The sequence below is a fragment of the Pristiophorus japonicus genome, unplaced genomic scaffold, assembly GCF_044704955.1.
Source record: "Pristiophorus japonicus isolate sPriJap1 unplaced genomic scaffold, sPriJap1.hap1 HAP1_SCAFFOLD_56, whole genome shotgun sequence".
Lineage (NCBI taxonomy): Eukaryota > Metazoa > Chordata > Chondrichthyes > Pristiophoridae > Pristiophorus > Pristiophorus japonicus.
In genome coordinates, this window is record NW_027254467.1 from 609,791 (window position 1) to 680,073 (window position 70,283).

Below are 70,283 nucleotides of genomic sequence, written 5' to 3' on the forward strand. Positions count from 1 at the left end.
GGAGGGGAACCAATGAGTGTAGAACTGAACCCAGACAGAGTCAGCACCTTCAGGGGAGGGGAACCAGTGAGTGTAGAACTGAACCCAGCCAGAGTCAGCAACTTCAGGGGAGGGGAACCAGTGAGTGTAGAACTGAACCCAGCCAGAGTCAGTAACTTCAGGGGAGGGGAACCAGTGAGTGTAGAACTGAATCCAGCCAGAGTCATTACCTTCGGGGGAGGGGAACCAGTGACTGTCGAACTGAACCCAGCCAGATTCAGCACCTTCAGGGGAAGGGAACCAGTGAGTGTAGAACTGAACCCAGCCAGAGTCAGTACCTTCAGGGGTGGGGAACCAGTGAGTGTAGAACTGAACCCAACCAGAGTCAGCACCTTCAGGGGAGGGGAACCAGTGAGTGTATAACTGAACACAGCCTGAGTCAGTACCTTCAGGGGAGGTGAACCAATGAATGTAGAACTGAACCCAGCCAGAGTCAGTACCTTCAGGGGAGGGGAACCAGTGAGTGTAGAACTGAACCCAGCCAGAGTCATTACCTTCAGGGGAGTGGAACCAGTGAATGTAGAACTGAACCCAGCCAGAGTCAGCACTTTCAGGGGTATAGAACCAGTGAGTGTAGAACTGAACACAGCCAGAGTCAGTTCCTTCAGGGGAGGGGAACCAGTGAGTGTAGAACTGAGTCCAACCAGTGTCAGTACCTTCAGGGGAGGGGAACCAGTGAATGTAGAACTGAACCCAGCCAGAGTCAGCACCTTCAGGGGAGGGGAACCAGTGAGTGTAGAACTGAACCCAGCCAGAGTCAGTAACTTCAGGGGAGTAGAACCAGTGAGTGTAGAACTGAACCCAGCCAGAGTCAGTACCTTCAGGGGAGGTGAACCAGTGAGTGTAGAACTCAACCCAGCCAGAGTCAGTTCCTTCAAGGGAGGGGAACCAGTGAATGTCGAACTGAACCCAGCCAGAATCATTACCTTCAGGGGAGGGGAACCAGTGAGTGTTGAACTGAACCCAGCCAGAGTCAGTACCTTCAGGGGAGGGGAACCATTGAGTGTAGAACTGAACCCAGCCAGAGTCAGTACCTTCAGGGGAGGGGAACCAGTGAGTGTAGAACTGAACACAGCCAGAGTCAGTACCTTCAGGGTAAGGGAAATAGTGAGTGTAGAACTGAACCCAGCCAGATTCAGTACCTTCAGGGGAGGGGAACCAGTGAGTGTAGAACTGAACCCAGCCAGAGTCAGTAACTTCAGGGGAGGGGAACCAGTGAGTGTAGAACTGAAACCAGCCAGAATCAGTACCTTCAGGGGAGGGGAACCAGTGAGTGTAGAACGGAACCCAGTTAGAGTCAGTACCTTCAGGGGAGGGGAACCAGTGAGTGTAGAACTGAACCCATCCAGAGTCAGCACCTTCAGGGGAGGGGAACCAGTGAGTGTAAAACTGAACCCAGCCAGAGTCAGCACCTTCAGGGGAGGGGAACCAGTGAGTGTAGAACTGTACCCAGCCAGAGTCAGTACCTTCAGGGGAGGGGAACCAGTGAGTGTAGAACTGAACCCTGCCAGAGTCAGCACCTTCAGGGGAGGGGAACCAGTGAGTGTAGAACTGAACCCAGACAGAGTCAGTACCTTCAGGGGAGGGGAACAAGTGAGTGTAGAACTGAACACAGCCAGAGTCAGTACCTTCAGTGGAGGGGAACCAGTGAGTGTAGAACTGAGCCCAGCTAGAGTCAGTACCTTCAGGGGAGGGGATCCAGTGAATGTAGAACTGAACCCAGCCAGAGTCAGCACCTTCAGGGGAGGGGAACCAGTGAGTGTAGAACTGAACCCAGCCAGAGTCAGTAACTTCAGGGGAGGAGAACCAGTGAGTGTAGAACTGAACCCAGCCAGAGTCAGCACCTTCAGGGGAGGGGAACCAGTGAGTGTAGAACTGAACCCAGCCAGAGTCAGTAACTTCAGGGGAGGGGAACCAGTGAGGGCAGAACTGAACCCAGCCAGAGTTAGCACCTTCAGGGGAGGGGAACCATTGAGTGTAGAATTGAACCCAGCCAGAGTCAGTACCTTCAGGGGAGGGGAAACAGTGAGTGTGGAACTAAACCCAGCCATAGTCAGCACATTCAGGGGAGGGGAACCAGTGAGTGTAGAACTGAACCCAGACAGAGTCAGTACCTTCAGGGGAGGGGAACCAGTGAGTGTAGAACTGAACCCAGCCAGAGTCAGTACCTTCAGGGGAGGGGAACCAGTGAGTGTAGAACTGAACCCAGCCAGGGTCAGCACCTTCAGGGAAGGGAAACCAGTGAGTGTAGAACTGAACCCAGCCAGAGTCAGCACCTTCAGGGGAGGGGAACCAGTGAGTGTAGAACTGAACCCAGCCAGAATTAGCACCTTCAGGGGAGGGGAACCAGTGAGTGTAGAACTGAACCCAGCCAGAGTCAGTACCTTCAGGGGAGGGGAACCAGTGAGTGTAGACCTAAACCCAGCCAGAGTCAGTACCTTCAGGGGAGGGGAACCAGTTAGTGTAGAACTAAACCCAGCCAGATTCAGCACCTTCAGGGGAGGGGAACCAGTGAGTGTAGAACTGAACCCAGACAGAGTCAGTAGCTCAGGCGAGGGGAACCAGTGAGTGCAGAACTGAACCCAGCCAGAGTCAGTAACTTCAGGGAAGGGGAACCAGTGAGTGTAGAACTAAATCCAGCCAGAGACAGTACCTTCAGGGGAGGGGAACCAGTGAGTGCAGAACTGAACCCAGCCAGAGTCAGTACCTTCAGGGGAGGGGAACCAGTGAGTGTAGAACTGAACCCAGCCAGAGTCAGTCCCTTCAGGGGAGGGGAACCAGTGAGTGCAGAACTGAACCCAGCCAGAGTCAGTACCTTCAGGGGAGGGAAACCAGTGAGTGTAGAACTGAACCCAGCCAGAGTCAGCACCTTCAGGGGAGGGGAACCAGTGAGTGTAGAACTGAACCCAGACAGAGTCAGTACCTTCAGGGGAGAAGAACCAGTGAGTGTAGAACTGAACCCAGCCAGAGTCAGCACCTTCCGGGGAGGGGAACCAATGAGTGTAGAACTGAACCCAGACAGAGTCAGCACCTTGAGGGGAGGGGAACCAGTGAGTGTAGAACTGAACCCAGCCAGAGTCAGCAACTTCAGGGGAGGGGAACCAGTGAGTGTAGAACTGAACCCAGCCAGAGTCAGTAACTTCAGTGGAGGGGAACCAGTGAGTGTAGTGCTGAATCCAGCCAGAGTCATTCCCTTCGGGGGAGGGGAACCAGTGACTGTCGAACTGAACCCAGCCAGAGTCAGCACCTTCAGGGGAAGGGAACCAGTGAGTGTAGAACTGATCCCAGCCAGAGTCAGCACCTTCAGGGGAGGGGAACCAGTGAGTGTAGAACTGAACACAGCCAGAGTCAGTACCTTCAGGGGAGGGGAAGCAGTGAGTGTAGAACTGAGCCCAGCCAGAGTCAGTAGCTTCAGGGGAGGGGAACCAGTGAATGTAGAACTGAACCCAGCCAGAGTCAGCACCTTCAGGGGAGGGGAACCAGTGAGTGTAGAACTGAACCCAGCCAGAGTCAGTAACTTCAGGGGAGTAGAACCAGTGAGTGTAGAACTGAACCCAGCCAGAGTCAATACCTTCAGGAGAGGTGAACCAGTGAGTGTAGAACTCAACCCAGCCAGAGTCAGTTCCTTCAGGGGAGGGGAACCAGTGAGTGTAGAACTGAACCCAGCCAGAGTCAGTACCTTCAGGGGAGGGGAACCAGTGAGTGTAGAACTGAACCCAGCCAGAGTCTGCAACTTCAGTGGAGGGGAACCAGTGATAGTAGAACTGAAACCAGCCAGAGTCAGTACCTTCAGGGGAGGGGAACCAGTGAGTGTAGAACTGAACCCTGCCAGAGTCAGTACCTTCAGGGGAAGGGAACCAGTGAGTGTAGAACTGAACCCATCCAGAGTCAGCACCTTCAGTGGAGGAGAACCAGTGAGTGTAGAACTGAACCCAGACAGAGTCAGTACCTTCAGGGAAGGAGAACCAGTGAGTGTAGAACTGAACCCAGCCAGATCAGCACCTTCAGGGGAGGGGAACCAGTGAGTGTAGAACTGTACCCAGCCAGAGTCAGTACCTTCAGGGGAGGGGAACCAGTGAGTGTAGAACTGAACCCTGCCAGAGTCAGCACCTTCAGGGGAGGGGAACCAGTGAGTGTAGAACTGAACCCAGACAGAGTCAGTACCTTCAGGGGAGGGAAACCTGTGAGTGTAGAACTGAACACAGCCAGAGTCAGTACCTTCAGGGGAGGGGAACCAGGGAGTTTAGAACTGAGCCCAGCCAGAGTCAGTACCTTCAGGGGGGGCGAACCAGTGAATGTAGAACTGAACCCAGCCAGAGTCAGCACCTTCAGGGGAGGGGAACCAGTGAGTGTAGAACTGAACCCAGCCAGAGTCAGTAACTTCAGGGGAGGAGAACCAGTGAGTGTAGAACTGAACCCAGCCAGAGTCAGCACCTTCAGGGGAGGGGAACCAGTGAGTGTAGAACTGAATCCAGCCAGAGTCAGTAACTTCAGGGGAGGGGAACCAGTGAGGGCAGAACTGAACCCAGCCAGAGTTAGCACCTTCAGGGGAGGGGAACCAGTGAGTGTAGAACTGAACCCAGACAGAGTCAGTACCTTCAGGGGAGGGGAAACAGTGAGTGTGGAACTAAACCTAGCCATAGTCAGCACCGTCAGGGGAGGGGAACCAGTGAGTGTAGAACTGAACCCAGACAGAGTCAGTACCTTCAGGGGAGGGGAACCAGTGAGTGTAGAACTGAACCCAGCCAGAGTCAGTACCTTCAGGGGAGGGGAACCAGTGAGTGTAGAACTGAACCCAGCCAGGGTCAGCACCTTCAGGGGAGGGAAACCAGTGAGTGGAGAACTGAACCCAGCCAGAGTCAGCACCTTCAGGGGAGGGGAACCAGTGAGTGTAGAACTGAACCCAGCCAGAGTTAGCACCTTCAGGGGAGGGGAACCAGTGAGTGTAGAACTGAACCCAGCCAGAGTCAGTTCCTTCAGGGGAGGGGAAACAGTGAGTGTGGAACTAAACCCAGCCATAGTCAGCACCTTCAGGGGAGGGGAACCAGTGAGTGTAGAACTGAACCCAGCCAGAGTCAGCACCTTCAGGGGAGGAGAACCAGTGAGTGCAGAACTGAACCCAGACAGAGTCAGTACCTTCAGGGGAGGGGAACCAGTGAGTGTAGACCTAAACCCAGCCAGAGTCAGTACCTTCAGTGGAGGGGAACCAGTGAGTCTGGAACTAAACCTAGCCAGATTCAGCACCTTCAGGGGAGGGGAACCAGTGAGTGTAGCACTGAATCCAGCCAGAGTCAGTAACTTCAGGGGAGGGGAACCAGTGAGTGTAGCACTGAATCCAGCCAGAGTCATTACCTTCGGGGGAGGGAAACCAGTGAGTGTAGAACTGATCCCAGCCAGAGTCAGTACCTTCAGGGGAGAGGAACCAGTGAATGTAGAACTGAACCCAGCCAGAGTCAGCACCTTCAGGGGAGGGGAACCAGTGAGTGTAGAAATGAACCCAGCCAGAGTCAGTAACTTCAGGGGAGGAGAACCAGTGAGTGTAGAACTGAACCCAGCCAGAGTCAGCACCTTCAGGGGAGGGGAACCAGTGAGTGTAGAACTGAATCCAGCCAGAGTCAGTAACTTCAGGGGAGGGGAACCAGTGAGGGCAGAACTGAACCAGCCAGAGTTAGCACCTTCAGGGGAGGGGAACCAGTGAGTGTAGAACTGAACCCAGCCAGAGTCAGTACCTTCAGGGGAGGGGAAACAGTGAGTGTGGAACTAAACCTAGCCATAGTCAGCACCTTCAGGGGAGGGGAACCAGTGAGTGTAGAACTGAACCCAGACAGAGTCAGTACCTTCAGGGGAGGGGAACCAGTGAGTGTAGAACTGAACCCAGCCAGAGTCAGTACCTTCAGGGGAGGGGAACCAGTGAGTGTAGAACTGAACCCAGCCAGGGTCAGCACCTTCAGGGGAGGGAAACCAGTGAGTGTAGAACTGAACCCAGCCAGAGTCAGCACCTTCAGGGGAGGGGAACCAGTGAGTGTAGAACTGAACCCAGCCAGAGTTAGCACCTTCAGGGGAGGGGAACCAGTGAGTGTAGAACTGAACCCAGCCAGATTCAGTTCCTTCAGGGGAGGGGAAACAGTGAGTGTGGAACTAAATCCAGCCATAGTCAGTACCTTCACGGGATGGGAACCAGTGAGTGTAGAACTGAACCCAGCCAGAGTCAGTGCCTTCAGGGGAGTGGAACCAGTGAATGTAGAACTGAACCCAGCCAGAGTCAGTACCTTCAGGGGAGGGGAACCAGTGAGTGTAGACCTAAACCCAGCCAGAGTCAGTACCTTCAGGGGAGGGGAACCAGTGAGTCTGGAACTAAACCTAGCCAGATTCAGCACATTCAGGGGAGGGGAACCAGTGAGTGTAGCACTGAATCCAGCCAGAGTCAGTAACTTGAGGGGAGGGGAACCAGTGAGTGTAGCACTGAATCCAGCCAGAGTCATTACCTTCGGGGGAGGGAAACCAGTGAGTGTAGACCTGATCCCAGCCAGAGTCAGTACCTTCAGGGGAGGGGAACCAGTGACTGTCGAACTGAACCCAGCCAGAGTCAGCACCTTCAGGGGAAGGGAACCAGTGAGTGTAGAACTGAACCCAGCCAGAGTCAGTAGCTTTAGGGGTGAGGAACCAGTGAGTGCAGAACTGAACCCAACCAGAGTCAGCACATTCAGGGGAGGGGAAGCAGTGAGTGTAGAACTGAACCCAGCCTGAGTCAGTACCTTCAGGGGAGGGGAACCAGTGAATGTAGAACTGAACCCAGCCAGAGTCAGTACCTTCAAGGGAGGGGAACCAGTGAGTGTAGAACTGAACCCAGCCAGAGTCATTACCTTCAGGGGAGGGGAACCAATGAATGTAGAACTGAACCCAGCCAGAGTCAGCACCTTCAGGGGAGGGGAACCAGTGAGTGTAGAACTGAACACAGCCAGAGTCAGTACCTTCAGGGGAGGGGAACCAGTGAGTGTAGAACTGAGCCCAGCCAGAGTCAGTACCTTCAGGGGAGGGGAACCAGTGAATGTAGAACTGAACCCAGCCAGAGTCAGCACCTTCAGGGGAGGGGAACCAGTGAGTGTAGAACTGAACCCAGCCAGAGTCAGTAACTTCAGGGGAGGGGAAACAGTGAGTGTAGAACTAAACCCAGCCAGAGACAATTCATTCAGGGGAGGGAAACCAGTGAGTGCAGAACTGAACCCAGCCAGAGTCAGTACCTTCAGGGGAGGGGAACCAGTGAGTGTAGAACTGAACCCTGCCAGATTCAGCACCTTCAGGGGATGGGAACCAGTGAGTGTAGAACTGTACCCAGCCAGAAACAGTACCTTCAGGGGAGGGGAACCAGTGAGTGTAGAACTGAACCCAGCCAGAGTCAGCACCTTCAGGGGAGGGGAACCAGTGAGTGTAGAACTGAACCCAGCCAGAGTCAGTACCTTCAGGGGAGGGGAAACAGTGAATGTAGAACTGAACCCAGCCAGAGTCAGCACCTTCAGGGGAGGGGAACCAGTGAGTGTAGAACTGAACCCAGCCAGAGTCAGTAACTTCAGGGGAGGAGAACCAGTGAGTGTAGAACTGAACCCAGCCAGAGTCAGTAACTTCAGAGGAGGGGAACCAGTGAGGGCAGAACTGAACCCAGCCAGAGTTAGCACCTTCAGGGTAGGGGAACCAGTGAGTGTAGAACTGAACCCAGCCAGAGTCAGTACCTTCAGGGGAGGGGAAACAGTGAGTGTGGAACTAAACCCAGCCATAGTCAGCACCTTCAGGGGAGGGGAACCAGTGAGTGTAGAACTGAACCCAGCCAGAGTCAGTACCTTCAGGGGAGGGGAAACAGTGAGTGTGGAACTAAACCCAGCCATGGTCAGCACCTTCAGGGGAGGGGAACCAGTGAGTGTAGAACTGAACCCAGACAGAGTCAGTACCTTCAGGGGAGGGGAACCAGTGAGTGTAGAACTGAACCCAGCCAGAGTCAGCACCTTCAGGGGAGGGGAACCAGTGAGTGTAGAACTGAACCCAGACAGAGTCAGTACCTTCAGGGGAGGGGAACCAGTGAGTGTAGAACTGTACCCAGCCAGAAACAGTACCTTCAGGGGAGGGGAACCAGTGAGTGTAGAACTGAACCCAGCCAGAGTCAGCACCTTCAGGGGAGGGGAACCAGTGAGTGTAGAACTGAACCCAGCCAGAGTCAGTACCTTCAGGGGAGGGGAAACAGTGAATGTAGAACTGAACCCAGCCAGAGTCAGCACCTTCAGGGGAGGGGAACCAGTGAGTGTAGAACTGAACCCAGCCAGAGTCAGTAACTTCAGGGGAGGAGAACCAGTGAGTGTAGAACTGAACCCAGCCAGAGTCAGTAACTTCAGAGGAGGGGAACCAGTGAGGGCAGAACTGAACCCAGCCAGAGTTAGCACCTTCAGGGTAGGGGAACCAGTGAGTGTAGAACTGAACCCAGCCAGAGTCAGTACCTTCAGGGGAGGGGAAACAGTGAGTGTGGAACTAAACCCAGCCATAGTCAGCACCTTCAGGGGAGGGGAACCAGTGAGTGTAGAACTGAACCCAGCCAGAGTCAGTACCTTCAGGGGAGGGGAAACAGTGAGTGTGGAACTAAACCCAGCCATGGTCAGCACCTTCAGGGGAGGGGAACCAGTGAGTGTAGAACTGAACCCAGACAGAGTCAGTACCTTCAGGGGAGGGGAACCAGTGAGTGTAGAACTGAACCCAGCCAGAGTCAGCACCTTCAGGGGAGGGGAACCAGTGAGTGTAGAACTGAACCCAGACAGAGTCAGTACCTTCAGGGGAGGGGAACCAGTGAGTGTTGAACTGAACCCAGCCAGAGTCAGTACCTTCAGGGGAGGGGAACCAGTGAGTGTAGAACTGAACCCAGCCAGGGTCAGCACCTTCAGGGGAGGGAAACCAGTGAGTGTAGAACTGAACCCAGCCAGAGTCAGCACCTTCAGGGGAGGGGAACCAGTGAGTGTAGACCTAAACTCAGCCAGAGTCAGTACCTTCAGGGGAGGGGAACCAGTTAGTGTAGAACTAAACCCAGCCAGATTCAGCACCTTCAGGGGAGGGGAACCAGTGAGTGTAGAACTGAACCCAGACAGAGTCAGTACCTTCAGGCGAGGGGAACCAGTGAGTGCAGAACTGAACCCAGCCAGAGTCAGTAACTTCAGGGAAGGGGAACCAGTGAGTGTAGAACTAAATCCAGCCAGAGACAGTACCTTCAGGGGAGGGGAACCAGTGAGTGCAGAACTGAACCCAGCCAGAGTCAATACCTTCAGGGGAGGGGAACCAGTGAGTGTAGAACTGAACCCAGCCAGAGTCAGTACCTTCAGGGGAGGGGAACCAGTGAGCGTAGAACTGAACCCAGCCAGAGTCAGCACCTTCAGGGGAGGAGAACCAGTGAGTGCAGAACTGAACCCAGACAGAGTCAGTACCTTCAGGGGAGGGGAACCAGTGAGTGTAGACCTAAACACAGCCAGACTCAGTACCTTCAGGGGAAGGGAACCAGTGAGTCTGGAACTAAACCTAGCCAGATCCAGCACCTTCAGGGGAGGGGAACCAGTGAGTGTAGCACTGAATCCAGCCAGAGTCAGTAACTTCAGGGGAGGGGAACCATTGAGTGTGGCACTGAATCCAGCCAGAGTCATTACCTTCGGGGGAGGGAAACCAGTGAGTGTAGAACTGATCCCAGCCAGAGTCAGTACCTTCAGGGGAGGGGAACCAGTGACTGTCGAACTGAACCCAGCCAGAGTCAGCACCTTCAGGGGAAGGGAACCAGTGAGTGTAGAACTGAACCCAGCCATAGTAAGTAGCTTCTGGGGTGGGGAACCAGTGAGTGCAGAACTGAACCCAACCAGAGTCAGCACCTTCAGGGGAGGGGAACCAGTGAGTGTAGAACTGAACCCAGCCTGAGTCAGTACCTTCAGGGGAGGGGAACCAGTGAATGTAGAACTGAACCCAGCCAGAGTCAGTACCTTCAGGGGAGGGGAACCAGTGAGTGTAGAACTGAACCCAGCCAGAGTCATTACCTTCAGGGGAGGGGAACCAGTGAATGTAGAACTGAACCCAGCCAGAGTCAGCACCTTCAGGGGAGGGGAACCAGTGAGTGTAGAACTGAACACAGCAAGAGTCAGTATCTTCAGGGGAGGGGAACCAGTGAGTGTAGAACTGAGCCCAGCCAGAGTCAGTACCTTCAGGGGAGGGGAACCAGTGAATGTAGAACTGAACCCAGCCAGAGTCAGCACCTTCAGGGGAGGGGAACCAGTGAGTGTAGAACTGAACCCAGCCAGAGTCAGTAACTTCAGGGGAGGAGAACCAGTGAGTGTAGAACTGAACCCAGCCAGAGTCAGCACCTTCAGGGGAGGGGAACCAGTGAGTGTAGAACTGAACCCAGCCAGAGTCAGTAACTTCAGAGGAGGGGAACCAGTGAGGGTAGAACTGAACCCAGCCAGAGTTAGCACCTTCAGGGGAGGGGAACCAGTGAGTGTAGAACTGAACCCAGCCAGAGTCAGTACCTTCAGGGGTGGGGAACCAGTGAGTGCAGAACTGAACCCAACCAGAGTCAGCACCTTCAGGGGAGGGGAACCAGTGAGTGTAGAACTGAACCCAGCCTGAGTCAGTACCTTCAGGGGAGGGGAACCAGTGAATGTAGAACTGAACCCAGCCAGAGTCAGTACCTTCAGGGGAGGGGAACCAGTGAGTGTAGAATTGAACCCAGCCAGAGTCATTACCTTCAGGGGAGGGGAATCAGTGAATGTAGAACTGAACCCAGCCAGAGTCAGCACCTTCAGGGGAGGGGAACCAGTGAGTGTAGAACTGAACACAGCCAGAGTCAGTACCTTCAGGGGAGGGGAACCAGTGAGTGTAGAACTGAGCCCAGCCAGAGTCAGTACCTTCAGGGGAGGGGAACCAGTGAATGTAGAACTGAACCCAGCCAGAGTCAGCACCTTCAGGGGAGGGGAACCAGTGATTGTAGAACTGAACCCAGCCAGAGTCAGTAACTTCAGGGATGGAGAACCAGTGAGTGTAGAACTGAACCCAGCCAGAGTCAGCACCTTCAGGGGAGGGGAACCAGTGAGTGTAGAACTGAACCCAGCCAGAGTCAGTAACTTCAGAGGAGGGGAACCAGTGAGGGCAGAACTGAACCCAGCCAGAGTTAGCACCTTCAGGGGAGGGGAACCAGTGAGTGTAGAACCGAACCCAGCCAGAGTCAGTACCTTCAGGGGAGGGGAAACAGTGAGTGTGGAACTAAACCCAGCCATAGTCAGCACCTTCAGGGGAGGGGAACCAGTGAGTGTAGAACTGAACCCAGCCAGAGTCAGTACCTTCAGGGGAGGGGAAACAGTGAGTGTGGAACTAAACCCAGCCATAGTCAGCACCTTCAGGGGACGGGAACCAGTGAGTGTAGAACTGCACCCAGACAGAGTCAGTACCTTCAGGGGAGGGGAACCAGTGAGTGTAGAACTGAACCCAGCCAGAGTCAGCACCTCCAGGGGAGGGGAACCAGTGAGTGTAGAACTGAACCCAGACAGAGTCAGTACCTTCAGGGGAGGGGAACCAGTGAGTGTAGAACTGAACGCAGCCAGAGTCAGTACCTTCAGGGGAGGGGAACCAGTGAGTGTAGAACTGAACCCAGCCAGGGTCAGCACCTTCAGGGGAGGGAAACCAGTAAGTGTAGAACTGAACCCAACCAGAGTCAGCACCTTCAGGGGAGGGGAACCAGTGAGTGTAGAACTGAACCCAGCCAGAGTTAGCACCTTCAGGGGAGGGGAACCAGTGAGTGTAGAACTGAACCCAGCCAGAGTCAGTACCTTCAGGGGAGGGGAACCAGTGAGTGTTGACCTAAACCCAGCCAGAGTCAGTACCTTCAGGGGAGGGGAACCAGTTAGTGTAGAACTAAACCCAGCCAGATTCAGCACCTTCAGGGGAGGGGAACCAGTGAGTGTAGAACTGAACCCAGACAGAGTCAGTACCTTCAGGCGAGGGGAACCAGTGAGTGCAGAACTGAACCCATCCAGAGTCAGTAACTTCAGGGAAGGGGAACCAGTGAGTGTAGAACTAAATCCAGCCAGAGACAGTACCTTCAGGGGAGGGGTACCAGTGAGTGCAGACCTGAACCCAGCCAGAGTCAGTACCTTCAGGGGAGGGGAACCAGTGAGTGTAGAACTGAACCCAGCCAGAGTCAGTTCCTTCAGGGGAGGGGAACCAGTGAGTGTAGAACTGTACCCAGCCAGAGTCAGTACCTTCAGGGGAGGGGAACCAGTGAGTGTAGAACTGAACCCAGCCAGATTCAGCACCTTCAGGGGAGGGGAACCAGTGAGTGTAGAACTGAACCCATACAGAGTCAGTACCTTCAGGGGAGAAGAACCAGTGAGTGTAGAACTGAACCCAGCCAGAGTCAGCACCTTCCGGGAAGGGGAACCAATGAGTGTAGAACTGAACCCAGACAGAGTCAGCACCTTCAGGGGAGGGGAACCAGTGAGTGTAGAACTGAACCCAGCCAGAGTCAGCAACTTCAGGGGAGGGGAACCAGTGAGTGTAGAACTGAACCCAGCCAGAGTCAGTAACTTCAGTGGAGGGGAACCAGTGAGTGTAGAACTGAATCCAGCCAGAGTCATTACCTTCGGGGGAGGGGAACCAGTGACTGTCGAACTGAACCCAGCCAGAGTCAGCACCTTCAGGGGAAGGGAACCAGTGAGTGCAGAACTGAACCCAGCCAGAGTCAGCACCTTCAGGGGAGGGGAACCAGTGAGTGTAGAACTGAACACAGCCAGAGTCAGTACCTTCAGGGGAGGGGAACCAGTGAGTGTAGAACTGAACCCAGACAGAGTCAGTACCTTCAGGCGAGGGGAACCAGTGAGTGCAGAACTGAACCCATCCAGAGTCAGTAACTTCAGGGAAGGGGAACCAGTGAGTGTAGAACTAAATCCAGCCAGAGACAGTACCTTCAGGGGAGGGGTACCAGTGAGTGCAGACCTGAACCCAGCCAGAGTCAGTACCTTCAGGGGAGGGGAACCAGTGAGTGTAGAACTGAACCCAGCCAGAGTCAGTTCCTTCAGGGGAGGGGAACCAGTGAGTGTAGAACTGTACCCAGCCAGAGTCAGTACCTTCAGGGGAGGGGAACCAGTGAGTGTAGAACTGAACCCAGCCAGATTCAGCACCTTCAGGGGAGGGGAACCAGTGAGTGTAGAACTGAACCCATACAGAGTCAGTACCTTCAGGGGAGAAGAACCAATGAGTGTAGAACTGAACCCAGACAGAGTCAGCACCTTCAGGGGAGGGGAACCAGTGAGTGTAGAACTGAACCCAGACAGAGTCAGCACCTTCAGGGGAGGGGAACCAGTGAGTGTAGAACTGAACCCAGCCAGAGTCAGCAACTTCAGGGGAGGGGAACCAGTGAGTGTAGAACTGAACCCAGCCAGAGTCAGTAACTTCAGTGGAGGGGAACCAGTGAGTGTAGAACTGAATCCAGCCAGAGTCATTACCTTCGGGGGAGGGGAACCAGTGACTGTCGAACTGAACCCAGCCAGAGTCAGCACCTTCAGGGGAAGGGAACCAGTGAGTGCAGAACTGAACCCAGCCAGAGTCAGCACCTTCAGGGGAGGGGAACCAGTGAGTGTAGAACTGAACACAGCCAGAGTCAGTACCTTCAGGGGAGGGGAACCAGTGAGTGTAGAACTGAGCCCAGCCAGAGTCAGTACCTTCAGGGGAGGGGAACCAGTGAATGTAGAACTGAACCCAGCCAGAGTCAGCACCTTCAGGGGAGGGGAACCAGTGAGTGCAGAACTGAACCCAGCCAGAGTCAGTACCTTCAGGGGAGGGGAACCAGTGAGTGTAGAACTGAACCCAGCCAGAGTCAGTTCCTTCAGGGGAGGGGAACCAGTGAGTGTAGAACTGTACCCAGCCAGAGTCAGTACCTTCAGGGGAGGGGAACCAGTGAGTGTAGAACTGAACCCAGCCAGATTCAGCACCTTCAGGGGAGGGGAACCAGTGAGTGTAGAACTGAACCCATACAGAGTCAGTACCTTCAGGGGAGAAGAACCAGTGAGTGTAGAACTGTACCCAGCCAGAGTCAGTACCTTCAGGGGAGGGGAACCAGTGAGTGTAGAACTGAACCCAGCCAGATTCAGCACCTTCAGGGGAGGGGAACCAGTGAGTGTAGAACTGAACCCATACAGAGTCAGTACCTTCAGGGGAGAAGAACCAGTGAGTGTAGAACTGAACCCAGCCAGAGTCAGCACCTTCCGGGAAGGGGAACCAATGAGTGTAGAACTGAACCCAGACAGAGTCAGCACCTTCAGGGGAGGGGAACCAGTGAGTGTAGAACTGAACCCAGCCAGAGTCAGCAACTTCAGGGGAGGGGAACCAGTGAGTGTAGAACTGAACCCAGCCAGAGTCAGTAACTTCAGTGGAGGGGAACCAGTGAGTGTAGAACTGAATCCAGCCAGAGTCATTACCTTCGGGGGAGGGGAACCAGTGACTGTCGAACTGAACCCAGCCAGAGTCAGCACCTTCAGGGGAAGGGAACCAGTGAGTGCAGAACTGAACCCAGCCAGAGTCAGCACCTTCAGGGGAGGGGAACCAGTGAGTGTAGAACTGAACACAGCCAGAGTCAGTTCCTTCAGGGGAGGGGAACCAGTGAGTGTAGAACTGAGCCCAGCCAGAGTCAGTACCTTTTGGGGAGGGGAACCAGTGAATGTTGAACTGAACCCAGCCAGAGTCAGCACCTTCAGGGGAGGGGAACCAGTGAGTGCAGAACTGAACCCAGCCAGAGTCAGTAACTTCAGGGGAGTAGAACCAGTGAGTGTAGAACTGAACCCAGCCAGAGTCAGTACCTTCAGGGGAGGTGAACAAGTGAGTGTAGAACTCAACCCAGCCAGAGTCAGTTCCTTCAGGGGAGGTGAACCAGTGAATGTCGAACTGAACCCAGCCAAAATCATTACCTTCAGGGGAGGGGAACCAGTGAGTGTTGAACTGAACCCAGCCAGAGTCAGTACATTCAGGGGAGGGGAACCATTGAGTGTAGAACTGAACCCAGCCAGAGTCAGTACCTTCAGGGGAGGGGAACCAGTGAGTGTAGAACTGAACCCAGCCAGAGTCAGTACCTTCAGGGTAAGGGAAATAGTGAGTGTAGAACTGAACCCAGCCAGAGTCAGTACCTTCAGGGGAGGGGAACCAGTGAGTGTAGAACTGAACCCAGCCAGAGTCTGCACCTTCAGTGGAGAGGAACCAGTGAGTGTAGAACTGAAACCAGCCAGAATCAGTACCTTCAGGGGAGGGGAACCAGTGAGTGTAGAACTGAACCCTGCCAGAGTCAGTATCTTCAGGGGAGGGGAACCAGTGAGTGTAGAACTGAACCCAGACAGAGTCAGTACCTTCAGGGGAGGGGAACCAGTGAGTGTAGAACTGAACACAGCCAGAGTCAGTACATTCAGGGGAGGGGAACCAGGGATTGTAGAACTGAGCCCAGCCAGAGTCAGTACCTTCAGGGGAGGGGAACCAGTGAATGTAGAACTGAACCCAGCCAGAGTCAGCACCTTCAGGGGAGGGGAACCAGTGAGTGTAGAACTGAACCCAGCCAGAGTCAGTAACTTCAGGGGAGGAGAACCAGTGAGTGTAGAACTGAACCCAGCCAGAGTCAGCACCTTCAGGGGAGGGGAACCAGTGAGTGTTGAACTGAATCCAGCCAGAGTCAGTAACTTCAGGGGAGGGGAACCAGTGAGGGCAGAACTGAACCCAGCCAGAGTTAGCACCTTCAGGGGAGGGGAACCAGTGAGTGTAAAACTGAACACAGCCAGAGTCAGTACCTTCAGGGGAGGGGAAACAGTGAGTGTGGAACTAAACCTAGCCATAGTCAGCACCTTCAGGGGAGGGGAACCAGTGAGTGTAGAACTGAACCCAGACAGAGTCAGTACCTTCAGGGGAGGGGAACCAGTGAGTGTAGAACTGAACCCAGCCAGAGTCAGTACCTTCAGGGGAGGGGAACCAGTGAGTGTAGAACTGAACCCAGCCAGGGTCAGCACCTTCAGGGGAGGGAAACCAGTGAGTGTAGAACTGAACCCAGCCAGAGTCAGCACCTTCAGGGGAGGGGAACCAGTGAGTGTAGAACTGAACCCAGCCAGAGTTAGCACCTTCAGGGGAGGGGTAATAGTGAGTGTAGAACTGAACCCAGCCAGAGTCAGTTCCTTCAGGGGAGGGGAAACAGTGAGTGTGGAACTAAACCCAGCCATAGTCAGCACCTTCAGGGGAGGGGAACCAGTGAGTGTCGAACTGAACCCAGACAGAGTCAGTACTTTCAGGGGATGGGAACCAGTGAGTGTAGAACTGAACCCAGCCAGAGTCAGTGCCTTCAGGGGAGTGGAACCAGTGAATGTAGAACTGAACCCAGCCAGAGTCAGTACCTTCAGGGGAGGGGAACCAGTGAGTGGAGAACTGAACCCAGCCAGAGTCAGTACCTTCAGGGGAGGGGAACCAATGAGCGTAGAACTGAACCCACCCAGAGTCAGCACCTTCAGGGGAGGAGAACCAGTGAGTGCAGAACTGAACCAAGACAGAGTCAGTACCTTCAGGGGAGGGGAACCAGTGAGTGTAGACCTAAACCCAGCCAGAGTCACTACCTTCAGGGGAGGGGAACCAGTGAGTCTGGAACAAAACCTAGCCAGATTCAGCACCTTCAGGGGAGGGGAACCAGTGAGTGTAGCACTGAATCCAGCCAGAGTCAGTAACTTCAGGGGAGGGGAACCAGTGAGTATAGCACTGAATCCAGCCAGAGTCATTACCTTCGGGGGAGGGAAACCAGTGAGTGTAGAACTGATCCCAGCCAGAGTCAGTACCTTCAGGGGAGGGGAACCAGTGACTGTCGAACTGAACCCAGCCAGAGTCAGCACCTTCTGGGGAAGGGAACCAGTGAGTGTAGAACTAAACACAGCCAGAGTCAGTACCTTCAGTGGAGGGGAACCAGTGAGTGTAGAACTGAGCCCAGCCAGAGTCAGTACCTTCAGGGGAGGGGAACCAGTGAATGTAGAACTGAACCCAGCCAGAGTCAGCACCTTCAGGGGAGGGGAACCAGTGAGTGTAGAACTGAACCCAGCCAGAGTCAGTAACTTCAGGGGAGGAGAACCAGTGAGTGTAGAACTGAACCCAGCCAGACTCAGCATCTTCAGGGGAGGGGAACCAGTGAGTGTAGAACTGAATCCAGCCAGAGTCAGTAACTTCAGTGGAGGGGAACCAGTGAGGGCAGAACTGAACCCAGCCAGAGTTAGCACCTTCAGGGGAGGGGAACCAGTGAGTGTAGAACTGAACCCAGCCAGAGTCAGTACCTTCAGGGGAGGGGAAACAGTGAGTGTGGAACTAAACCCAGCCATAGTCAGCACCTTCAGGGGAGGGGAACCAGTGAGTGTAGAACTGAACCCAGCCAGAGTCAGTACCTTCAGGGGAGGGGAAACAGTGAGTGTGGAACTAAACCCAGCCATAGTCAGCACCTTCAGGGGAGGGGAACCAGTGAGTGTAGAACTGAACCCAGACAGAGTCAGTACCTTCAGGGGAGGGGAAACAGTGAGTGTAGAACTGAACCCAGCCAGATTCAGCACCTTCAGGGGAGGGGAACCAGTGAGTGTAGAACTGAACCCAGACAGAGTCAGTAACTTCAGGGCAGGGGAACCAGTGAGGGCAGAACTGAACCCAGCCAGAGTTAGCACCTTCAGGGGAGGGGAACCAGTGAGTGTAGAACTGAACCCAGCCAGAGTCAGTACCTTCAGGGATGGGGAAACAGTGAGTGTGGAACTAAACCCAGCCATAGTCAGCACCTTCAGGGGAGGGGAACCAGTGAGTGTAGAACTGAACCCAGACAGAGTCAGTACCTTCAGGGGAGGGGAACCAGTGAGTGTAGAACTGAACCCAGCCAGAGTCAGTGCCTTCAGGGGAGTGGAACCAGTGAATGTAGAACTGAACCCAGCCAGAGTCAGTACCTTCAGGGGAGGGGAACCAGTGAGTGTAGAACTGAACCCAGCCAGAGTCAGTACCTTCAGGGGAGGGGAACCAGTGAGTGTAGAACTGAACCCAGCCAGAGTCAGCACCTTCAGGGGAGGAGAACCAGTGAGTGTAGAACTGAAGCCAGACAGAGTCAGTACCTTCAGGGGAGGGGAACCAGTGAGTGTAGACCTAAACCCAGCCAGAGTCAGTACCTTCAGGGGAGGGGAACCAGTTAGTGTAGAACTAAACCCAGCCAGATTCAGCACCTTCAGGGGAGGGGAACCAGTGAGTGTAGAACTGAACCCAGACAGAGTCAGTACCTTCAGGCGAGGGGAACCAGTGAGTGCAGAACTGAACCCAGCCAGAGTCAGTAACTTCAGGGAAGGGGAACCAGTGAGTGTAGAACTAAATCCAGCCAGAGACAGTACCTTCAGGGGAGGGGAGCCAGTGAGTGCAGAACTGAACCCAGCCAGAGTCAGTACCTTCAGGGGAGGGGAACCAGTGAGTGTAGAACTGAACCCAGCCAGAGTCAGTCCCTTCAGGGGAGGGGAACCAGTGAGTGTAGAACTGTACCCAGCCAGTGTCAGTACCTTCAGGGGAGGGGAACCAGTGAGTGTAGAACTGAACCCAGCCAGAGTCAGCACCTTCAGGGGAGGGGAACCAGTGAGTGTAGAACTGAACCCAGACAGAGTCAGTACCTTCAGGGGAGAAGAACCAGTGAGTGTAGAGCTGAACCCAGCCAGAGTCAGCACCTTCCGGGGAGGGGAACCAATGAGTGTAGAACTGAACCCAGACAGAGTCAGCACCTTCAGGGGAGGGGAACCAGTGAGTGTAGAACTGAACCCAGCCAGAGTCAGCAAATTCAGGGGAGGGTAACCAGTGAGTGTAGAACTGAACCCAGCCAGAGTCAGTAACTTCAGGGGAGGGGAACCAGTGAGTGTAGAACTGAAACCAGCCAGAGTCATTACCTTCGGGGGAGGGGAACCAGTGACTGTCGAACTGAACCCAGCCAGAGTCAGCACCTTCAGGGGAAGGGAACCAGTGAGTGTAGAACTGAACCCAACCAGAGTCAGCACCTTCAGGGGAGGGGAACCAGTGAGTGTATAACTGAACCCAGCCTGAGTCAGTACCTTCAGGGGAGGGGAACCAATGAATGTAGAACTGAACCCAGCCAGAGTCAGTACCTTCAGGGGAGGGGAACCAGTGAGTGTAGAACTGAACCCAGCCAGAGTCATTACCTTCAGGGGAGGTGAACCAGTGAATGTAGAACTGAACCCAGCCAGAGTCAGCACTTTCAGGGGTATAGAACCAGTGAGTGTAGAACTGAACACAGCCAGAGTCAGTACCTTCGGGGGAGGGGAACCAGTGACTGTCGATCTGAACCCAGCCAGAGTCAGCACCTTCAGGGGAAGGGAACCAGTGAGTGTAGAACTGAACCCAGCCAGAGTCAGTAACTTCAGGGGTGGGGAACCAGTGAGTGTAGAACTGAACCCAACCAGAGTCAGCACCTTCAGGGGAGGGGAACCAGTGAGTGTAGAACTGAACCCAGCCTGAGTCAGTACCTTCAGGGGAGGGGAACCAGTGAATGTAGAACTGAATCCAGCCCGAGTCAGTACCTTCAGGTGAGGGGAACCAGTGAGTGTAGAACTGAACCCAGCCAGATTCAGTACCTTCAGGGGAGGGGAACCAGTGAGTGTAGAACTGAACCCAGCCAGAGTCAGTACCTTCAGGGGAGGAGAACCAGTGAGTTTAGAACTGAACCCAGCCAGAGTAAGTCCCTTCAGGGGAGGGGAACCAGTGAGTGTAGAACTGAACCCAGCCAGAGTCAGTACCTTCAGGGGAGGGGAACCAGTGAGTGTAGAACTGAACCCAGACAGAGTCAGTACCTTCAGGGGAGGGGAACCAGTGAGTGTAGAACTGAACCCAGCCAGAGTCAGTGCCTTCAGGGGAGTGGAACCAGTGAATGTAGAACTGAACCCAGCCAGAGTCAGTACCTTCAGGTGAGGGGAACCAGTGAGTGGAGAACTGAACCCAACCAGAGTCAGTACCTTCAGGGGATGGGAACCAGTGAGTGTAGAACTGAACCCAGCCAGAGTCAGCACCTTCAGGGGAGGAGAACCAGTGAGTGCAGAACTGAACACAGACAGAGTCAGTACCTTCAGGGGAGGGGAACCAGTGAGTGTAGACCTAAACCCAGACAGAGTCAGTACCTTAATGGGAGGGGAACCAGTGAGTGTAGAACTAAACCTAGCCAGATTCAGCACCTTCAGGGGAGGGGAACCAGTGAGTGTAGAACTGAACCCAGCCAGAGTCAGCACCTTCAGGGGAGGGAAACCAGTGAGTGTAGAACTGAACCCAGACAGAGTCAGTACCTTCAGGGGAGGGGAACCAGTGAGTGTAGAACTGAACCCAGCCAGAGTCAGCACCTTCAGGGGAGGGGAACCAATGAGTGTAGAACTGAACCCAGACAGAGTCAGCACCTTCAGGGGAGGGGAACCAGTGAGTGTAGAACTGAACCCAGCCAGAGTCAGCACCTTCAGGGGAGGGGAACCAGTGAGTGTAGAACTGAACCCAGCCAGAGTCAGTAACTTCAGGGGAGGGGAACCAGTGAGTGTAGAACTGAATCCAGCCAGAGTCATTACCTTCGGGGGAGTCAAAGCAGTGAGTGTAGAACTGATCCCAGCCAGAGTCAGTACCTTCAGGGGAGGGGAACCAGTGACTGTCGAACTGAACCCAGCCAGAGTCAGCACCTTCAGGGGAAGGGAACCAGTGAGTGTAGAACTGAACCCAGCCACAGTCAGTACCTTCAGGGGTGGGGAACCAGTGAGTGCAGAACTGAACCCAACCAGAGTCAGCACCTTCAGGGGAGGGGAACCAGTGAGTGTAGAACTGAACCCAGCCTGAGTCAGTACCTTCAGGGGAGGGGAACCAGTGAGTATAGAACTGAACCCAGCCAGAGTCATTACCTTCAGGGGAGGGGAACCAGTGAATGTAGAACTGAACCCAGCCAGAGTCAGCACCTTCAGGGGAGGGGAACCAGTGAGTGTAGAACTGAACACAGCCAGAGTCAGTACCTTCAGGGGAGGGGAACCAGTGAGTGTAGAACTGAGCCCAGCCAGAGTCAGTACCTTCAGGGGAGGGGAACCAGTGAGTGTAGAACTGAACCCAGCCAGAGTCAGCACCTTCAAGTGAGGGGAACCAGTGAGTGTAGAACTGAACCCAGCCAGAGTCAGTAACTTCAGGGGAGGGGAACCAGTGAGGGCAGAACTGAACCCAGCCAGAGTTAGCACCTTCAGGGGAGGGGAACCAGTGAGTGTAGAACTGAACCCAGCCAGAGTCAGTACCTTCAGGGAAGGGGAAACAGTGAGTGTGGAGCTAAACCCAGCCATAGTCAGCACCTTCAGGGGAGGGGAACCAGTGAGTGTAGAACTGAACCAGCCAGAGTCAGCACCTTCAGGGGAGGAGAACCAGTGAGTGTAGAACTGAAGCCAGACAGAGTCAGTACCTTCAGGGGAGGGGAACCAGTGAGTGTAGACCTAAACCCAGCCAGAGTCAGTACCTTCAGGGGAGGGGAACCAGTTAGTGTAGAACTAAACCCAGCCAGATTCAGCACCTTCAGGGGAGGGGAACCAGTGAGTGTAGAACTGAACCCAGACAGAGTCAGTACCTTCAGGCGAGGGGAACCAGTGAGTGCAGAACTGAACCCAGCCAGAGTCAGTAACTTCAGGGAAGGGGAACCAGTGAGTGTAGAACTAAATCCAGCCAGAGACAGTACCTTCAGGGGAGGGGAACCAGTGAGTGCAGAACTGAACCCAGCCAGAGTCAGTACCTTCAGGGGAGGGGAACCAGTGAGTGTAGAACTGAACCCAGCCAGAGTCAGTCCCTTCAGGGGAGGGGAACCAGTGAGTGTAGAACTGTACCCAGCCAGTGTCAGTACCTTCAGGGGAGGGGAACCAGTGAGTGTAGAACTGAACCCAGCCAGAGTCAGCACCTTCAGGGGAGGGGAACCAGTGAGTGTAGAACTGAACCCAGACAGAGTCAGTACCTTCAGGGGAGAAGAACCAGTGAGTGTAGAGCTGAACCCAGCCAGAGTCAGCACCTTCCGGGGAGGGGAACCAATGAGTGTAGAACTGAACCCAGACAGAGTCAGCACCTTCAGGGGAGGGGAACCAGTGAGTGTAGAACTGAACCCAGCCAGAGTCAGCAACTTCAGGGGAGGGGAACCAGTGAGTGTAGAACTGAACCCAGCCAGAGTCAGTAACTTCAGGGGAGGGTAACCAGTGAGTGTAGAACTGAATCCAGCCAGAGTCAGCACTTTCAGGGGTATAGAACCAGTGAGTGTAGAACTGAACACAGCCAGAGTCAGTACCTTCAGGGGATGGGAACCAGTGAGTGTTGAACTGAGTCCAACCAGAGTCAGTACCTTCAGGGGAGGGGAACCAGTGAATGTAGAACTGAACCCAGCCAGAGTCAGCACCTTCAGGGGAGGTGAACCAGTGAGTGTAGAACTGAACCCAGCCAGAGTCAGTAACTTCAGGGGAGTAGAACCAGTGAGTGTAGAACTGAACCCAGCCAGAGTCAGTACCTTCAGGGGAGGTGAACCAGTGAGTGTAGAACTCAACCCAGCCAGAGTCAGTTCCTTCAGGGGAGGGGAACCAGTGAATGTCGAACTGAACCCAGCCAGAATCATTACCTTCAGGGGAGGGGAACCAGTGAGTGTTGAACTGAACCCAGCCAGAGTCAGTACCTTCAGGGGAGGGGAACCATTGAGTGTAGAACTGAACCCAGCCAGAGTCAGTACCTTCAGGGGAGGGGAACCAGTGAGTGTAGAACTGAACACAGCAAGAGTCAGTACCTTCAGGGTAAGGGAAATAGTGAGTGTAGAACTGAACCCAGCCAGAGTCAGTACCTTCAGGGGAGGGGAACCAGTGAGTGTAGAACTGAACCCAGCCAGAGTCAGTACCTTCAGGGGAGGGGAACCAGTGAGTGTAGAACTGAACCCAGCCAGAGTCAGCACCTTCAGGGGAGGAGAACCAGTGAGTGTAGAACTGAAGCCAGACAGAGTCAGTACCTTCAGGGGAGGGGAACCAGTGAGTGTAGACCTAAACCCAGCCAGAGTCAGTACCTTCAGGGGAGGGGAACCAATTAGTGTAGAACTAAACCCAGCCAGATTCAGCACCTTCAGGGGAGGGGAACCAGTGAGTGTAGAACTGAACCCAGACAGAGTCAGTACCTTCAGGCGAGGGGAACCAGTGAGTGCAGAACTGAACCCAGCCAGAGTCAGTAACTTCAGGGAATGGGAACCAGTGAGTGTAGAACTAAATCCAGCCAGAGACAGTACCTTCAGGGGAGGGGAACCAGTGAGTGCAGAACTGAACCCAGCCAGAGTCAGTACCTTCAGGGGAGTGGAACCAGTGAGTGTAGAACTGAACCCAGCCAGAGTCAGTCCCTTCAGGGGAGGGGAACCAGTGAGTGTAGAACTGTACCCAGCCAGTGTCAGTACCTTCAGGGGAGGGGAACCAGTGAGTGTAGAACTGAACCCAGCCAGAGTCAGCACCTTCAGGGGAGGGGAACCAGTGAGTGTAGACCTAAACCCAGACAGAGTCAGTACCTTAAGGGGAGGGGAACCAGTGAGTGTAGAACTAAACCTAGCCAGATTCAGCACCTTCAGGGGAGGGGAACCAGTGTGTGTAGAACTGAACCCAGCCAGAGTCAGCACCTTCAGGGGAGGGAAACCAGTGAGTGTAGAACTGAACCCAGACAGAGTCAGTACCTTCAGGGGAGGAGAACCAGTGAGTGTAGAACTGAACCCAGCCAGAGTCAGCACCTTCAGGGGAGGGGAACCAATGAGTGTACAACTGAACCCAGACAGAGTCAGCACCTTCAGGGGAGGGGAACCAGTGAGTGTAGAACTGAACCCAGCCAGAGTCAGCACCTTCAGGGGAGGGGAACCAGTGAGTGTAGAACTGAACCCAGCCAGAGTCAGTACCTTCAGGGGAGGGGAACCAGTGAGTGTAGAACTGAACCCAGCCAGAGTCAGTAACTTCAGGGGAGGGGAACCAGTGAGTGTAGAACTGAATCCAGCCAGAGTCATTACCTTCGGGGGAGGGAAACCAGTGAGTGTAGAACTGATCCCAGCCAGAGTCAGTACCTTCAGGGGAGGGGAACCAGTGACTGTCGAACTGAACCCAGCCAGAGTCAGCACCTTCAGGGGAAGGGAACCAGTGAGTGTAGAACTGAACCCAGCCACAGTCAGTACCTTCAGGGGTGGGGAACCAGTGAGTGCAGGACTGAACCCAACCAGAGTCAGCACCTTCAGGGGAGGGGAACCAGTGAGTGTAGAACTGAACCCAGCCTGAGTCAGTACCTTCAGGGGAGGGGAACCAGTGAGTATAGAACTGAACCCAGCCAGAGTCATTACCTTCAGGGGAGGGGAACCAGTGAATGTAGAACTGAACCCAGCCAGAGTCAGCATCTTCAGGGGAGGGGAACCAGTGAGTGTAGAACTGAACACAGCCAGAGTCAGTACCTTCAGGGGAGGGGAACCAGTGAGTGTAGAACTGAGCCCAGCCAGAGTCAGTACCTTCAGGGGAGGGGAACCAGTGAGTGTAGAACTGAACCCAGCCAGAGTCAGCACCTTCAAGTGAGGGGAACCAGTGAGTGTAGAACTGAACCCAGCCAGAGTCAGTAACTTCAGGGGAGGGGAACCAGTGAGGGCAGAACTGAACCCAGCCAGAGTTAGCACCTTCAGGGGAGGGGAACCAGTGAGTGTAGAACTGAACCCAGCCAGAGTCAGTACCTTCAGGGAAGGGGAAACAGTGAGTGTGGAGCTAAACCCAGCCATAGTCAGCACCTTCAGGGGAGGGGAACCAGTGAGTGTAGAACTGAACCAGCCAGAGTCAGCACCTTCAGGGGAGGAGAACCAGTGAGTCTAGAACTGAAGCCAGACAGAGTCAGTACCTTCAGGGGAGGGGAACCAGTGAGTGTAGACCTAAACCCAGCCAGAGTCAGTACCTTCAGGGGAGGGGAACCAGTTAGTGTAGAACTAAACCCAGCCAGATTCAGCACCTTCAGGGGAGGGGAACCAGTGAGTGTAGAACTGAACCCAGACAGAGTCAGTACCTTCAGGCGAGGGGAACCAGTGAGTGCAGAACTGAACCCAGCCAGAGTCAGTAACTTCAGGGAAGGGGAACCAGTGAGTGTAGAACTAAATCCAGCCAGAGACAGTACCTTCAGGGGAGGGGAACCAGTGAGTGCAGAACTGAACCCAGCCAGAGTCAGTACCTTCAGGGGAGGGGAACCAGTGAGTGTAGAACTGAACCCAGCCAGAGTCAGTCCCTTCAGGGGAGGGGAACCAGTGAGTGTAGAACTGTACCCAGCCAGTGTCAGTACCTTCAGGGGAGGGGAACCAGTGAGTGTAGAACTGAACCCAGCCAGAGTCAGCACCTTCAGGGGAGGGGAACCAGTGAGTGTAGAACTGAACCCAGACAGAGTCAGTACCTTCAGGGGAGAAGAACCAGTGAGTGTAGAGCTGAACCCAGCCAGAGTCAGCACCTTCCGTGGAGGGGAACCAATGAGTGTAGAACTGAACCCAGACAGAGTCAGCACCTTCAGGGGAGGGGAACCAGTGAGTGTAGAACTGAACCCAGCCAGAGTCAGCAACTTCAGGGGAGGGGAACCAGTGAGTGTAGAACTGAACCCAGCCAGAGTCAGTAACTTCAGGGGAGGGGAACCAGTGAGTGTAGAACTGAATCCAGCCAGAGTCAGCACTTTCAGGGGTATAGAACCAGTGAGTGTAGAACTGAACACAGCCAGAGTCAGTACCTTCAGGGGAGGGGAACCAGTGAGTGTTGAACTGAGTCCAACCAGAGTCAGTACCTTCAGGGGAGGGGAACCAGTGAATGTAGAACTGAACCCAGCCAGAGTCAGCACCTTCAGGGGAGGTGAACCAGTGAGTGTAGAACTGAACCCAGCCAGAGTCAGTAACTTCAGGGGAGTAGAACCAGTGAGTGTAGAACTGAACCCAGCCAGAGTCAGTACCTTCAGGGGAGGTGAACCAGTGAGTGTAGAACTCAACCCAGCCAGAGTCAGTTCCTTCAGGGGAGGGGAACCAGTGAATGTCGAACTGAACCCAGCCAGAATCATTACCTTCAGGGGAGGGGAACCAGTGAGTGTTGAACTGAACCCAGCCAGAGTCAGTACCTTCAGGGGAGGGGAACCATTGAGTGTAGAACTGAACCCAGCCAGAGTCAGTACCTTCAGGGGAGGGGAACCAGTGAGTGTAGAACTGAACACAGCAAGAGTCAGTACCTTCAGGGTAAGGGAAATAGTGAGTGTAGAACTGAACCCAGCCAGAGTCAGTACCTTCAGGGGAGGGGAACCAGTGAGTGTAGAACTGAACCCAGCCAGAGTCAGTACCTTCAGGGGAGGGGAACCAGTGAGTGTAGAACTGAACCCAGCCAGAGTCAGCACCTTCAGGGGAGGAGAATCAGTGAGTGTAGAACTGAAGCCAGACAGAGTCAGTACCTTCAGGGGAGGGGAACCAGTGACTGTCGAACTGAACCCAGCCAGAGTCAGCACCTTCAGGGGAAGGGAACCAGTGAGTGTAGAACTGAACCCAGCCACAGTCAGTACCTTCAGGGGTGGGGAACCAGTGAGTGCAGAACTGAACCCAACCAGAGTCAGCACCTTCAGGGGAGGGGAACCAGTGAGTGTAGAACTGAACCCAGCCTGAGTCAGTACCTTCAGGGGAGGGGAACCAGTGAGTATAGAACTGAACCCAGCCAGAGTCATTACCTTCAGGGGAGGGGAACCAGTGAATGTAGAACTGAACCCAGCCAGAGTCAGCACCTTCAGGGGAGGGGAACCAGTGAGTGTAGAACTGAACACAGCCAGAGTCAGTACCTTCAGGGGAGGGGAACCAGTGAGTGTAGAACTGAGCCCAGCCAGAGTCAGTACCTTCAGGGGAGGGGAACCAGTGAGTGTAGAACTGAACCCAGCCAGAGTCAGCACCTTCAAGTGAGGGGAACCAGTGAGTGTAGAACTGAACCCAGCCAGAGTCAGTAACTTCAGGGGAGGGGAACCAGTGAGGGCAGAACTGAACCCAGCCAGAGTTAGCACCTTCAGGGGAGGGGAACCAGTGAGTGTAGAACTGAACCCAGCCAGAGTCAGTACCTTCAGGGAAGGGGAAACAGTGAGTGTGGAGCTAAACCCAGCCATAGTCAGCACCTTCAGGGGAGGGGAACCAGTGAGTGTAGAACTGAACCAGCCAGAGTCAGCACCTTCAGGGGAGGAGAACCAGTGAGTGTAGAACTGAAGCCAGACAGAGTCAGTACCTTCAGGGGAGGGGAACCAGTGAGTGTAGACCTAAACCCAGCCAGAGTCAGTACCTTCAGGGGAGGGGAACCAGTTAGTGTAGAACTAAACCCAGCCAGATTCAGCACCTTCAGGGGAGGGGAACCAGTGAGTGTAGAACTGAACCCAGACAGAGTCAGTACCTTCAGGCGAGGGGAACCAGTGAGTGCAGAACTGAACCCAGCCAGAGTCAGTAACTTCAGGGAAGGGGAACCAGTGAGTGTAGAACTAAATCCAGCCAGAGACAGTACCTTCAGGGGAGGGGAACCAGTGAGTGCAGAACTGAACCCAGCCATAGTCAGTACCTTCAGGGGAGGGGAACCAGTGAGTGTAGAACTGAACCCAGCCAGAGTCAGTCCCTTCAGGGGAGGGGAACCAGTGAGTGTAGAACTGTACCCAGCCAGTGTCAGTACCTTCAGGGGAGGGGAACCAGTGAGTGTAGAACTGAACCCAGCCAGAGTCAGCACCTTCAGGGGAGGGGAACCAGTGAGTGTAGAACTGAACCCAGACAGAGTCAGTACCTTCAGGGGAGAAGAACCAGTGAGTGTAGAGCTGAACCCAGCCAGAGTCAGCACCTTCCGGGGAGGGGAACCAATGAGTGTAGAACTGAACCCAGACAGAGTCAGCACCTTCAGGGGAGGGGAACCAGTGAGTGTAGAACTGAACCCAGCCAGAGTCAGCAACTTCAGGGGAGGGGAACCAGTGAGTGTAGAACTGAACCCAGCCAGAGTCAGTAACTTCAGGGGAGGGTAACCAGTGAGTGTAGAACTGAATCCAGCCAGAGTCAGCACTTTCAGGGGTATAGAACCAGTGAGTGTAGAACTGAACACAGCCAGAGTCAGTACCTTCAGGGGATGGGAACCAGTGAGTGTTGAACTGAGTCCAACCAGAGTCAGTACCTTCAGGGGAGGGGAACCAGTGAATGTAGAACTGAACCCAGCCAGAGTCAGCACCTTCAGGGGAGGTGAACCAGTGAGTGTAGAACTGAACCCAGCCAGAGTCAGTAACTTCAGGGGAGTAGAACCAGTGAGTGTAGAACTGAACCCAGCCAGAGTCAGTACCTTCAGGGGAGGTGAACCAGTGAGTGTAGAACTCAACCCAGCCAGAGTCAGTTCCTTCAGGGGAGGGGAACCAGTGAATGTCGAACTGAACCCAGCCAGAATCATTACCTTCAGGGGAGGGGAACCAGTGAGTGTTGAACTGAACCCAGCCAGAGTCAGTACCTTCAGGGGAGGGGAACCATTGAGTGTAGAACTGAACCCAGCCAGAGTCAGTACCTTCAGGGGAGGGGAACCAGTGAGTGTAGAACTGAACACAGCAAGAGTCAGTACCTTCAGGGTAAGGGAAATAGTGAGTGTAGAACTGAACCCAGCCAGAGTCAGTACCTTCAGGGGAGGGGAACCAGTGAGTGTAGAACTGAACCCAGCCAGAGTCAGTACCTTCAGGGGAGGGGAACCAGTGAGTGTAGAACTGAACCCAGCCAGAGTCAGCACCTTCAGGGGAGGAGAACCAGTGAGTGTAGAACTGAAGCCAGACAGAGTCAGTACCTTCAGGGGAGGGGAACCAGTGAGTGTAGACCTAAACCCAGCCAGAGTCAGTACCTTCAGGGGAGGGGAACCAATTAGTGTAGAACTAAACCCAGCCAGATTCAGCACCTTCAGGGGAGGGGAACCAGTGAGTGTAGAACTGAACCCAGACAGAGTCAGTACCTTCAGGCGAGGGGAACCAGTGAGTGCAGAACTGAACCCAGCCAGAGTCAGTAACTTCAGGGAATGGGAACCAGTGAGTGTAGAACTAAATCCAGCCAGAGACAGTACCTTCAGGGGAGGGGAACCAGTGAGTGCAGAACTGAACCCAGCCAGAGTCAGTACCTTCAGGGGAGTGGAACCAGTGAGTGTAGAACTGAACCCAGCCAGAGTCAGTCCCTTCAGGGGAGGGGAACCAGTGAGTGTAGAACTGTACCCAGCCAGTGTCAGTACCTTCAGGGGAGGGGAACCAGTGAGTGTAGAACTGAACCCAGCCAGAGTCAGCACCTTCAGGGGAGGGGAACCAGTGAGTGTAGACCTAAACCCAGACAGAGTCAGTACCTTAAGGGGAGGGGAACCAGTGAGTGTAGAACTAAACCTAGCCAGATTCAGCACCTTCAGGGGAGGGGAACCAGTGTGTGTAGAACTGAACCCAGCCAGAGTCAGCACCTTCAGGGGAGGGAAACCAGTGAGTGTAGAACTGAACCCAGACAGAGTCAGTACCTTCAGGGGAGGAGAACCAGTGAGTGTAGAACTGAACCCAGCCAGAGTCAGCACCTTCAGGGGAGGGGAACCAATGAGTGTACAACTGAACCCAGACAGAGTCAGCACCTTCAGGGGAGGGGAACCAGTGAGTGTAGAACTGAACCCAGCCAGAGTCAGCACCTTCAGGGGAGGGGAACCAGTGAGTGTAGAACTGAACCCAGCCAGAGTCAGTACCTTCAGGGGAGGGGAACCAGTGAGTGTAGAACTGAACCCAGCCAGAGTCAGTAACTTCAGGGGAGGGGAACCAGTGAGTGTAGAACTGAATCCAGCCAGAGTCATTACCTTCGGGGGAGGGAAACCAGTGAGTGTAGAACTGATCCCAGCCAGAGTCAGTACCTTCAGGGGAGGGGAACCAGTGACTGTCGAACTGAACCCAGCCAGAGTCAGCACCTTCAGGGGAAGGGAACCAGTGAGTGTAGAACTGAACCCAGCCACAGTCAGTACCTTCAGGGGTGGGGAACCAGTGAGTGCAGAACTGAACCCAACCAGAGTCAGCACCTTCAGGGGAGGGGAACCAGTGAGTGTAGAACTGAACCCAGCCTGAGTCAGTACCTTCAGGGGAGGGGAACCAGTGAGTATAGAACTGAACCCAGCCAGAGTCATTACCTTCAGGGGAGGGGAACCAGTGAATGTAGAACTGAACCCAGCCAGAGTCAGCATCTTCAGGGGAGGGGAACCAGTGAGTGTAGAACTGAACACAGCCAGAGTCAGTACCTTCAGGGGAGGGGAACCAGTGAGTGTAGAACTGAGCCCAGCCAGAGTCAGTACCTTCAGGGGAGGGGAACCAGTGAGTGTAGAACTGAACCCAGCCAGAGTCAGCACCTTCAAGTGAGGGGAACCAGTGAGTGTAGAACTGAACCCAGCCAGAGTCAGTAACTTCAGGGGAGGGGAACCAGTGAGGGCAGAACTGAACCCAGCCAGAGTTAGCACCTTCAGGGGAGGGGAACCAGTGAGTGTAGAACTGAACCCAGCCAGAGTCAGTACCTTCAGGGAAGGGGAAACAGTGAGTGTGGAGCTAAACCCAGCCATAGTCAGCACCTTCAGGGGAGGGGAACCAGTGAGTGTAGAACTGAACCAGCCAGAGTCAGCACCTTCAGGGGAGGAGAACCAGTGAGTCTAGAACTGAAGCCAGACAGAGTCAGTACCTTCAGGGGAGGGGAACCAGTGAGTGTAGACCTAAACCCAGCCAGAGTCAGTACCTTCAGGGGAGGGGAACCAGTTAGTGTAGAACTAAACCCAGCCAGATTCAGCACCTTCAGGGGAGGGGAACCAGTGAGTGTAGAACTGAACCCAGACAGAGTCAGTACCTTCAGGCGAGGGGAACCAGTGAGTGCAGAACTGAACCCAGCCAGAGTCAGTAACTTCAGGGAAGGGGAACCAGTGAGTGTAGAACTAAATCCAGCCAGAGACAGTACCTTCAGGGGAGGGGAACCAGTGAGTGCAGAACTGAACCCAGCCAGAGTCAGTACCTTCAGGGGAGGGGAACCAGTGAGTGTAGAACTGAACCCAGCCAGAGTCAGTCCCTTCAGGGGAGGGGAACCAGTGAGTGTAGAACTGTACCCAGCCAGTGTCAGTACCTTCAGGGGAGGGGAACCAGTGAGTGTAGAACTGAACCCAGCCAGAGTCAGCACCTTCAGGGGAGGGGAACCAGTGAGTGTAGAACTGAACCCAGACAGAGTCAGTACCTTCAGGGGAGAAGAACCAGTGAGTGTAGAGCTGAACCCAGCCAGAGTCAGCACCTTCCGTGGAGGGGAACCAATGAGTGTAGAACTGAACCCAGACAGAGTCAGCACCTTCAGGGGAGGGGAACCAGTGAGTGTAGAACTGAACCCAGCCAGAGTCAGCAACTTCAGGGGAGGGGAACCAGTGAGTGTAGAACTGAACCCAGCCAGAGTCAGTAACTTCAGGGGAGGGGAACCAGTGAGTGTAGAACTGAATCCAGCCAGAGTCAGCACTTTCAGGGGTATAGAACCAGTGAGTGTAGAACTGAACACAGCCAGAGTCAGTACCTTCAGGGGAGGGGAACCAGTGAGTGTTGAACTGAGTCCAACCAGAGTCAGTACCTTCAGGGGAGGGGAACCAGTGAATGTAGAACTGAACCCAGCCAGAGTCAGCACCTTCAGGGGAGGTGAACCAGTGAGTGTAGAACTGAACCCAGCCAGAGTCAGTAACTTCAGGGGAGTAGAACCAGTGAGTGTAGAACTGAACCCAGCCAGAGTCAGTACCTTCAGGGGAGGTGAACCAGTGAGTGTAGAACTCAACCCAGCCAGAGTCAGTTCCTTCAGGGGAGGGGAACCAGTGAATGTCGAACTGAACCCAGCCAGAATCATTACCTTCAGGGGAGGGGAACCAGTGAGTGTTGAACTGAACCCAGCCAGAGTCAGTACCTTCAGGGGAGGGGAACCATTGAGTGTAGAACTGAACCCAGCCAGAGTCAGTACCTTCAGGGGAGGGGAACCAGTGAGTGTAGAACTGAACACAGCAAGAGTCAGTACCTTCAGGGTAAGGGAAATAGTGAGTGTAGAACTGAACCCAGCCAGAGTCAGTACCTTCAGGGGAGGGGAACCAGTGAGTGTAGAACTGAACCCAGCCAGAGTCAGTACCTTCAGGGGAGGGGAACCAGTGAGTGTAGAACTGAACCCAGCCAGAGTCAGCACCTTCAGGGGAGGAGAACCAGTGAGTGTAGAACTGAAGCCAGACAGAGTCAGTACCTTCAGGGGAGGGGAACCAGTGAGTGTAGACCTAAACCCAGCCAGAGTCAGTACCTTCAGGGGAGGGGAACCAATTAGTGTAGAACTAAACCCAGCCAGATTCAGCACCTTCAGGGGAGGGGAACCAGTGAGTGTAGAACTGAACCCAGACAGAGTCAGTACCTTCAGTCGAGGGGAACCAGTGAGTGCAGAACTGAACCCAGCCAGAGTCAGTAACTTCAGGGAATGGGAACCAGTGAGTGTAGAACTAAATCCAGCCAGAGACAGTACCTTCAGGGGAGGGGAACCAGTGAGTGCAGAACTGAACCCAGCCAGAGTCAGTACCTTCAGGGGAGGGGAACCAGTGAGTGTAGAACTGAACCCAGCCAGAGTCAGTCCCTTCAGGGGAGGGGAACCAGTGAGTGTAGAACTGTACCCAGCCAGTGTCAGTACCTTCAGGGGAGGGGAACCAGTGAGTGTAGAACTGAACCCAGCCAGAGTCAGCACCTTCAGGGGAGGGGAACCAGTGAGTGTAGAACTGAACCCAGACAGAGTCAGTACCTTCAGGGGAGAAGAACCAGTGAGTGTAGAGCTGAACCCAGCCAGAGTCAGCACCTTCCGGGGAGGGGAACCAATGAGTGTAGAACTGAACCCAGACAGAGTCAGCACCTTCAGGGGAGGGGAACCAGTGAGTGTAGAACTGAACCCAGCCAGAGTCAGCAACTTCAGGGGAGGGGAACCAGTGAGTGTAGAACTGAACCCAGCCAGAGTCAGTAACTTCAGGGGAGGGGAACCAGTGAGTGTAGAACTGAATCCAGCCAGAGTCATTACCTTCGGGGGAGGGGAACCAGTGACTGTCGAACTGAACCCAGCCAGAGTCAGCACCTTCAGGGGAAGGGAACCAGTGAGTGTAGAACTGAACCCAGCCAGAGTCAGTACCTTCAGGGGTGGGGAACCAGTGAGTGTAGAACTGAACCCAACCAGAGTCAGCACCTTCAGGGGAGGGGAACCAGTGAGTGTATAACTGAACACAGCCTGAGTCAGTACCTTCAGGGGAGGTGAACCAATGAATGTAGAACTGAACCCAGCCAGAGTCAGTACCTTCAGGGGAGGGGAACCAGTGAGTGTAGAACTGAACCCAGCCAGAGTCATTACCTTCAGGGGAGTGGAACCAGTGAATGTAGAACTGAACCCAGCCAGAGTCAGCACCTTCAGGGGAAGGGAACCAGTGAGTGTAGAACTGAACCCAGCCAGAGTCAGTACCTTCAGGGGAGGGGAACCAGTGAGTGTAGAACTGAACACAGCAAGAGTCAGTACCTTCAGGGTAAGGGAAATAGTGAGTGTAGAACTGAACCCAGCCAGAGTCAGTACCTTCAGGGGAGGGGAACCAGTGAGTGTAGAACTGAACCCAGCCAGAGTCAGTACCTTCAGGGGAGGGGAACCAGTGAGTGTAGAACTGAACCCAGCCAGAGTCAGCACCTTCAGGGGAGGAGAACCAGTGAGTGTAGAACTGAAGCCAGACAGAGTCAGTACCTTCAGGGGAGGGGAACCAGTGAGTGTAGACCTAAACCCAGCCAGAGTCAGTACCTTCAGGGGAGGGGAACCAATTAGTGTAGAACTAAACCCAGCCAGATTCAGCACCTTCAGGGGAGGGGAACCAGTGAGTGTCGAACTGAACCCAGACAGAGTCAGTACCTTCAGTCGAGGGGAACCAGTGAGTGCAGAACTGAACCCAGCCAGAGTCAGTAACTTCAGGGAATGGGAACCAGTGAGTGTAGAACTAAATCCAGCCAGAGACAGTACCTTCAGGGGAGGGGAACCAGTGAGTGCAGAACTGAACCCAGCCAGAGTCAGTACCTTCAGGGGAGGGGAACCAGTGAGTGTAGAACTGAACCCAGCCAGAGTCAGTCCCTTCAGGGGAGGGGAACCAGTGAGTGTAGAACTGTACCCAGCCAGTGTCAGTACCTTCAGGGGAGGGGAACCAGTGAGTGTAGAACTGAACCCAGCCAGAGTCAGCACCTTCAGGGGAGGGGAACCAGTGAGTGTAGAACTGAACCCAGACAGAGTCAGTACCTTCAGGGGAGAAGAACCAGTGAGTGTAGAGCTGAACCCAGCCAGAGTCAGCACCTTCCGGGGAGGGGAACCAATGAGTGTAGAACTGAACCCAGACAGAGTCAGCACCTTCAGGGGAGGGGAACCAGTGAGTGTAGAACTGAACCCAGCCAGAGTCAGCAACTTCAGGGGAGGGGAACCAGTGAGTGTAGAACTGAACCCAGCCAGAGTCAGTAACTTCAGGGGAGGGGAACCAGTGAGTGTAGAACTGAATCCAGCCAGAGTCATTACCTTCGGGGGAGGGGAACCAGTGACTGTCGAACTGAACCCAGCCAGAGTCAGCACCTTCAGGGGAAGGGAACCAGTGAGTGTAGAACTGAACCCAGCCAGAGTCAGTACCTTCAGGGGTGGGGAACCAGTGAGTGTAGAACTGAACCCAACCAGAGTCAGCACCTTCAGGGGAGGGGAACCAGTGAGTGTATAACTGAACACAGCCTGAGTCAGTACCTTCAGGGGAGGTGAACCAATGAATGTAGAACTGAACCCAGCCAGAGTCAGTACCTTCAGGGGAGGGGAACCAGTGAGTGTAGAACTGAACCCAGCCAGAGTCATTACCTTCAGGGGAGTGGAACCAGTGAATGTAGAACTGAACCCAGCCAGAGTCAGCACTTTCAGGGGTATAGAACCAGTGAGTGTAGAACTGAACCCAGCCAGAGTCAGTACCTTCAGGGGAGGTGAACCAGTGAGTGTAGAACTCAACCCAGCCAGAGTCAGTTCCTTCAAGGGAGGGGAACCAGTGAATGTCGAACTGAACCCAGCCAGAATCATTACCTTCAGGGGAGGGGAACCAGTGAGTGTTGAACTGAACCCAGCCAGAGTCAGTACCTTCAGGGGAGGGGAACCATTGAGTGTAGAACTGAACCCAGCCAGAGTCAGTACCTTCAGGGGAGGGGAACCAGTGAGTGTAGAACTGAACACAGCCAGAGTCAGTACCTTCAGGGTAAGGGAAATAGTGAGTGTAGAACTGAACCCAGCCAGATTCAGTACCTTCAGGGGAGGGGAACCAGTGAGTGTAGAACTGAACCCAGCCAGAGTCAGTAACTTCAGGGGAGGGGAACCAGTGAGTGTAGAACTGAAACCAGCCAGAATCAGTACCTTCAGGGGAGGGGAACCAGTGAGTGTAGAACGGAACCCAGTTAGAGTCAGTACCTTCAGGGGAGGGGAACCAGTGAGTGTAGAACTGAACCCATCCAGAGTCAGCACCTTCAGGGGAGGGGAACCAGTGAGTGTAAAACTGAACCCAGCCAGAGTCAGCACCTTCAGGGGAGGGGAACCAGTGAGTGTAGAACTGTACCCAGCCAGAGTCAGTACCTTCAGGGGAGGGGAACCAGTGAGTGTAGAACTGAACCCTGCCAGAGTCAGCACCTTCAGGGGAGGGGAACCAGTGAGTGTAGAACTGAACCCAGACAGAGTCAGTACCTTCAGGGGAGGGGAACAAGTGAGTGTAGAACTGAACACAGCCAGAGTCAGTAACTTCAGTGGAGGGGAACCAGTGAGTGTAGAACTGAGCCCAGCTAGAGTCAGTACCTTCAGGGGAGGGGAACCAGTGAATGTAGAACTGAACCCAGCCAGAGTCAGCACCTTCAGGGGAGGGGAACCAGTGAGTGTAGAACTGAACCCAGCCAGAGTCAGTAACTTCAGGGGAGGAGAACCAGTGAGTGTAGAACTGAACCCAGCCAGAGTCAGCACCTTCAGGGGAGGGGAACCAGTGAGTGTATAACTGAACACAGCCTGAGTCAGTACCTTCAGGGGAGGTGAACCAATGAATGTAGAACTGAACCCAGCCAGAGACAGTACCTTCAGGGGAGGGGAACCAGTGAGTGTAGAACTGAACCCAGCCAGAGTCATTACCTTCAGGGGAGTGGAACCAGTGAATGTAGAACTGAACCCAGCCAGAGTCAGCACTTTCAGGGGTATAGAACCAGTGAGTGTAGAACTGAACACAGCCAGAGTCAGTTCCTTCAGGGGAGGGGAACCAGTGAGTGTAGAACTGAGTCCAACCAGTGTCAGTACCTTCAGGGGAGGGGAACCAGTGAATGTAGAACTGAACCCAGCCAGAGTCAGCACCTTCAGGGGAGGGGAACCAGTGAGTGTAGAACTGAACCCAGCCAGAGTCAGTAACTTCAGGGGAGTAGAACCAGTGAGTGTAGAACTGAACCCAGCCAGAGTCAGTACCTTCAGGGGAGGTGAACCAGTGAGTGTAGAACTCAACCCAGCCAGAGTCAGTTCCTTCAAGGGTGGGGAACCAGTGAATGTCGAACTGAACCCAGCCAGAATCATTACCTTCAGGGGAGGGGAACCAGTGAGTGTTGAACTGAACCCAGCCAGAGTCAGTACCTTCAGGGGAGGGGAACCATTGAGTGTAGAACTGAACCCAGCCAGAGTCAGTACCTTCAGGGGAGGGGAACCAGTGAGTGTAGAACTGAACACAGCCAGAGTCAGTACCTTCAGGGTAAGGGAAATAGTGAGTGTAGAACTGAACCCAGCCAGATTCAGTACCTTCAGGGGAGGGGAACCAGTGAGTGTAGAACTGAACCCAGCCAGAGTCAGTAACTTCAGGGGAGGGGAACCAGTGAGTGTAGAACTGAAACCAGCCAGAATCAGTACCTTCAGGGGAGGGGAACCAGTGAGTGTAGAACGGAACCCAGTTAGAGTCAGTACATTGAGGGGAGGGGAACCAGTGAGTGTAGAACTGAACCCATCCAGAGTCAGCACCTTCAGGGGAGGGGAACCAGTGAGTGTAAAACTGAACCCAGCCAGAGTCAGCACCTTCAGGGGAGGGGAACCAGTGAGTGTAGAACTGTACCCAGCCAGAGTCAGTACCTTCAGGGGAGGGGAACCAGTGAGTGTAGAACTGAACCCTGCCAGAGTCAGCACCTTCAGGGGAGGGGAACCAGTGAGTGTAGAACTGAACCCAGACAGAGTCAGTACCTTCAGGGGAGGGGAACAAGTGAGTGTAGAACTGAACACAGGCAGAGTCAGTACCTTCAGTGGAGGGGAACCAGTGAGTGTAGAACTGAGCCCAGCTAGAGTCAGTACCTTCAGGGGAGGGGAACCAGTGAATGTAGAACTGAACCCAGCCAGAGTCAGCACCTTCAGGGGAGGGGAACCAGTGAGTGTAGAACTGAACCCAGCCAGAGTCAGTAACTTCAGGGGAGGAGAACCAGTGAGTGTAGAACTGAACCCAGCCAGAGTCAGCACCTTCAGGGGAGGGGAACCAGTGAGTGTAGAACTGAACCCAGCCAGAGTCAGTAACTTCAGGGGAGGGGAACCAGTGACAACAGAACTGAACCCAGCCAGAGTTAGCACCTTCAGGGGAGGGGAACCATTGAGTGTAGAATTGAACCCAGCCAGAGTCAGTACCTTCAGGGGAGGGGAAACAGTGAGTGTGGAACTAAACCCAGCCATAGTCAGCACCTTCAGGGGAGGGGAACCAGTGAGTGTAGAACTGAACCCAGACAGAGTCAGTACCTTCAGGGGAGGGGAACCAGTGAGTGTAGAACTGAACCCAGCCAGAGTCAGTACCTTCAGGGGAGGGGAACCAGTGAGTGTAGAACTGAACCCAGCCAGGGTCAGCACCTTCAGGGAAGGGAAACCAGTGAGTGTAGAACTGAACCCAGCCAGAGTCAGCACCTTCAGGGGAGGGGAACCAGTGAGTGTAGAACTGAACCCAGCCAGAATTAGCACCTTCAGGGGAGGGGAACCAGTGAGTGTAGAACTGAACCCAGCCAGAGTCAGTACCTTCAGGGGAGGGGAACCAGTGAATGTAGACCTAAACCCAGCAAGAGTCAGTACCTTCAGGGGAGGGGAACCAGTTAGTGTAGAACTAAACCCAGCCAGATTCAGCACCTTCAGGGGAGGGGAACCAGTGAGTGTAGAACTGAACCCAGACAGAGTCAGTAGCTTCAGGCGAGGGGAACCAGTGAGTGCAGAACTGAACCCAGCCAGAGTCAGTAACTTCAGGGAAGGGGAACCAGTGAGTGTAGAACTAAATCCAGCCAGAGACAGTACCTTCAGGGGAGGGGAACCAGTGAGTGCAGAACTGAACCCAGCCAGAGTCAGTACCTTCAGGGGAGGGGAACCAGTGAGTGTAGAACTGAACCCAGCCAGAGTCAGTCCCTTCAGGGGAGGGGAACCAGTGAGTGTAGAACTGTACCCAGCCAGAGTCAGTACCTTCAGGGGAGGGGAACCAGTGAGTGTAGAACTGAACCCAGCCAGAGTCAGCACCTTCAGGGGAGGGGAACCAGTGAGTGTCGAACTGAACCCAGACAGAGTCAGTACCTTCAGGGGAGAAGAACCAGTGAGTGTGGAACTGAACCCAGCCAGAGTCAGCACCTTCCGGGGAGGGGAACCAATGAGTGTAGAACTGAACCCAGACAGAGTCAGCACCTTCAGGGGAGGGGAACCAGTGAGTGTAGAACTGAACCCAGCCAGAGTCAGCAACTTCAGGGGAGGGGAACCAGTGAGTGTAGAACTGAACCCAGCCAGAGTCAGTAACTTCAGTGGAGGGGAACCAGTGAGTGTAGTGCTGAATCCAGCCAGAGTCATTACCTTCGGGGGAGGGGAACCAGTGACTGTCGAACTGAACCCAGCCAGAGTCAGCACCTTCAGGGGAAGGGAACCAGTGAGTGTAGAACTGATCCCAGCCAGAGTCAGCACCTTCAGGGGAGGGGAACCAGTGAGTGTAGAACTGAACACAGCCAGAGTCAGTACCTTCAGGGGAGGGGAAGAAGTGAGTGTAGAACTGAGCCCAGCCAGAGTCAGTAGCTTCAGGGGAGGGGAACCAGTGAATGTAGAACTGAACCCAGCCAGAGTCAGCACCTTCAGGGGAGGGGAACCAGTGAGTGTAGAACTGAACCCAGCCAGAGTCAGTACCTTCAGGGGAGGGGAACCAGTGAGTGTAGAACTGAACCCAGCCAGAGTCAGTACCTTCAGGAGAGGTGAACCAGTGAGTGTAGAACTCAACCCAGCCAGAGTCAGTTCCTTCAGGGGAGGGGAACCAGTGAATGTCGAACTGAACCCAGCCAAAATCATTACCTTCAGGGGAGGGGAACCAGTGAGTGTTGAACTGAACCCAGCCAGAGTCAGTACCTTCATGGGAGTGGAACCATTGAGTGTAGAACTGAACCCAGCCAGAGTCAGTACCTTCAGGGGAGGGGAACCAGTGAGTGTAGAACTGAACCCAGCAAGAGTCAGTACCTTCAGGGTAAGGGAAATAGTGAGTGTAGAACTGAACCCAGCCAGAGTCAGTACCTTCAGGGGAGGGGAACCAGTGAGTGTAGAACTGAACCCAGCCAGAGTCTGCACCTTCAGTGGAGGGGAACCAGTGAGTGTAGAACTGAAACCAGCCAGAATCAGTACCTTCAGGGGAGGGGAACCAGTGAGTGTAGAACTGAACCCTGCCAGAGTCAGTACCTTCAGGGGAGGGGAACCAGTGAGTGTAGAACTGAACCCATCCAGAGTCAGCACCTTCAGTGGAGGAGAACCAGTGAGTGTAGAACTGAACCCAGATAGAGTCAGTACCTTCAGGGAAGGAGAACCAGTGAGTGTAGAACTGAACCCAGCCAGAGTCAGCACCTTCAGGGGAGGGGAACCAGTGAGTGTAGAACTGTACCCAGCCAGAGTCAGTACCTTCAGGGGAGGGGAACCAGTGAGTGTAGAACTGAACCCTGCCAGAGTCAGCACCTTCAGGGGAGGGGAACCAGTGAGTGTAGAACTGAACCCAGACAGAGTCAGTACCTTGAGGGGAGGGAAACCTGTGAGTGTAGAACTGAACACAGCCAGAGTCAGTACCTTCAGGTGAGGGGAACCAGGGAGTTTAGAACTGAGCCCAGCCAGAGTCAGTACCTTCAGGGGAGGGGAACCAGTGAATGTAGAACTGAACCCAGCCAGAGTCAGCACCTTCAGGGGAGGTGAACCAGTGAGTGTAGAACTGAACCCAGCCAGAGTCAGTAACTTCAGGGGAGTAGAACCAGTGAGTGTAGAACTGAACCCAGCCAGAGTCAGTACCTTCAGGGGAGGTGAACCAGTGAGTGTAGAACTCAACCCAGCCAGAGTCAGTTCCTTCAGGGGAGGGGAACCAGTGAATGTCGAACTGAACCCAGCCAGAATCATTACCTTCAGGGGAGGGGAACCAGTGAGTGTTGAACTGAACCCAGCCAGAGTCAGTACCTTCAGGGGAGGGGAACCATTGAGTGTAGAACTGAACCCAGCCAGAGTCAGTACCTTCAGGGGAGGGGAACCAGTGAGTGTAGAACTGAACACAGCAAGAGTCAGTACCTTCAGGGTAAGGGAAATAGTGAGTGTAGAACTGAACCCAGCCAGAGTCAGTACCTTCAGGGGAGGGGAACCAGTGAGTGTAGAACTGAACCCAGCCAGAGTCAGTACCTTCAGGGGAGGGGAACCAGTGTGTGTAGAACTGAACCCAGCCAGAGTCAGCACCTTCAGGGGAGGAGAACCAGTGAGTGTAGAACTGAAGCCAGACAGAGTCAGTACCTTCAGGGGAGGGGAACCAGTGAGTGTAGACCTAAACCCAGCCAGAGTCAGTACCTTCAGGGGAGGGGAACCAATTAGTGTAGAACTAAACCCAGCCAGATTCAGCACCTTCAGGGGAGGGGAACCAGTGAGTGTAAAACTGAACCCAGACAGAGTCAGTACCTTCAGGCGAGGGGAACCAGTGAGTGCAGAACTGAACCCAGCCAGAGTCAGTAACTTCAGGGAATGGGAACCAGTGAGTGTAGAACTAAATCCAGCCAGAGACAGTACCTTCAGGGGAGGGGAACCAGTGAGTGCAGAACTGAACCCAGCCAGAGTCAGTACCTTCAGGGGAGTGGAACCAGTGAGTGTAGAACTGAACCCAGCCAGAGTCAGTCCCTTCAGGGGAGGGGAACCAGTGAGTGTAGAACTGTACCCAGCCAGTGTCAGTACCTTCAGGGGAGGGGAACCAGTGAGTGTAGAACTGAACCCAGCCAGAGTCAGCACCTTCAGGGGAGGGGAACCAGTGAGTGTAGACCTAAACCCAGACAGAGTCAGTACCTTAAGGGGAGGGGAACCAGTGAGTGTAGAACTAAACCTAGCCAGATTCAGCACCTTCAGGGGAGGGGAACCAGTGTGTGTAGAACTGAACCCAGCCAGAGTCAGCACCTTCAGGGGAGGGAAACCAGTGAGTGTAGAACTGAACCCAGACAGAGTCAGTACCTTCAGGGGAGGAGAACCAGTGAGTGTAGAACTGAACCCAGCCAGAGTCAGCACCTTCAGGGGAGGGGAACCAATGAGTGTACAACTGAACCCAGACAGAGTCAGCACCTTCAGGGGAGGGGAACCAGTGAGTGTAGAACTGAACCCAGCCAGAGTCAGCACCTTCAGGGGAGGGGAACCAGTGAGTGTAGAACTGAACCCAGCCAGAGTCAGTACCTTCAGGGGAGGGGAACCAGTGAGTGTAGAACTGAACCCAGCCAGAGTCAGTAACTTCAGGGGAGGGGAACCAGTGAGTGTAGAACTGAATCCAGCCAGAGTCATTACCTTCGGGGGAGGGAAACCAGTGAGTGTAGAACTGATCCCAGCCAGAGTCAGTACCTTCAGGGGAGGGGAACCAGTGACTGTCGAACTGAACCCAGCCAGAGTCAGCACCTTCAGGGGAAGGGAACCAGTGAGTGTAGAACTGAACCCAGCCACAGTCAGTACCTTCAGGGGTGGGGAACCAGTGAGTGCAGAACTGAACCCAACCAGAGTCAGCACCTTCAGGGGAGGGGAACCAGTGAGTGTAGAACTGAACCCAGCCTGAGTCAGTACCTTCAGGGGAGGGGAACCAGTGAGTATAGAACTGAACCCAGCCAGAGTCATTACCTTCAGGGGAGGGGAACCAGTGAATGTAGAACTGAACCCAGCCAGAGTCAGCATCTTCAGGGGAGGGGAACCAGTGAGTGTAGAACTGAACACAGCCAGAGTCAGTACCTTCAGGGGAGGGGAACCAGTGAGTGTAGAACTGAGCCCAGCCAGAGTCAGTACCTTCAGGGGAGGGGAACCAGTGAGTGTAGAACTGAACCCAGCCAGAGTCAGCACCTTCAAGTGAGGGGAACCAGTGAGTGTAGAACTGAACCCAGCCAGAGTCAGTAACTTCAGGGGAGGGGAACCAGTGAGGGCAGAACTGAACCCAGCCAGAGTTAGCACCTTCAGGGGAGGGGAACCAGTGAGTGTAGAACTGAACCCAGCCAGAGTCAGTACCTTCAGGGAAGGGGAAACAGTGAGTGTGGAGCTAAACCCAGCCATAGTCAGCACCTTCAGGGGAGGGGAACCAGTGAGTGTAGAACTGAACCAGCCAGAGTCAGCACCTTCAGGGGAGGAGAACCAGTGAGTCTAGAACTGAAGCCAGACAGAGTCAGTACCTTCAGGGGAGGGGAACCAGTGAGTGTAGACCTAAACCCAGCCAGAGTCAGTACCTTCAGGGGAGGGGAACCAGTTAGTGTAGAACTAAACCCAGCCAGATTCAGCACCTTCAGGGGAGGGGAACCAGTGAGTGTAGAACTGAACCCAGACAGAGTCAGTACCTTCAGGCGAGGGGAACCAGTGAGTGCAGAACTGAACCCAGCCAGAGTCAGTAACTTCAGGGAAGGGGAACCAGTGAGTGTAGAACTAAATCCAGCCAGAGACAGTACCTTCAGGGGAGGGGAACCAGTGAGTGCAGAACTGAACCCAGCCAGAGTCAGTACCTTCAGGGGAGGGGAACCAGTGAGTGTAGAACTGAACCCAGCCAGAGTCAGTCCCTTCAGGGGAGGGGAACCAGTGAGTGTAGAACTGTACCCAGCCAGTGTCAGTACCTTCAGGGGAGGGGAACCAGTGAGTGTAGAACTGAACCCAGCCAGAGTCAGCACCTTCAGGGGAGGGGAACCAGTGAGTGTAGAACTGAACCCAGACAGAGTCAGTACCTTCAGGGGAGAAGAACCAGTGAGTGTAGAGCTGATCCCAGCCAGAGTCAGCACCTTCCGTGGAGGGGAACCAATGAGTGTAGAACTGAACCCAGACAGAGTCAGCACCTTCAGGGGAGGGGAACCAGTGAGTGTAGAACTGAACCCAGCCAGAGTCAGCAACTTCAGGGGAGGGGAACCAGTGAGTGTAGAACTGAACCCAGCCAGAGTCAGTAACTTCAGGGGAGGGGAACCAGTGAGTGTAGAACTGAATCCAGCCAGAGTCAGCACTTTCAGGGGTATAGAACCAGTGAGTGTAGAACTGAACACAGCCAGAGTCAGTACCTTCAGGGGAGGGGAACCAGTGAGTGTTGAACTGAGTCCAACCAGAGTCAGTACCTTCAGGGGAGGGGAACCAGTGAATGTAGAACTGAACCCAGCCAGAGTCAGCACCTTCAGGGGAGGTGAACCAGTGAGTGTAGAACTGAACCCAGCCAGAGTCAGTAACTTCAGGGGAGTAGAACCAGTGAGTGTAGAACTGAACCCAGCCAGAGTCAGTACCTTCAGGGGAGGTGAACCAGTGAGTGTAGAACTCAACCCAGCCAGAGTCAGTTCCTTCAGGGGAGGGGAACCAGTGAATGTCGAACTGAACCCAGCCAGAATCATTACCTTCAGGGGAGGGGAACCAGTGAGTGTTGAACTGAACCCAGCCAGAGTCAGTACCTTCAGGGGAGGGGAACCATTGAGTGTAGAACTGAACCCAGCCAGAGTCAGTACCTTCAGGGGAGGGGAACCAGTGAGTGTAGAACTGAACACAGCAAGAGTCAGTACCTTCAGGGTAAGGGAAATAGTGAGTGTAGAACTGAACCCAGCCAGAGTCAGTACCTTCAGGGGAGGGGAACCAGTGAGTGTAGAACTGAACCCAGCCAGAGTCAGTACCTTCAGGGGAGGGGAACCAGTGAGTGTAGAACTGAACCCAGCCAGAGTCAGCACCTTCAGGGGAGGAGAACCAGTGAGTGTAGAACTGAAGCCAGACAGAGTCAGTACCTTCAGGGGAGGGGAACCAGTGAGTGTAGACCTAAACCCAGCCAGAGTCAGTACCTTCAGGGGAGGGGAACCAATTAGTGTAGAACTAAACCCAGCCAGATTCAGCACCTTCAGGGGAGGGGAACCAGTGAGTGTAGAACTGAACCCAGACAGAGTCAGTACCTTCAGGCGAGGGGAACCAGTGAGTGCAGAACTGAACCCAGCCAGAGTCAGTAACTTCAGGGAATGGGAACCAGTGAGTGTAGAACTAAATCCAGCCAGAGACAGTACCTTCAGGGGAGGGGAACCAGTGAGTGCAGAACTGAACCCAGCCAGAGTCAGTACCTTCAGGGGAGGGGAACCAGTGAGTGTAGAACTGAACCCAGCCAGAGTCAGTCCCTTCAGGGGAGGGGAACCAGTGAGTGTAGAACTGTACCCAGCCAGTGTCAGTACCTTCAGGGGAGGGGAACCAGTGAGTGTAGAACTGAACCCAGCCAGAGTCAGCACCTTCAGGGGAGGGGAACCAGTGAGTGTAGAACTGAACCCAGACAGAGTCAGTACCTTCAGGGGAGAAGAACCAGTGAGTGTAGAGCTGAACCCAGCCAGAGTCAGCACCTTCCGGGGAGGGGAACCAATGAGTGTAGAACTGAACCCAGACAGAGTCAGCACCTTCAGGGGAGGGGAACCAGTGAGTGTAGAACTGAACCCAGCCAGAGTCAGCAACTTCAGGGGAGGGGAACCAGTGAGTGTAGAACTGAACCCAGCCAGAGTCAGTAACTTCAGGGGAGGGGAACCAGTGAGTGTAGAACTGAATCCAGCCAGAGTCATTACCTTCGGGGGAGGGGAACCAGTGACTGTCGAACTGAACCCAGCCAGAGTCAGCACCTTCAGGGGAAGGGAACCAGTGAGTGTAGAACTGAACCCAGCCAGAGTCAGTACCTTCAGGGGTGCGGAACCAGTGAGTGTAGAACTGAACCCAACCAGAGTCAGCACCTTCAGGGGAGGGGAACCAGTGAGTGTATAACTGAACACAGCCTGAGTCAGTACCTTCAGGGGAGGTGAACCAATGAATGTAGAACTGAACCCAGCCAGAGTCAGTACCTTCAGGGGAGGGGAACCAGTGAGTGTAGAACTGAACCCAGCCAGAGTCATTACCTTCAGGGGAGTGGAACCAGTGAATGTAGAACTGAACCCAGCCAGAGTCAGCACTTTCAGGGGTATAGAACCAGTGAGTGTAGAACTGAACCCAGCCAGAGTCAGTACCTTCAGGGGAGGTGAACCAGTGAGTGTAGAACTCAACCCAGCCAGAGTCAGTTCCTTCAAGGGAGGGGAACCAGTGAATGTCGAACTGAACCCAGCCAGAATCATTACCTTCAGGGGAGGGGAACCAGTGAGTGTTGAACTGAACCCAGCCAGAGTCAGTACCTTCAGGGGAGGGGAACCATTGAGTGTAGAACTGAACCCAGCCAGAGTCAGTACCTTCAGGGGAGGGGAACCAGTGAGTGTAGAACTGAACACAGCCAGAGTCAGTACCTTCAGGGTAAGGGAAATAGTGAGTGTAGAACTGAACCCAGCCAGATTCAGTACCTTCAGGGGAGGGGAACCAGTGAGTGTAGAACTGAACCCAGCCAGAGTCAGTAACTTCAGGGGAGGGGAACCAGTGAGTGTAGAACTGAAACCAGCCAGAATCAGTACCTTCAGGGGAGGGGAACCAGTGAGTGTAGAACGGAACCCAGTTAGAGTCAGTACCTTCAGGGGAGGGGACCAGTGAGTGTAGAACTGAACCCATCCAGAGTCAGCACCTTCAGGGGAGGGGAACCAGTGAGTGTAAAACTGAACCCAGCCAGAGTCAGCACCTTCAGGGGAGGGGAACCAGTGAGTGTAGAACTGTACCCAGCCAGAGTCAGTACCTTCAGGGGAGGGGAACCAGTGAGTGTAGAACTGAACCCTGCCAGAGTCAGCACCTTCAGGGGAGGGGAACCAGTGAGTGTAGAACTGAACCCAGACAGAGTCAGTACCTTCAGGGGAGGGGAACAAGTGAGTGTAGAACTGAACACAGCCAGAGTCAGTACCTTCAGTGGAGGGGAACCAGTGAGTGTAGAACTGAGCCCAGCTAGAGTCAGTACCTTCAGGGGAGGGGAACCAGTGAATGTAGAACTGAACCCAGCCAGAGTCAGCACCTTCAGGGGAGGGGAACCAGTGAGTGTAGAACTGAACCCAGCCAGAGTCAGTAACTTCAGGGGAGGAGAACCAGTGAGTGTAGAACTGAACCCAGCCAGAGTCAGCACCTTCAGGGGAGGGGAACCAGTGAGTGTATAACTGAACACAGCCTGAGTCAGTACCTTCAGGGGAGGTGAACCAATGAATGTAGAACTGAACCCAGCCAGAGTCAGTACCTTCAGGGGAGGGGAACCAGTGAGTGTAGAACTGAACCCAGCCAGAGTCATTACCTTCAGGGGAGTGGAACCAGTGAATGTAGAACTGAACCCAGCCAGAGTCAGCACTTTCAGGGGTATAGAACCAGTGAGTGTAGAACTGAACACAGCCAGAGTCAGTTCCTTCAGGGGAGGGGAACCAGTGAGTGTAGAACTGAGTCCAACCAGTGTCAGTACCTTCAGGGGAGGGGAACCAGTGAATGTAGAACTGAACCCAGCCAGAGTCAGCACCTTCAGGGGAGGGGAACCAGTGAGTGTAGAACTGAACCCAGCCAGAGTCAGTAACTTCAGGGGAGTAGAACCAGTGAGTGTAGAACTGAACCCAGCCAGAGTCAGTACCTTCAGGGGAGGTGAACCAGTGAGTGTAGAACTCAACCCAGCCAGAGTCAGTTCCTTCAAGGGTGGGGAACCAGTGAATGTCGAACTGAACCCAGCCAGAATCATTACCTTCAGGGGAGGGGAACCAGTGAGTGTTGAACTGAACCCAGCCAGAGTCAGTACCTTCAGGGGAGGGGAACCATTGAGTGTAGAACTGAACCCAGCCAGAGTCAGTACCTTCAGGGGAGGGGAACCAGTGAGTGTAGAACTGAACACAGCCAGAGTCAGTACCTTCAGGGTAAGGGAAATAGTGAGTGTAGAACTGAACCCAGCCAGATTCAGTACCTTCAGGGGAGGGGAACCAGTGAGTGTAGAACTGAACCCAGCCAGAGTCAGTAACTTCAGGGGAGGGGAACCAGTGAGTGTAGAACTGAAACCAGCCAGAATCAGTACCTTCAGGGGAGGGGAACCAGTGAGTGTAGAACGGAACCCAGTTAGAGTCAGTACATTGAGGGGAGGGGAACCAGTGAGTGTAGAACTGAACCCATCCAGAGTCAGCACCTTCAGGGGAGGGGAACCAGTGAGTGTAAAACTGAACCCAGCCAGAGTCAGCACCTTCAGGGGAGGGGAACCAGTGAGTGTAGAACTGTACCCAGCCAGAGTCAGTACCTTCAGGGGAGGGGAACCAGTGAGTGTAGAACTGAACCCTGCCAGAGTCAGCACCTTCAGGGGAGGGGAACCAGTGAGTGTAGAACTGAACCCAGACAGAGTCAGTACCTTCAGGGGAGGGGAACAAGTGAGTGTAGAACTGAACACAGGCAGAGTCAGTACCTTCAGTGGAGGGGAACCAGTGAGTGTAGAACTGAGCCCAGCTAGAGTCAGTACCTTCAGGGGAGGGGAACCAGTGAATGTAGAACTGAACCCAGCCAGAGTCAGCACCTTCAGGGGAGGGGAACCAGTGAGTGTAGAACTGAACCCAGCCAGAGTCAGTAACTTCAGGGGAGGAGAACCAGTGAGTGTAGAACTGAACCCAGCCAGAGTCAGCACCTTCAGGGGAGGGGAACCAGTGAGTGTAGAACTGAACCCAGCCAGAGTCAGTAACTTCAGGGGATGGGAACCAGTGACAACAGAACTGAACCCAGCCAGAGTTAGCACCTTCAGGGGAGGGGAACCATTGAGTGTAGAATTGAACCCAGCCAGAGTCAGTACCTTCAGGGGAGGGGAAACAGTGAGTGTGGAACTAAACCCAGCCATAGTCAGCACCTTCAGGGGAGGGGAACCAGTGAGTGTAGAACTGAACCCAGACAGAGTCAGTACCTTCAGGGGAGGGGAACCAGTGAGTGTAGAACTGAACCCAGCCAGAGTCAGTACCTTCAGGGGAGGGGAACCAGTGAGTGTAGAACTGAACCCAGCCAGGGTCAGCACCTTCAGGGAAGGGAAACCAGTGAGTGTAGAACTGAACCCAGCCAGAGTCAGCACCTTCAGGGGAGGGGAACCAGTGAGTGTAGAACTGAACCCAGCCAGAATTAGCACCTTCAGGGGAGGGGAACCAGTGAGTGTAGAACTGAACCCAGCCAGAGTCAGTACCTTCAGGGGAGGGGAACCAGTGAATGTAGACCTAAACCCAGCCAGAGTCAGTACCTTCAGGGGAGGGGAACCAGTTAGTGTAGAACTAAACCCAGCCAGATTCAGCACCTTCAGGGGAGGGGAACCAGTGAGTGTAGAACTGAACCCAGACAGAGTCAGTAGCTTCAGGCGAGGGGAACCAGTGAGTGCAGAACTGAACCCAGCCAGAGTCAGTAACTTCAGGGAAGGGGAACCAGTGAGTGTAGAACTAAATCCAGCCAGAGACAGTACCTTCAGGGGAGGGGAACCAGTGAGTGCAGAACTGAACCCAGCCAGAGTCAGTACCTTCAGGGGAGGGGAACCAGTGAGTGTAGAACTGAACCCAGCCAGAGTCAGTCCCTTCAGGGGAGGGGAACCAGTGAGTGTAGAACTGTACCCAGCCAGAGTCAGTACCTTCAGGGGAGGGGAACCAGTGAGTGTAGAACTGAACCCAGCCAGAGTCAGCACCTTCAGGGGAGGGGAACCAGTGAGTGTCGAACTGAACCCAGACAGAGTCAGTACCTTCAGGGGAGAAGAACCAGTGAGTGTGGAACTGAACCCAGACAGAGTCAGCACCTTCAGGGGAGGGGAACCAGTGAGTGTAGAACTGAACCCAGCCAGAGTCAGCAACTTCAGGGGAGGGGAACCAGTGAGTGTAGAACTGAACCCAGCCAGAGTCAGTAACTTCAGTGGAGGGGAACCAGTGAGTGTAGTGCTGAATCCAGCCAGAGTCATTACCTTCGGGGGAGGGGAACCAGTGACTGTCGAACTGAACCCAGCCAGAGTCAGCACCTTCAGGGGAAGGGAACCAGTGAGTGTAGAACTGATCCCAGCCAGAGTCAGCACCTTCAGGGGAGGGGAACCAGTGAGTGTAGAACTGAACACAGCCAGAGTCAGTACCTTCAGGGGAGGGGAAGAAGTGAGTGTAGAACTGAGCCCAGCCAGAGTCAGTAGCTTCAGGGGAGGGGAACCAGTGAATGTAGAACTGAACCCAGCCAGAGTCAGCACCTTCAGGGGAGGGGAACCAGTGAGTGTAGAACTGAACCCAGCCAGAGTCAGTACCTTCAGGGGAGGGGAACCAGTGAGTGTAGAACTGAACCCAGCCAGAGTCAGTACCTTCAGGAGAGGTGAACCAGTGAGTGTAGAACTCAACCCAGCCAGAGTCAGTTCCTTCAGGGGAGGGGAACCAGTGAATGTCGAACTGAACCCAGCCAAAATCATTACCTTCAGGGGAGGGGAACCAGTGAGTGTTGAACTGAACCCAGCCAGAGTCAGTACCTTCATGGGAGTGGAACCATTGAGTGTAGAACTGAACCCAGCCAGAGTCAGTACCTTCAGGGGAGGGGAACCAGTGAGTGTAGAACTGAACCCAGCAAGAGTCAGTACCTTCAGGGTAAGGGAAATAGTGAGTGTAGAACTGAACCCAGCCAGAGTCAGTACCTTCAGGGGAGGGGAACCAGTGAGTGTAGAACTGAACCCAGCCAGAGTCTGCACCTTCAGTGGAGGGGAACCAGTGAGTGTAGAACTGAAACCAGCCAGAATCAGTACCTTCAGGGGAGGGGAACCAGTGAGTGTAGAACTGAACCCTGCCAGAGTCAGTACCTTCAGGGGAGGGGAACCAGTGAGTGTAGAACTGAACCCATCCAGAGTCAGCACCTTCAGTGGAGGAGAACCAGTGAGTGTAGAACTGAACCCAGATAGAGTCAGTACCTTCAGGGAAGGAGAACCAGTGAGTGTAGAACTGAACCCAGCCAGAGTCAGCACCTTCAGGGGAGGGGAACCAGTGAGTGTAGAACTGTACCCAGCCAGAGTCAGTACCTTCAGGGGAGGGGAACCAGTGAGTGTAGAACTGAACCCTGCCAGAGTCAGCACCTTCAGGGGAGGGGAACCAGTGAGTGTAGAACTGAACCCAGACAGAGTCAGTACCTTGAGGGGAGGGAAACCTGTGAGTGTAGAACTGAACACAGCCAGAGTCAGTACCTTCAGGTGAGGGGAACCAGGGAGTTTAGAACTGAGCCCAGCCAGAGTCAGTACCTTCAGGGGAGGCGAACCAGTGAATGTAGAACTGAACCCAGCCAGAGTCAGCACCTTCAGGGGAGGGGAACCAGTGAGTGTAGAACTGAACCCAGCCAGAGTCAGTAACTTCAGGGGAGGAGAAGCAGTGAGTGTAGAACTGAACCCAGCCAGAGTCAGCACCTTCAGGGGAGGGGAACCAGTGAGTGTAGAACTGAATCCAGCCAGAGTCAGTAACTTCAGGGGAGGGGAACCAGTGAGGGCAGAACTGAACCCAGCCAGAGTTAGCACCTTCAGGGGAGGGGAACCAGTGAGTGTAGAACTGAACCCAGCCAGAGTCAGTACCTTCAGGGGAGGGGAAACAGTGAGTGTGGAACTAAACCTAGCCATAGTCAGCACCGTCAGGGGAGGGGAACCAGTGAGTGTAGAACTGAACCCAGACAGAGTCAGTACCTTCAGGGGAGGGGAACCAGTGAGTGTAGAACTGAACCCAGCCAGAGTCAGTACCTTCAGGGGAGGGGAACCAGTGAGTGTAGAACTGAACCCAGCCAGGGTCAGCACCTTCAGGGGAGGGAAACCAGTGAGTGGAGAACTGAACCCAGCCAGAGTCAGCACCTTCAGGGGAGGGGAACCAGTGAGTGTAGAACTGAACCCAGCCAGAGTTAGCACCTTCAGGGGAGGGGAACCAGTGAGTGTAGAACTGAACCCAGCCAGAGTCAGTTACTTCAGGGGAGGGGAAACAGTGAGTGTGGAACTAAACCCAGCCATAGTCAGCACCTTCAGGGGAGGGGAACCAGTGAGTGTAGAACTGAACCCAGCCAGAGTCAGCACCTTCAGGGGAGGAGAACCAGTGAGTGCAGAACTGAACCCAGACAGAGTCAGTACCTTCAGGGGAGGGGAACCAGTGAGTGTAGACCTAAACCCAGCCAGAGTCAGTACCTTCAGTGGAGGGGAACCAGTGAGTCTGGAACTAAACCTAGCCAGATTCAGCACCTTCAGGGGAGGGGAACCAGTGAGTGTAGCACTGAATCCAGCCAGAGTCAGTAACTTCAGGGGAGGGGAACCAGTGAGTGTAGCACTGAATCCAGCCAGAGTCATTACCTTCGGGGGAGGGAAACCAGTGAGTGTAGAACTGATCCCAGCCAGAGTCAGTACCTTCAGGGGAGAGGAACCAGTGAATGTAGAACTGAACCCAGCCAGAGTCAGCACCTTCAGGGGAGGGGAACCAGTGAGTGTAGAAATGAACCCAGCCAGAGTCAGTAACTTCAGGGGAGGAGAACCAGTGAGTGTAGAACTGAACCCAGCCAGAGTCAGCACCTTCAGGGGAGGGGAACCAGTGAGTGTAGAACTGAATCCAGCCAGAGTCAGTAACTTCAGGGGAGGGGAACCAGTGAGGGCAGAACTGAACCCAGCCAGAGTTAGCACCTTCAGGGGAGGGGAACCAGTGAGTGTAGAACTGAACCCAGCCAGAGTCAGTACCTTCAGGGGAGGGGAAACAGTGAGTGTGGAACTAAACCTAGCCATAGTCAGCACCTTCAGGGGAGGGGAACCAGTGATTGTAGAAGTGAACCCAGACAGAGTCAGTACCTTCAGGGGAGGGGAACCAGTGAGTGTAGAACTGAACCCAGCCAGAGTCAGTACCTTCAGGGGAGGGGAACCAGTGAGTGTAGAACTGAACCCAGCCAGGGTCAGCACCTTCAGGGGAGGGAAACCAGTGAGTGTAGAACTGAACCCAGCCAGAGTCAGCACCTTCAGGGGAGGGGAACCAGTGAGTGTAGAACTGAACCCAGCCAGAGTTAGCACCTTCAGGGGAGGGGAACCAGTGAGTGTAGAACTGAACCCAGCCAGATTCAGTTCCTTCAGGGGAGCGGAAACAGTGAGTGTGGAACTAAATCCAGCCATAGTCAGCACCTTCAGGGGAGGGGAACCAGTGAGTGTAGAACTGAACCCAGACAGAGTCAGTACCTTCAGGGGATGGGAACCAGTGAGTGTAGAACTGAACCCAGCCAGAGTCAGTGCCTTCAGGGGAGTGGAACCAGTGAATGTAGAACTGAACCCAGCCAGAGTCAGTACCTTCAGGGGAGGGGAACCAGTGAGTGGAGAACTGAACCCAGCCAGAGTCAGTACCTTCAGGGGAGGGGAACCAGTGAGTGTAGACCTAAACCCAGCCAGAGTCAGTACCTTCAGGGGAGGGGAACCAGTGAGTCTGGAACTAAACCTAGCCAGATTCAGCACATTCAGGGGAGGGGAACCAGTGAGTGTAGCACTGAATCCAGCCAGAGTCAGTAACTTGAGGGGAGGGGAACCAGTGAGTGTAGCACTGAATCCAGCCAGAGTCATTACCTTCGGGGGAGGGAAACCAGTGAGTGTAGAACTGATCCCAGCCAGAGTCAGTACCTTCAGGGGAGTGGAACCAGTGACTGTCGAACTGAACCCAGCCAGAGTCAGCACCTTCAGGGGAAGGGAACCAGTGAGTGTAGAACTGAACCCAGCCAGAGTCAGTAGCTTTAGGGGTGAGGAACCAGTGAGTGCAGAACAAACCCAACCAGAGTCAGCACATTCAGGGGAGGGGAACCAGTGAGTGTAGAACTGAACCCAGCCTGAGTCAGTACCTTCAGGGGAGGGGAACCAGTGAATGTAGAACTGAACCCAGCCAGAGTCAGTACCTTCAAGGGAGGGGAACCAGTGAGTGTAGAACTGAACCCAGACAGAGTCATTACCTTTTAGGGGAGGGGAACCAGTGAATGTAGAACTGAACCCAGCCAGAGTCAGCACCTTCAGGGGAGGGGAACCAGTGAGTGTAGAACTGAACACAGCCAGAGTCAGTACCTTCAGGGGAGGGGAACCAGTGAGTGTAGAACTGAGCCCAGCCAGAGTCAGTACCTTCAGGGGAGGGGAACCAGTGAATGTAGAACTGAACCCAGCCAGAGTCAGCACCTTCAGGGGAGGGGAACCAGTGAGTGTAGAACTGAACCCAGCCAGAGTCAGTAACTTCAGTGGAGGGGAAACAGTGAGTGTAGAACTAAACCCAGCCAGAGACAATTCATTCAGGGGAGGGAAACCAGTGAGTGCAGAACTGAACCCAGCCAGAGTCAGTACCTTCAGGGGAGGGGAACCAGTGAGTGTAGAACTGAACCCTGCCAGATTCAGCACCTTCAGGGGATGGGAACCAGTGAGTGTAGAACTGTACCCAGCCAGAATCAGTACCTTCAGGGGAGGGGAACCAGTGAGTGTAGAACTGAACCCAGCCAGAGTCTGCACCTTCAGGGGAGGGGAACCAGTGAGTGTAGAACTGAACCCAGCCAGAGTCAGTACCTTCAGGGGAGGGGAAACAGTGAATGTAGAACTGAACCCAGCCAGAGTCAGCACCTTCAGGGGAGGGGAACCAGTGAGTGTAGAACTGAACCCAGCCAGAGTCAGTAACTTCAGGGGAGGAGAACCAGTGAGTGTAGAACTGAACCCAGCCAGAGTCAGCACCTTCAGGGGAGGGGAACCAGTGAGTGTAGAACTGAACCCAGCCAGAGTCAGTAACTTCAGAGGAGGGGAACCAGTGAGGGCAGAACTGAACCCAGCCAGAGTTAGCACCTTCAGGGTAGGGGAACCAGTGAGTGTAGAACTGAACACAGCCAGAGTCAGTACCTTCAGGGGAGGGGAAACAGTGAGTGTGGAACTAAACCCAGCCATATTCAGCACCTTCAGGGGAGGGGAACCAGTGAGTGTAGAACTGAACCCAGCCAGAGTCAGTAGCTTCAGGGGAGGGGAAACAGTGAGTGTGGAACTAAACCCAGCCATGGTCAGCACCTTCAGGGGAGGGGAACCAGTGAGTGTAGAACTGAACCCAGACAGAGTCAGTACCTTCAGGGGAGGGGAACCAGTGAGTGTAGAACTGAACCCAGCCAGAGTCAGCACCTTCAGGGGAGGGGAACCAGTGAGCGTAGAACTGAACCCAGACAGAGTCAGTACCTTCAGGGGAGGGGAACCAGTGAGTGTTGAACTGAACCCAGCCAGAGTCAGTACCTTCAGGGGAGGGGAACCAGTGAGTGTAGAACTGAACCCAGCCAGGGTCAGCACCTTCAGGGGAGGGAAACCAGTGAGTGTAGAACTGAACCCAGCAAGAGTCAGCACCTTCAGGGGAGGGGAACCAGTGAGTGTAGACCTAAACCCAGCCAGAGTCAGTACCTTCAGGGGAGGGGAACCAGTTAGTGTAGAACTAAACCCAGCCAGATTCAGCACCTTCAGGGGAGGGGAACCAGTGAGTGTAGAACTGAACCCAGACAGAGTCAGTACCTTCAGGCGAGGGGAACCAGTGAGTGCAGAACTGAACCCAGCCAGAGTCAGTAACTTCAGGGAAGGGGAACCAGTGAGTGTAGAACTAAATCCAGCCAGAGACAGTACCTTCAGGGGAGGGGAACCAGTGAGTGCAGAACTGAACCCAGCCAGAGTCAATACCTTCAGGGGAGGGGAACCAGTGAGTGTAGAACTGAACCCAGCCAGAGTCAGTACCTTCAGGGGAGGGGAACCAGTGAGCGTAGAACTGAACCCAGCCAGAGTCAGCACCTTCAGGGGAGGAGAACCAGTGAGTGCAGAACTGAACCCAGACAGAGTCAGTACCTTCAGGGGAGGGGAACCAGTGAGCGTAGAACTGAACCCAGCCAGAGTCAGCACCTTCAGGGGAGGAGAACCAGTGAGTGCAGAACTGAACCCAGACAGAGTCAGTACCTTCAGGGGAAGGGAACCAGTGAGTCTGGAACTAAACCTAGCCAGATTCAGCACCTTCAGGGGAGGGGAACCAGTGAGTGTAGCACTGAATCCAGCCAGAGTCAGTAACTTCAGGGGAGGGGAACCATTGAGTGTGGCACTGAATCCAGCCAGAGTCATTACCTTCGGGGGAGGGAAACCAGTGAGTGTAGAACTGATCCCAGCCAGAGTCAGTACCTTCAGGGGAGGGGAACCAGTGACTGTCGAACTGAACCCAGCCAGAGTCAGCACCTTCAGGGGAAGGGAACCAGTGAGTGTAGAACTGAACCCAGCCAGAGTAAGTAGCTTCAGGGGTGGGGAACCAGTGAGTGCAGAACTGAACCCAACCAGAGTCAGCACCTTCAGGGGAGGGGAACCAGTGAGTGTAGAACTCAACCCAGACAGAGTCAGTACCTTCAGGCGAGGGGAACCAGTGAGTGCAGAACTGAACCCAGCCAGAGTCAGTAACTTCAGGGAAGGGGAACCAGTGAGTGTAGAACTAAATCCAGCCAGAGACAGTACCTTCAGGGGAGGGGAACCAGTGAGTGCAGAACTGAACCCAGCCAGAGTCAATACCTTCAGGGGAGGGGAACCAGTGAGTGTAGAACTGAACCCAGCCAGAGTCAGTACCTTCAGGGGAGGGGAACCAATGAGCGTAGAACTGAACCCAGCCAGAGTCAGCACCTTCAGGTGAGGAGAACCAGTGAGTGCAGAACTGAACCCAGACAGAGTCAGTACCTTCAGGGGAGGGGAACCAGTGAGTGTAGACCTAAACCCAGCCAGAGTCAGTACCTTCAGGGGAAGGGAACCAGTGAGTCTGGAACTAAACCTAGCCAGATTCAGCACCTTCAGGGGAGGGGAACCAGTGAGTGTAGCCCTGAATCCAGCCAGAGTCAGTAACTTCAGGGGAGGGGAACCATTGAGTGTGGCACTGAATCCAGCCAGAGTCATTACCTTCGGGGGAGGGAAACCAGTGAGTGTAGAACTGATCCCAGCCAGAGTCAGTACCTTCAGGGGAGGGGAACCAGTGAGTCTGGAACTAAACCTAGCCAGATTCAGCACATTCAGGGGAGGGGAACCAGTGAGTGTAGCACTGAATCCAGCCAGAGTCAGTAACTTGAGGGGAGGGGAACCAGTGAGTGTAGCACTGAATCCAGCCAGAGTCATTACCTTCGGGGGAGGGAAACCAGTGAGTGTAGAACTGATCCCAGCCAGAGTCAGTACCTTCAGGGGAGGGGAACCAGTGACTGTCGAACTGAACCCAGCCAGAGTCAGCACCTTCAGGGGAAGGGAACCAGTGAGTGTAGAACTGAACCCAGCCAGAGTCAGTAGCTTTAGGGGTGAGGAACCAGTGAGTGCAGAACAAACCCAACCAGAGTCAGCACATTCAGGGGAGGGGAACCAGTGAGTGTAGAACTGAACACAGCCAGAGTCAGTACCTTCAGGGGAGGAGAACCAGTGAGTGTAGAACTGAGCCCAGCCAGAGTCAGTACCTTCAGGGGAGGGGAACCAGTGAATGTAGAACTGAACCCAGCCAGAGTCAGCACCTTCAGGGGAGGGGAACCAGTGAGTGTAGAACTGAACCCAGCCAGAGTCAGTAACTTCAGGGGAGGGGAAACAGTGAGTGTAGAACTAAACCCAGCCAGAGACAATTCATTCAGGGGAGGGAAACCAGTGAGTGCAGAACTGAACCCAGCCAGAGTCAGTACCTTCAGGGGAGGGGAACCAGTGAGTGTAGAACTGAAACCTGCCAGATTCAGCACCTTAAGGGGATGGGAACCAGTGAGTGTAGAACTGTACCCAGCCAGAATCAGTACCTTCAGGGGAGGGGAACCAGTGAGTGTAGAACTGAACCCAGCCAGAGTCAGCACCTTCAGGGGAGGGGAACCAGTGAGTGTAGAACTGAACCCAGCCAGAGTCAGTACCTTCAGGGGAGGGGAAACAGTGAATGTAGAACTGAACCCAGCCAGAGTCAGCACCTTCAGGGGAGGGGAACCAGTGAGTGTAGAACTGAACCCAGCCAGAGTCAGTAACTTCAGGGGAGGAGAACCAGTGAGTGTAGAACTGAACCCAGCCAGAGTCAGCACCTTCAGGGGAGGGGAACCAGTGAGTGTAGAACTGAACCCAGCCAGAGTCAGTAACTTCAGAGGAGGGGAACCAGTGAGGGCAGAACTGAACCCAGCCAGAGTTAGCACCTTCAGGGTAGGGGAACCAGTGAGTGTAGAACTGAACCCAGCCAGAGTCAGTACCTTCAGGGGAGGGGAAACAGTGAGTGTGGAACTAAACCCAGCCATAGTCAGCACCTTCAGGGGAGGGGAACCAGTGAGTGTAGAACTGAACCCAGCCAGAGTCAGTACCTTCAGGGGAGGGGAAACAGTGAGTGTGGAACTAAACCCAGCCATGGTCAGCACCTTCAGGGGAGGGGAACCAGTGAGTGTAGAACTGAACCCAGACAGAGTCAGTACCTTCAGGGGAGGGGAACCAGTGAGTGTAGAACTGAACCCAGCCAGAGTCAGCACCTTCAGGGGAGGGGAACCAGTGAGTGTAGAACTGAACCCAGACAGAGTCAGTACCTTCAGGGGAGGGGAACCAGTGAGTGTTGAACTGAACCCAGCCAGAGTCAGTACCTTCAGGGGAGGGGAACCAGTGAGTGTAGAACTGAACCCAGCCAGATTCAGCACCTTCAGGGGAGGGGAACCAGTGAGTGTAGAACTGAACCCAGACAGAGTCAGTACCTTCAGGCGAGGGGAACCAGTGAGTGCAGAACTGAACCCAGCCAGAGTCAGTAACTTCAGGGAAGGGGAACCAGTGAGTGTAGAACTAAATCCAGCCAGAGACAGTACCTTCAGGGGAGGGGAACCAGTGAGTGCAGAACTGAACCCAGCCAGAGTCAATACCTTCAGGGGAGGGGAACCAGTGAGTGTAGAACTGAACCCAGCCAGAGTCAGTACCTTCAGGGGAGGGGAACCAGTGAGCGTAGAACTGAACCCAGCCAGAGTCAGCACCTTCAGGGGAGGAGAACCAGTGAGTGCAGAACTGAACCCAGACAGAGTCAGTACCTTCAGGGGAGGGGAACCAGTGAGTGTAGACCTAAACCCAGCCAGAGTCAGTACCTTCAGGGGAAGGGAACCAGTGAGTCTGGAACTAAACCTAGCCAGATTCAGCACCTTCAGGGGAGGGGAACCAGTGAGTGTAGCACTGAATCCAGCCAGAGTCAGTAACTTCAGGGGAGGGGAACCATTGAGTGTGGCACTGAATCCAGCCAGAGTCATTACCTTCGGGGGAGGGAAACCAGTGAGTGTAGAACTGATCCCAGCCAGAGTCAGTACCTTCAGGGGAGGGGAACCAGTGACTGTCGAACTGAACCCAGCCAGAGTCAGCACCTTCAGGGGAAGGGAACCAGTGAGTGTAGAACTGAACCCAGCCAGAGTAAGTAGCTTCAGGGGTGGGGAACCAGTGAGTGCAGAACTGAACCCAACCAGAGTCAGCACCTTCAGGGGAGGGGAACCAGTGAGTGTAGAACTGAACCCAGCCTGAGTCAGTACCTTCAGGGGAGGGGAACCAGTGAATGTAGAACTGAACCCAGCCAGAGTCAGTACCTTCAGGGGAGGGGAACCAGTGAGTGTAGAACTGAACCCAGCCAGAGTCATTACCTTCAGGGGAGGGGAACCAGTGAATGTAGAACTGAACCCAGCCAGAGTCAGCACCTTCAGGGGAGGGGAACCAGTGAGTGTAGAACTGAACACAGCCAGAGTCAGTATCTTCAGGGGAGTGGAACCAGTGAGTGTAGAACTGAGCCCAGCCAGAGTCAGTACCTTCAGGGGAGGGGAACCAGTGAATGTAGAACTGAACCCAGCCAGAGTCAGCACCTTCAGGGGAGGGGAACCAGTGAGTGTAGAACTGAACCCAGCCAGAGTCAGTAACTTCAGGGGAGGAGAACAAGTGAGTGTAGAACTGAACCCAGCCAGAGTCAGCACCTTCAGGGGAGGGGAACCAGTGAGTGTAGAACTGAACCCAGCCAGAGTCAGTAACTTCAGAGGAGGGGAACCAGTGAGGGTAGAACTGAACCCAGCCAGAGTTAGCACCTTCAGGGGAGGGGAACCAGTGAGTGTAGAACTGAACCCAGCCAGAGTCAGTACCTTCAGGGGTGGGGAACCAGTGAGTGCAGAACTGAACCCAACCAGAGTCAGCACCTTCAGGGGAGGGGAACCAGTGAGTGTAGAACTGAACCCAGCCTGAGTCAGTACCTTCAGGGGAGGGGAACCAGTGAATGTAGAACTGAACCCAGCCAGAGTCAGTACCTTCAGGGGAGGGGAACCAGTGAGTGTAGAACTGAACCCAGCCAGAGTCATTACCTTCAGGGGAGCGGAATCAGTGAATGTAGAACTGAACCCAGCCAGAGTCAGCACCTTCAGGGGAGGGGAACCAGTGAGTGTAGAACTGAACCCAGCCAGAGTCAGTAACTTCAGGGGAGGGGAAACAGTGAGTGTAGAACTAAACCCAGCCAGAGACAATTCATTCAGGGGAGGGAAACCAGTGAGTGCAGAACTGAACCCAGCCAGAGTCAGTACCTTCAGGGGAGGGGAACCAGTGAGTGTAGAACTGAAACCTGCCAGATTCAGCACCTTCAGGGGATGGGAACCAGTGAGTGTAGAACTGTACCCAGCCAGAATCAGTACCTTCAGGGGAGGGGAACCAGTGAGTGTAGAACTGAACCCAGCCAGAGTCAGCACCTTCAGGGGAGGGGAACCAGTGAGTGTAGAACTGAACCCAGCCAGAGTCAGTACCTTCAGGGGAGGGGAAACAGTGAATGTAGAACTGAACCCAGCCAGAGTCAGCACCTTCAGGGGAGGGGAACCAGTGAGTGTAGAACTGAACCCAGCCAGAGTCAGTAACTTCAGGGGAGGAGAACCAGTGAGTGTAGAACTGAACCCAGCCAGAGTCAGCACCTTCAGGGGAGGGGAACCAGTGAGTGTAGAACTGAACCCAGCCAGAGTCAGTAACTTCAGAGGAGGGGAACCAGTGAGGGCAGAACTGAACCCAGCCAGAGTTAGCACCTTCAGGGTAGGGGAACCAGTGAGTGTAGAACTGAACCCAGCCAGAGTCAGTACCTTCAGGGGAGGGGAAACAGTGAGTGTGGAACTAAACCCAGCCATAGTCAGCACCTTCAGGGGAGGGGAACCAGTGAGTGTAGAACTGAACCCAGCCAGAGTCAGTACCTTCAGGGGAGGGGAAACAGTGAGTGTGGAACTAAACCCAGCCATGGTCAGCACCTTCAGGGGAGGGGAACCAGTGAGTGTAGAACTGAACCCAGACAGAGTCAGTACCTTCAGGGGAGGGGAACCAGTGAGTGTAGAACTGAACCCAGCCAGAGTCAGCACCTTCAGGGGAGGGGAACCAGTGAGTGTAGAACTGAACCCAGACAGAGTCAGTACCTTCAGGGGAGGGGAACCAGTGAGTGTTGAACTGAACCCAGCCAGAGTCAGTACCTTCAGGGGAGGGGAACCAGTGAGTGTAGAACTGAACCCAGCCAGGGTCAGCACCTTCAGGGGAGGGAAACCAGTGAGTGTAGAACTGAACCCAGCAAGAGTCATCACCTTCAGGGGAGGGGAACCAGTGAGTGTAGACCTAAACCCAGCCAGAGTCAGTACCTTCAGGGGAGGGGAACCAGTTAGTGTAGAACTAAACCCAGCCAGATTCAGCACCTTCAGGGGAGGGGAACCAGTGAGTGTAGAACTGAACCCAGACAGAGTCAGTACCTTCAGGCGAGGGGAACCAGTGAGTGCAGAACTGAACCCAGCCAGAGTCAGTAACTTCAGGGAAGGGGAACCAGTGAGTGTAGAACTAAATCCAGCCAGAGACAGTACCTTCAGGGGAGGGGAACCAGTGAGTGCAGAACTGAACCCAGCCAGAGTCAATACCTTCAGGGGAGGGGAACCAGTGAGTGTAGAACTGAACCCAGCCAGAGTCAGTACCTTCAGGGGAGGGGAACCAGTGAGCGTAGAACTGAACCCAGCCAGAGTCAGCACCTTCAGGGGAGGAGAACCAGTGAGTGCAGAACTGAACCCAGACAGAGTCAGTACCTTCAGGGGAGGGGAACCAGTGAGTGTAGACCTAAACCCAGCCAGAGTCAGTACCTTCAGGGGAAGGGAACCAGTGAGTCTGGAACTAAACCTAGCCAGATTCAGCACCTTCAGGGGAGGGGAACCAGTGAGTGTAGCACTGAATCCAGCCAGAGTCAGTAACTTCAGGGGAGGGGAACCATTGAGTGTGGCACTGAATCCAGCCAGAGTCATTACCTTCGGGGGAGGGAAACCAGTGAGTGTAGAACTGATCCCAGCCAGAGTCAGTACCTTCAGGGGAGGGGAACCAGTGACTGTCGAACTGAACCCAGCCAGAGTCAGCACCTTCAGGGGAAGGGAACCAGTGAGTGTAGAACTGAACCCAGCCAGAGTAAGTAGCTTCAGGGGTGGGGAACCAGTGAGTGCAGAACTGAACCCAACCAGAGTCAGCACCTTCAGGGGAGGGGAACCAGTGAGTGTAGAACTGAACCCAGCCTGAGTCAGTACCTTCAGGGGAGGGGAACCAGTGAATGTAGAACTGAACCCAGCCAGAGTCAGTACCTTCAGGGGAGGGGAACCAGTGAGTGTAGAACTGAACCCAGCCAGAGTCATTACCTTCAGGGGAGGGGAACCAGTGAATGTAGAACTGAACCCAGCCAGAGTCAGCACCTTCAGGGGAGGGGAACCAGTGAGTGTAGAACTGAACACAGCCAGAGTCAGTATCTTCAGGGGAGGGGAACCAGTGAGTGTAGAACTGAGCCCAGCCAGAGTCAGTAACTTCAGGGGAGGGGAACCAGTGAATGTAGAACTGAACCCAGCCAGAGTCAGCACCTTCAGGGGAGGGGAACCAGTGAGTGTAGAACTGAACCCAGCCAGAGTCAGTAATATCAGGGGAGGAGAACCAGTGAGTGTAGAACTGAACCCAGCCAGAGTCAGCACCTTCAGGGGAGGGGAACCAGTGAGTGTAGAACTGAACCCAGCCAGAGTCAGTAACTTCAGAGGAGGGGAACCAGTGAGGGTAGAACTGAACCCAGCCAGAGTTAGCACCTTCAGGGGAGGGGAACCAGTGAGTGTAGAACTGAACCCAGCCAGAGTCAGTACCTTCAGGGGTGGGGAACCAGTGAGTGCAGAACTGAACCCAACCAGAGTCAGCACCTTCAGGGGAGGGGAACCAGTGAGTGTAGAACTGAACCCAGCCTGAGTCAGTACCTTCAGGGGAGGGGAACCAGTGAATGTAGAACTGAACCCAGCCAGAGTCAGTACCTTCAGGGGAGGGGAACCAGTGAGTGTAGAACTGAACCCAGCCAGAGTCATTACCTTCAGGGGAGGGGAATCAGTGAATGTAGAACTGAACCCAGCCAGAGTCAGCACCTTCAGGGGAGGGGATCCAGTGAGTGTAGAACTGAACACAGCCAGAGTCAGTACCTTCAGGGGAGGGGAACCAGTGAGTGTAGAACTGAGCCCAGCCAGAGTCAGTACCTTCAGGGGAGGGGAACCAGTGAATGTAGAACTGAACCCAGCCAGAGTCAGCACCTTCAGGGGAGGGGAACCAGTGATTGTAGAACTGAACCCAGCCAGAGTCAGTAACTTCAGGGATGGAGAACCAGTGAGTGTAGAACTGAACCCAGCCAGAGTCAGCACCTTCAGGGGAGGGGAACCAGTGAGTGTAGAACTGAACCCAGCCAGAGTCAGTAACTTCAGAGGAGGGGAACCAGTGAGGGCAGAACTGAACCCAGCCAGAGTTAGCACCTTCAGGGGAGGGGAACCAGTGAGTGTAGAACCGAACCCAGCCAGAGTCAGTACCTTCAGGGGAGGGGAAACAGTGAGTGTGGAACTAAACCCAGCCATAGTCAGCACCTTCAGGGGAGGGGAACCAGTGAGTGTAGAACTGAACCCAGCCAGAGTCAGTAGCTTCAGGGGAGGGGAAACAGTGAGTGTGGAACTAAACCCAGCCATAGTCAGCACCTTCAGGGGAGGGGAACCAGTGAGTGTAGAACTGAACCCAGACAGAGTCAGTACCTTCAGGGGAGGGGAACCAGTGAGTGTAGAACTGAACCCAGCCAGAGTCAGCACCTCCAGGGGAGGGGAACCAGTGAGTGTAGAACTGAACCCAGACAGAGTCAGTACCTTCAGGGGAGGGGAACCAGTGAGTGTAGAGCTGAACCCAGCCAGAGTCAGTACCTTCAGGGGAGGGGAACCAGTGAGTGTAGAACTGAACCCAGCCAGTGTCAGCACCTTCAGGGGAGGGAAACCAGTAAGTGTAGAACTGAACCCAACCAGAGTCAGCACCTTCAGGGGAGGGGAACCAGTGAGTGTAGAACTGAACCCAGCCAGAGTTAGCACCTTCAGGGGAGGGGAACCAGTGAGTGTAGAACTGAACCCAGCCAGAGTCAGTACCTTCAGGGGAGGGGAACCAGTGAGTGTAGACCTAAACCCAGCCAGAGTCAGTACCTTCAGGGGAGGGGAACCAGTTAGTGTAGAACTAAACCCAGCCAGATTCAGCACCTTCAGGGGAGGGGAACCAGTGAGTGTAGAACTGAACCCAGACAGAGTCAGTACCTTCAGGCGAGGGGAACCAGTGAGTGCAGAACTGAACCCATCCAGAGTCAGTAACTTCAGGGAAGGGGAACCAGTGAGTGTAGAACTAAATCCAGCCAGAGACAGTACCTTCAGGGGAGGGGTACCAGTGAGTGCAGACCTGAACCCAGCCAGAGTCAGTACCTTCAGGGGAGGGGAACCAGTGAGTGTAGAACTGAACCCAGCCAGAGTCAGTTCCTTCAGGGGAGGGGAACCAGTGAGTGTAGAACTGTACCCAGCCAGAGTCAGTACCTTCAGGGGAGGGGAACCAGTGAGTGTAGAACTGAACCCAGCCAGATTCAGCACCTTCAGGGGAGGGGAACCAGTGAGTGTAGCACTGAACCCATACAGAGTCAGTACCTTCAGGGGAGAAGAACCAGTGAGTGTAGAACTGAACCCAGCCAGAGTCAGCACCTTCCGGGAAGGGGAACCAATGAGTGTAGAACTGAACCCAGACAGAGTCAGCACCTTCAGGGGAGGGGAACCAGTGAGTGTAGAACTGAACCCAGCCAGAGTCAGCAACTTCAGGGGAGGGGAACCAGTGAGTGTAGAACTGAACCCAGCCAGAGTCAGTAACTTCAGTGGAGGGGAACCAGTGAGTGTAGAACTGAATCCAGCCAGAGTCATTACCTTCGGGGGAGGGGAACCAGTGACTGTCGAACTGAACCCAGCCAGAGTCAGCACCTTCAGGGGAAGGGAACCAGTGAGTGCAGAACTGAACCCAGCCAGAGTCAGCACCTTCAGGGGAGGGGAACCAGTGAGTGTAGAACTGAACACAGCCAGAGTCAGTACCTTCAGGGGAGGGGAACCAGTGAGTGTAGAACTGAGCCCAGCCAGAGTCAGTACCTTCAGGGGAGGGGAACCAGTGAATGTAGAACTGAACCCAGCCAGAGTCAGCACCTTCAGGGGAGGGGAACCAGTGAGTGCAGAACTGAACCCAGCCAGAGTCAGTACCTTCAGGGGAGGGGAACCAGTGAGTGTAGAACTGAACCCAGCCAGAGTCAGTTCCTTCAGGGGAGGGGAACCAGTGAGTGTAGAACTGTACCCAGCCAGAGTCAGTACCTTCAGGGGAGGGGAACCAGTGAGTGTAGAACTGAACCCAGCCAGATTCAGCACCTTCAGGGGAGGGGAACCAGTGAGTGTAGAACTGAACCCATACAGAGTCAGTACCTTCAGGGGAGAAGAACCAGTGAGTGTAGAACTGTACCCAGCCAGAGTCAGTACCTTCAGGGGAGGGGAACCAGTGAGTGTAGAACTGAACCCAGCCAGATTCAGCACCTTCAGGGGAGGGGAACCAGTGAGTGTAGAACTGAACCCATACAGAGTCAGTACCTTCAGGGGAGAAGAACCAGTGAGTGTAGAACTGAACCCAGCCAGAGTCAGCACCTTCCGGGAAGGCGAACCAATGAGTGTAGAACTGAACCCAGACAGAGTCAGCACCTTCAGGGGAGGGGAACCAGTGAGTGTAGAACTGAACCCAGCCAGAGTCAGCAACTTCAGGGGAGGGGAACCAGTGAGTGTAGAACTGAACCCAGCCAGAGTCAGTAACTTCTGTGGAGGGGAACCAGTGAGTGTAGAACTGAATCCAGTCAGAGTCATTACCTTCGGGGGAGGGGAACCAGTGACTGTCGAACTGAACCCAGCCAGAGTCAGCACCTTCAGGGGAAGGGAACCAGTGAGTGCAGAACTGAACCCAGCCAGAGTCAGCACCTTCAGGGGAGGGGAACCAGTGAGTGTAGAACTGAACACAGCCAGAGTCAGTACCTTCAGGGGAGGGGAACCAGTGAGTGTAGAACTGAGCCCAGCCAGAGTCAGTACCTTCAGGGGAGGGGAACCAGTGAATGTAGAACTAAACCCAGCCAGAGTCAGCACCTTCAGGGGAGGGGAACCAGTGAGTGCAGAACTGAACCCAGCCAGAGTCAGTAACTTCAGGGGAGTAGAACCAGTGAGTGTAGAACTGAACCCAGCCAGAGTCAGTACCTTCAGGGGAGGTGAACCAGTGAGTGTAGAACTCAACCTAGCCAGAGTCAGTTCCTTCAGGGGAGGTGAACCAGTGATGTCGAACTGAACCCAGCCAAAATCATTACCTTCAGGGGAGGGGAACCAGTGAGTGTTGAACTGAACCCAGCCAGAGTCAGTACATTCAGGGGAGGGGAACCATTGTGTGTAGAACTGAACCCAGCCAGAGTCAGTACCTTCAGGGGAGGGGAACCAGTGAGTGTAGAACTGAACCCAGCCAGAGTCAGTACCTTCAGGGTAAGGGAAATAGTGAGTGTAGAACTGAACCCAGCCAGAGTCAGTACCTTCAGGGGAGGGGAACCAGTGAGTGTAGAACTGAACCCAGCCAGAGTCTGCACCTTCAGTGGAGAGGAACCAGTGAGTGTAGAACTGAAACCAGCCAGAATCAGTACCTTCAGGGGAGGGGAACCAGTGAGTGTAGAACTGAACCCTGCCAGAGTCAGTACCTTCACGGGAGGGGAACCAGTGAGTGTAGAACTGAACCCATCCAGAGTCAGCACCTTCAGTGGAGGAGAACCAGTGAGTGTAGAACTGAACCCAGACAGAGTCAGTACCTTCAGGGGAGGAGAACCAGTGAGTGTAGAACTGAACCCAGCCAGAGTCAGCACCTTCAGGGGAGGGGAACCAGTGAGTGTAGAACTGTACCCAGCCAGAGTCAGTACCTTCAGGGGAGGGGAACCAGTGAGTGTAGAACTGAACCCTGCCAGAGTCAGCATCTTCAGGGGAGGGGAACCAGTGAGTGTAGAACTGAACCCAGACAGAGTCAGTACCTTCAGGGGAGGGGAACCAGTGAGTGTAGAACTGAACACAGCCAGAGTCAGTACATTCAGGGGAGGGGAACCAGGGATTGTAGAACTGAGCCCAGCCAGAGTCAGTACCTTCAGGGGAGGGGAACCAGTGAATGTAGAACTGAACCCAGCCAGAGTCAGCACCTTCAGGGGAGGGGAACCAGTGAGTGTAGAACTGAACCCAGCCAGAGTCAGTAACTTCAGGGGAGGAGAACCAGTGAGTGTAGAACTGAACCCAGCCAGAGTCAGCACCTTCAGGGGAGGGGAACCAGTGAGTGTTGAACTGAATCCAGCCAGAGTCAGTAACTTCAGGGGAGGGGAACCAGTGAGGGCAGAACTGAACCCAGCCAGAGTTAGCACCTTCAGGGGAGGGGAACCAGTGAGTGTAAAACTGAACCCAGCCAGAGTCAGTACCTTCAGGGGAGGGGAAACAGTGAGTGTGGAACTAAACCTAGCCATAGTCAGCACCTTCAGGGGAGGGGAACCAGTGAGTGTAGAACTGAACCCAGACAGAGTCAGTACCTTCAGGGGAGGTGAACCAGTGAGTGTAGAACTGAACCCAGCCAGAGTCAGTACCTTCAGGGGAGGGGAATCAGTGAGTGTAGAACTGAACCCAGCCAGGGTCAGCACCTTCAGGGGAGGGAAACCAGTGAGTGTAGAACTGAACCCAGCCAGAGTCAGCACCTTCAGGGGAGGGGAACCAGTGAGTGTAGAACTGAACCCAGCCAGAGTTAGCACCTTCAGGGGAGGGGAAATAGTGAGTGTAGAACTGAACCCAGCCAGAGTCAGTTCCTTCAGGGGAGGGGAAACAGTGAGTGTGGAACTAAACCCAGCCATAGTCAGCACCTTCAGGGGAGGGGAACCAGTGAGTGTCGAACTGAACCCAGACAGAGTCAGTACTTTCAGGGGATGGGAACCAGTGAGTGTATAACTGAACCCAGCCAGAGTCAGTGCCTTCAGGGGAGTGGAACCAGTGAATGTAGAACTGAACCCAGCCAGAGTCAGTACCTTCAGGGGAGGGGAACCAGTGAGTGGAGAACTGAACCCAGCCAGAGTCAGTACCTTCAGGGGAGGGGAACCAATGAGCGTAGAACTGAACACACCCAGAGTCAGCACCTTCAGGGGAGGAGAACCAGTGAGTGCAGAACTGAACCAAGACAGAGTCAGTACCTTCAGGGGAGGGGAACCAGTGAGTGTAGACCTAAACCCAGCCAGAGTCACTACCTTCAGGGGAGGGGAACCAGTGAGTCTGGAACAAAACCTAGCCAGATTCAGCACCTTCAGGGGAGGGGAACCAGTGAGTGTAGCACTGAATCCAGCCAGAGTCAGTAACTTCAGGGGAGGGGAACCAGTGAGGGCAGAACTGAACCCAGCCAGAGTTAGCACCTTCAGGGTAGGGGAACCAGTGAGTGTAGAACTGAACCCAGCCAGAGTCAGTACCTTCAGGGGAGGGGAAACAGTGAGTGTGGAACTAAACCCAGCCATAGTCAGCACCTTCAGGGGAGGGGAACCAGTGAGTGTAGAACTGAACCCAGCCAGAGTCAGTACCTTCAGGGGAGGGGAAACAGTGAGTGTGGAACTAAACCCAGCCATGGTCAGCACCTTCAGGGGAGGGGAACCAGTGAGTGTAGAACTGAACCCAGACAGAGTCAGTACCTTCAGGGGAGGGGAACCAGTGAGTGTAGAACTGAACCCAGCCAGAGTCAGCACCTTCAGGGGAGGGGAACCAGTGAGTGTAGAACTGAACCCAGACAGAGTCAGTACCTTCAGGGGAGGGGAACCAGTGAGTGTTGAACTGAACCCAGCCAGAGTCAGTACCTTCAGGGGAGGGGAACCAGTGAGTGTAGAACTGAACCCAGCCAGGGTCAGCACCTTCAGGGGAGGGAAACCAGTGAGTGTAGAACTGAACCCAGCAAGAGTCATCACCTTCAGGGGAGGGGAACCAGTGAGTGTAGACCTAAACCCAGCCAGAGTCAGTACCTTCAGGGGAGGGGAACCAGTTAGTGTAGAACTAAACCCAGCCAGATTCAGCACCTTCAGGGGAGGGGAACCAGTGAGTGTAGAACTGAACCCAGACAGAGTCAGTACCTTCAGGCGAGGGGAACCAGTGAGTGCAGAACTGAACCCAGCCAGAGTCAGTAACTTCAGGGAAGGGGAACCAGTGAGTGTAGAACTAAATCCAGCCAGAGACAGTACCTTCAGGGGAGGGGAACCAGTGAGTGCAGAACTGAACCCAGCCAGAGTCAATACCTTCAGGGGAGGGGAACCAGTGAGTGTAGAACTGAACCCAGCCAGAGTCAGTACCTTCAGGGGAGGGGAACCAGTGAGCGTAGAACTGAACCCAGCCAGAGTCAGCACCTTCAGGGGAGGAGAACCAGTGAGTGCAGAACTGAACCCAGACAGAGTCAGTACCTTCAGGGGAGGGGAACCAGTGAGTGTAGACCTAAACCCAGCCAGAGTCAGTACCTTCAGGGGAAGGGAACCAGTGAGTCTGGAACTAAACCTAGCCAGATTCAGCACCTTCAGGGGAGGGGAACCAGTGAGTGTAGCACTGAATCCAGCCAGAGTCAGTAACTTCAGGGGAGGGGAACCATTGAGTGTGGCACTGAATCCAGCCAGAGTCATTACCTTCGGGGGAGGGAAACCAGTGAGTGTAGAACTGATCCCAGCCAGAGTCAGTACCTTCAGGGGAGGGGAACCAGTGACTGTCGAACTGAACCCAGCCAGAGTCAGCACCTTCAGGGGAAGGGAACCAGTGAGTGTAGAACTGAACCCAGCCAGAGTAAGTAGCTTCAGGGGTGGGGAACCAGTGAGTGCAGAACTGAACCCAACCAGAGTCAGCACCTTCAGGGGAGGGGAACCAGTGAGTGTAGAACTGAACCCAGCCTGAGTCAGTACCTTCAGGGGAGGGGAACCAGTGAATGTAGAACTGAACCCAGCCAGAGTCAGTACCTTCAGGGGAGGGGAACCAGTGAGTGTAGAACTGAACCCAGCCAGAGTCATTACCTTCAGGGGAGGGGAACCAGTGAATGTAGAACTGAACCCAGCCAGAGTCAGCACCTTCAGGGGAGGGGAACCAGTGAGTGTAGAACTGAACACAGCCAGAGTCAGTATCTTCAGGGGAGGGGAACCAGTGAGTGTAGAACTGAGCCCAGCCAGAGTCAGTAACTTCAGGGGAGGGGAACCAGTGAATGTAGAACTGAACCCAGCCAGAGTCAGCACCTTCAGGGGAGGGGAACCAGTGAGTGTAGAACTGAACCCAGCCAGAGTCAGTAATATCAGGGGAGGAGAACCAGTGAGTGTAGAACTGAACCCAGCCAGAG